The 72,089-nt window shown below is 38.1% G+C and overlaps 1 pseudogene; it reads left to right on the forward strand.

Annotated features, from left to right (window-relative positions):
• The first annotated feature begins 35,659 nt into the window (after nt 1–35,659).
• LOC147214088 (uncharacterized) lies at nt 35,660–38,071 on the forward strand (annotated as a pseudogene).
• Nucleotides 38,072–72,089: the final 34,018 nt, after the last annotated feature.

Raw genomic sequence — 72,089 nt, forward strand, 5'->3', positions numbered from 1 at the left:
GTGTGTGTGTATGTGTGTGTGTGTGTGTGTGTGTGTGTGTGTGTGTGTGTGTGTGTGTGTTGGCAGACTAGAACCAGTATAACAAGTGTAGGCCAATATCAAATTTTGCAAGAAATACACGTTTCATTTGAAGAAAAAAAAGACAAGTAAAAATATATATAGACACACATATATGTATATTTGTGCACACATAAATATGTGTGTGTGTGTGCATGTGTAATATATTATATGTATTCAAGACAGTATCTCAAAGTCTGCAAAAATATGAAGAAAAAAATTAGAAGAACACACCAGATATGGAAGTCTTGTAGTTACTGAACTAAAGTCTGTGTGTCTAAGCATTTAACAATCCATATAGTGGTTATCTTACTGAGATACGGGGTGATGAAAGTAAGACAATATTTAAAATAAAAAGAAAATATTATAATCTAAATTGCCAAAAAAAAAAAAAATTAAACCCCACAAATAAAGAACAAGAAATAAAAGGATAAATAGTGAAATAATGCTTGAGGAAAATGCACATAAGTCCTTTCCATTGGTATAAATACCAATTTAAATATATTGAAAAATACTATGAAAGAATAAATATATGAAAAAAAAAATCCGTTACTCACCAGTTATTGAAACAAAACATTAGTAGAGTCTTCACAATTTATTCATTTTTATTCATCTATTCATTGATTTTTATTTATTTCAAAAATACCTCAAAAACACCCAATGCCAGTTAAGGGAAATTTATTTTGATTTCTGCATCAACTAAATCAATTGCAAAATTTATCAAAAATAGATAAATAAAAATCCTATCTAACCACTCGCTAAGTGGTGTCTTCACTTTTGTAAGTACTTGAAAATGAGCAACTTGAAAAAAATACATAAAATAAAATAAATGGATAAATAACAAAAATATATAAGGATATAATATAATAAATTCCTCAGATCCTTAAACTCTGTTAAATGCAATCCATATCATTCAAACTTACATAAACACAAAACCCTCTCTGACCGTCATAATGTCCCTGAATTTTGTGACGTGCTGCAACTGACTGATCGCCAGTTGACACTCCCAACAAAAAAAAAAACAAAAAAAAACAGACAAAACTTACACAATAAAATACAATGAAAAACAATAAAAAATTGTCGTAGAATGTTAAATGTGATCCAAGTCTAACCTCAGCAGTGTTTCATGCAGTGAGTCATGGTGCCCAAAATATATCGTCCACGTTTGAGGACACGGGGCCTGGGGAGATAAGTCTGCTGAAGCGTATAAGAGAACCATCTTTATGTTTGACAACATATTGAAGATACATAACAGTTTACGGAGAAGTGGCCTTCAAAACACCATGGTAACACAGGACGGGGGGACAATGATGTGTGGATGTGTGTGATGCAGCAAAACACATGTAGAGGGGGTTTGGCTGTGTGTGTATGTGTGTGTGTGTATCACCCCAGGGTGAGAGGATTAAGTGTCAGCCAATGCAGTAAAGGTTAGTCGCTTGGTCTCTTACCGAGGCCTCTATCACACACTTGAACATCTGAAAAGAAGAGACTGAGAGCAAGAGCCAAAAAGAGAGAAAGAGAGTAGAGAGAGAGAGGGAGAGAGAGATTAAAATATTACAGGCCCAAAGCCTCAATGCCACCCGAGGGACAAGTTCTCTCACAAAGCTCACCTCGCCTTGGACAAATGATAAAATCAGGAGAAACCTGCTAGACAGCGGATAACAGTGCAACAACAGGTGAAAATGTTTCCCAATCACTGGCCGGGTCTCAGACTAAAACTTTTTTTTTTTTTTTTGCGGGGGGGGGTTTGATCACGAGATGCTGCGTATTCTTCATGGCGGACATGTTGGGATATTTTTACCCCTCTTTTGAGATCTCACAAAATGGCGGGTTGGACGGGAGGCACCAAGGAGGTATGAGCGTGTTGTCAAGTGTGTGTGTCTATGTTTGTGATTGCAGACAGTGGGACTCCATATCAGTTGTTTATATGAATCATTGATATTTAATTAAATTGACCATTACATTTTTTTTTGTTTTGGCTTCTGGTTCAGATATTTCCCAAGACTATTTTTATTCATACTTTATTTGGTGTTTTCTTGTACTATGCAATTAAAAACGGTTGATGACTCATTGCAAATAGTGTATTTGGATATTTCATCTTACAGTGAAAACTGTTAATGCAATTATAACTAAATTTTATTAAAGTCCTGTTTACACTCTGAACAGCGATAACACTCTCACATTGAAAACATCAGTCCAGTTGCTTTCTTCAAATCATCCTTAAAATTGGGTTTGTGTTTTATTTTCTATTAGTATATTAAAGGGATTGAATAGTCAGGGTGCGTGTGTTTATTTTACCATGAAAAAGGTTCCAACAACCAACAAGAATAAATGTTGGATGAGACTTGAGTGGGTATTACATCATCCCCTTTCAGGATTTTGGGAACAAACAGTTTTTAACTCAAACATTTTGATGGATCCTCATTTGAATATATTTTCCTTTCAAAATAAATCTGTCTCCACCCTGGAATGGACAGTTAAACACATTACTTTGGACTTTTGTTTGTTTATCCAGGATGTTAGTGGAGGAAGACCATCTTGTGTCTGCTACAGCCTCCGATGGAAGTTTCTTTGATTTGTCTGGATTTAAAATAATGTGCTGAAAAAGGAAACTTCTCCAAGTTTGATATGATTATTATAATAAGCTCTTTGAAAATGACCTGCTTGCTTGTGATCTGTGGCTTGCAGTAGGGAGTTCATCTTTGGGTTCTATTATTTTGATTTGTTTATTTATTTATTCAGAATTATACATCCTGTTAGTATTTTACTTTAGCAAAGCTATGGCCATTTAGCAAACTGATCAATAACCACCTTATAATTCATGCAATTTACTTGTTTTATAAAACATGCAGAATAATGACGATAATGATAATACTAAGATAATAAGATAAGATAAGATAATACGAAGATAAAAAAAGGAAAACATGTATTCATAGCAAGTGATGATCATTTGAGCTTTGCAATGCTTTTAAGTGAACAATTAAGTATTTGACAAGTGATAGATTCCACTTAATCTTCTAGTTAATCTATCATAGGCGGGAGTATTCAGAAATAAAAAAAAAAGACACATTAAAAAATGCGTAAATCATTTTCCAAATGTGTTTTGGATCCACATAGATGGAGTTCAACTATACAGATATGATGAAGATCTCATAGGTGTGAATGAAAGGTTGTTGTAAGTGTTCTGTTAGCGAATGGCAGCAACTCCAGACTGAATCCCGCCTGTCGCCCAATGTCAGCTTGGATTGGCTGCCAGCCTCCCACCTCCTCCGGCCCCTTTCTGCAGGATAAACAGCACAAAGACTCAGTTAGTCAGTCAATCAGTATCTGCTCTTGGGACTAGTGGACCATGTGTTCAAAACCTCCATCTGTTTGTATTTGATCGGGATCAATTGCACAGATTTTTTTTTTTTTTCGCAATTTCCTCTTCCTTTTGATTTCTTCTCTCTTTCTTCTATCGTCCTCCTTATGTAAAACATGACATCAATATATATTTTTTTCTAGCACATCACTCAATTTATAAGCTTATTTCAGTTTCAAACAGTACTTCACAAAATGACGAACATTAAAAATTAAATAAAATTTTCTGTTTACAAAAATCGCTGCATGACACATAGTCACACCCCAAGTGTAGTTGCACTTAAACAGCACTCTGAATATAGAGATTTCATTTGTTGCGAATATTTTGCTTTTGATCATAACAGTAAACTATGACAGCAGCCCCAGCAAACCCACTCCCACCACTTCTTCGACAGACCCCTGCAGATGTTTTCCACGGCAGGCACTAAATCAAATTGTGTCCCTGTTTGAAACTCCCAGTAAGTTTTCTTTTGTTTCACTGTACTTGCTTTGCAGTTTGGTATGGGAAAGTATGCTTTGACCTATTTTTTTCCCAGAATTGGCAACATGTTCTCTTACCCTACTCTCCAGCAGGGTTTTGGTAATGATGCTGGCTTGTGGTTCATCTCAGACACAAATTATTCATTACTACTGCTCTTTTACTGCTCTGGCTGCTGTTTTACTATTAGGACAGTCACCACCAATACTTTGCAAAACTCTTTTTTTTTTTTTTTTTTTTTTGAAATATTCATAAAGTACAGTACTGCAGTGACATAAGAAAAAAAAAACAAACATCGAATAATACCTTTACAATGTAACTGAAATAAATCAGCACAATGCCTCACCAATTAGAACAGAATAATTGTTATTGTTGTTGAATGTTATTATAATGTTACCATTTCTAGTCAAAGTAGGTTTGAATATAATTTGACAGAAAGGGACACACTCTTTGCCCTTGAGTCACAGTTGATACAACTGTGCACAGTTAAAATATCCTTCTCATGATCCAATGCATTTTGAAGAGCCACTGTCTTTTTTGCCGACAGTTTTTGTAGAGACAGTTAGCCTGAGTCAGAAATTTACCATGCCTTTCTCTACAACTCTGTCTCTCTATACTTAGAGACTTAGCAGACTTTTTTTTTTTCATTTTTTTAAACTTGGCATTCAATGGGATAGGAATACATTTATCGTTCCTACGTAGTTTCAAAGTTTTTCGTTTTGTGACAGGCTGGTGTAAAAATGAAGTCATGATGTGTGGCGAGTTCGCGCATACTGTATCTCCATTAATGCACTCATATTTCTTTTGTAAACAGCTGCTACCTCAGATCAAACTTACCAGAATCGATAATTCACGCATGTGTGGACACAAGTGTGTGTCCGTGGCAAGTGAGCCGTTGTGGTGGGGATAGGGCTGGGATTGGCGTCCCCTCGCCAAAAGGCCATTTTGGCTCCACGCATTCAATTCCCTCTTCATTAGCAGCCACATTACTTTAGATTAGCAGAAAGTGGACATTTACAGGCAATGCTGACGCCAGTAATTAAAATTAATTTAAAGAGAGACACACAAAGAGAAGTAATTACTCCAAGTGTTAAATGTTTTTCTACCCCTGCAACTTTTCTTATCGTTTTATTGCCGGGCTCTTACCGAAGGAAATAAAAATGCAAAAGAGAGAGTGGACTTAGTGGGGAGAGAAATTAGTGGTCGCTCATTAATGACTTCACCTGATTATTCCGAACCAGAAGTCGTCTGTAAAGGTTGAGTAATTTACAATGAATTTTTTTAATTAGAGTGGATTTGCATTGATTGAAATGAAATATAAATGGCTTCTTAAATAGCTTATCACAACCTGGGTGACTTGAAAAGCTCTGTCCAGTTTCTGGAAGAGTTTCTGCTCCAAACAAGGAGGTGCCCATCGGAGGGAGCAGGATTTATCATATTAGCTGCAACTCCCATGTTTCTCTATGCGTTGGAACAAAAGACGTGTTTCCAGGTTTTTTGTAATTTTATTCATTTTTTTTATTTTTGCATAATGATAATGTTGACGACGACAATGATGATGATGATGATGATTATTATTATTATGATTATTATGATTATGATTATTATTATCATCATTATTATTATTATTATTATTATTATTATTATTATCATTATTATTATTATTATTATTAACATCAGATGCTTGCCGTCCCCTTGGGTCCGGGGATACTGAATCCTATTCCTGCTTGTAGATTATTATCAGAATTACCATTATTGTTATTAATTGTATTACTAAATCTTATTTTTCTTGTAATTCTTCTGTAACTGAATATCTAACCATCAGTCAAATGCGGAGGTCAAAGTAAAACATTACAGAGTTTTGCGTTGTTTTTGGTTTATATTTGTTTTGTGAAGAAGTGTACAGCGTGACCAAATAGATTATTGTTATTATTAATATTATTTTTATTATTATTATGCTTTTATATTTCAATTATTTTATCATGAGGGTGATTATTTATTACATTTCTCTGTTTATTTCATCATAATTTCTTCAGATAATTCAGGTATTCTTCAGGTATTCTTCAGATAATAATAAGGTTAATTATGAGAAAGGAGGGTTCCTAAAAACACTTTGAAGAAGTTTGTTTTTCCACCTGTTGTTGCTGCTGGGGAGTGAATACTTGTCAAGATCTAGTTGGTTGACAACTCATTGTGTTTAATTTGACTTGTTTTGCTAAAATGTTTGCAGCTGTCATCGACTGTTCAAATTTCCTCAAAGGGTCCTTGTTCGTTAGATAAAACACTCACCACACAACCAATGTTTCTTCCAGCTTAAATCTGTCTGAATGTAAGTTTTCTTTCCTCCTTTTTCAGACACTACCTGTCTGAAAAGCCCTTTTTTGCATTATTTAAAGTCAGCCTCTGACATGTTTATGTTCGCACATAAAAAAAAAAAAAAAAAACACACAGCTCTTCATAACCGCTTTGTTCTGTCACCTTCTTTGTGGCAGTGGATGCTTCAATGTCTGTAGCCCAAAATAATTAAGATATATATATATATATTTGTGTGTGCGTGTGTGTGTGGTCAGATTCATATGGTAGTTAAATAATAAACCGAACCTAATCACACATCAATTCTTCTGAAGCAGAATTGGCTTGTAACATTGTAACATTTTCAAAGTCAACACTCATTTTTATGGATTTTAAAGATAAACAGTAATAATGTTTTTTTTGTTTTTTTTTTTCAAACCAGTTACGTCATTGCAAGAATATACACTGCTCAAAAAAATAAAGGGAACATTTAGAAAACACATCCTAGATCTAAATGAATGAAATATTCTTATGAAATACTTTGCTCTTTACACAGTTGAATGTGCTGAAAACAAAATCACACAAAAATGATCAATGGAAATTAAATGTATTAACCCATGGAGGTCTGGATTAGGAATCACACTCAAAATTAAAGTGTAAAAACACACTCCAGGCTGATCCAACTTTGATGTAATGTCCTTAAAACAAGTCAAAATGAATCTGTGTTGCTTCCTGAGTGGACACTATGATTTCACAGAAGTGTGATTGACTTGGAGTTACATTGTGTTGTTCAAGTGTTCCCTTTATTTTTTTGAGCAGTATATATATACGTATATCTATTATTTTATTTTAATACCTTTGACTCCTTTTGCATTGCCATCTTACTATCTTTCTCAGCCTGAATTGTTCAATGGGATTCAAACTGGTGGTTAAGACAAAATACATAACTAGATGTTGAACGTCTTGGAATGCTTTGGTTAGTTCTGACTCAGCGCATAGAAATTTATTCAGTATCACCGATGGTTGGGCGACGAACGACAATACCTCTACTGTATGTTGAAGGGCAAAAAGTAGTCCCCACTTGTCTGCATTAGCTCCCATTAAACTTATGTTATTTATTGAACAAGATAATTTACAGAATATGGAGGAAACCCAGGATGCAACTATACAGGGTTTGCGTGTTATTATATACTACTTCTGTTTCTTGTGTTGTTTCCAAAAGGCAGCAAATGTTATTCCCTGCATTGTAGTCTTGAACACGTGTGCAGTGCACTGCACTGCTATCTGAAACAACAACAAATTAAATGGATTGAAAAAAAAATAGATTAAATGACAACAAAAGCTGATGAATCTTTCAATGGTTGTCATGTATTCACAGAACCCATGAATGGACAGTAAAAGCCTTAGATTATTACAACCCTCGGACAAACTGAATTTTTTTTGCTCAACTTTTGGCAATAGTGCACAAAATGTTTACCTAATGTGAACAACATTATCAAAACATATCCAATATGACAAATGCATTCATTTATAGATGAAAATGAATATTTGTTCTACAAAAATCAATTAGACCAAATGAAAACTGCTTTAACAGGCTTGACAGTTTTTTTTTATTTGTTTTTTGTTTTTGGCAGCTTAGTCACTTTGTTGTGAATTTGGTGGGCCAGAAACGTGATGTTGATTTTAAAAAAATGCTGCGTTGCCTGTTTTTGATCAGATTTCTCACTCCGTTCAAGAAACAGTTTTCGAAACATGTGAGAGTCAGGGATTTTAACTCTTTGCATCAGTAAAATTTAAATGATCTTACTTTATTTTATTTTATTTTACCTTATTGGAATACACTAGAAATAATCATCATTCATTCAATTAAGACATCAGTACTGTTTCTTTTTGATTTGTATGTATATATAGATATTTATACATATCTCTCTGTACAGTATATATCTATATCTATCTATATATCTATATATATATATATATATATATATATATATTAAGAGAGAGGTTTTGGCCTCGAAGCAAAATCTTTATCTGTACACCAAAGTGACTAATCCTTTTGAAAAAAGGCAAGATGGCGATATTATTCATTTAAAAGTAAGTCATGGTTTTAACTGAAATTTTCCTTCAGTTTGATTCACTTCTGATTGTTGATGTTTGGTGACATTGAATCAGAATGTTGAACAAATATTACAATGAAATGCTTTTGGAGGTTCTCGGTCATCCGGGTCATGGTGAATTCTTTTCGAAATATTCTTGTCATGGCAACTGGACTTAAATTTCTTTACTTGAAGACGTTTCTCCCCTCATCCGAGAGGCTTCTTCAGTTCTAATGAGCTGTGGGAAGTTTCCGAATATTTAAAAAACTTGATCAATGGACTGAGAGAGTCGATTCAATGAAATGTATATCGTGTCAAATGTGTCAAATTTGCTTCGCAGTCTTATACATGATATTCTCGCTGTGATACTTGGAACCACTGAAGGTCACATCAAATTGGAAGAAAACCAACAAACGTACCATCATCAGGCAACACCAGGAAGAAAATTCAAACAAAAACATTATGACAAACTTTGGAATGACTTTTGGTGAATTATCATTGAAGTGTAATTAGTTATTTTCAGACAGTGTCAAGTTCCAATAGTAAATGACAATGAAAAGAAAATTATCTTGTATGAAATTTGAGCTATCCTATGTTTTAAGCTTAAGACTCCTACTTTTAGAATGATACTCAAGCTGTATTCGTGTCCTGACACAACCTTGTGCATCAGCAGCTGTGTCACAAGCCAAAAAGCCACTTGGCTCCTAAAGACTCCACCCTCAATCCCCCTCTCTAATCCCCTCCACCTTTATGTTGCGACACACAGGCAGAAAAATTCCTCCCGTGATAAAAATCTGTTTGGCGCCGGCACTTTTTAAGACAAGCCACTCAACTCTTGCTGTGCGCCTCGTTTTAACCTGTCCGGCCTCCCTTTTTCTTCCTGACACGCCTTCTCTCTGAGCTGTGCGCATGTAATAGATGAGTTCATTTTGGTGAAAGAAGGAAAAAAAAGTAGCTCGCTTTCCAAAAAAATCTACTGCTCACTTCGCGATATCTACACACGTACACACACACACAGACACACTCAGCTACTGACTGTGCAGCCTGTTCCATGGAGATAAGCGGTGCAGTTGTGCAGACCTACCAACAGAAAAGAGAGCAAGGAGAGAGTGATACACACATATTTACCCGGAAAGAAGAAAGAGAGTGACCGGCGAGGGAGAAAGAGAGAAACGATAGTATCTCTAAGTGAATATTTAGCTCTCAGTGTGAAATATTCACCTGCTGGTTCTCTGTGTGACAGCGGCCGTAGCTCGATTGGCGCCAGGAGCTGCTAGTACGTGTGTGTGTGTGTGTGTGTGTGTGTGTGTGCGCACATTTAAAGTTAATTTTCAGTCAATTTCAGCTTTTTCTATTAATCAAAGTCATATTTGATCATGGCAGAAGTCTTAATCTAATGTATTGGTCTGTTGCAGTGTGAAAACATTAGTAACAGATTAGTTTTTCATCAGGAAGTGATCAAACATGGACCCAGGTCTTTGTAGATGAGAAGCAGGCAAAAATCTCGTTTTGGCAGAAGCAGGTTTAGGACTAATCAGTGTTTCACATTAAGAGAGATACCTAGATACAAATCCGCTGTGATGGGATGGAAAAAAAAATATATATATATTCGTCTGGTAAAATTTACTTCTCTCACTAACTTTTAAATTAATTTGACTTTTAAATCAATTAACTTTCTTGTTTTTTTTGTTTTTTTAATCATTATATTAGCTTCTTCATATGCACAATAACTGCACATATTTGGTGAGATTAAGTTGTGATTTGGCGTCACAGTGGTGCGGTGTTTAGAGCTTCTGCTTCGTAAAAAGTAGGTCCTCGGTTTAATTCCGACAGGGGGCCTTCCTCTGTGTGGACTTTTCACATTCTCCTTATGTCTGTGTGGGTTACCTCTGTGTTCTCTGGTTTACTCCCATCGTACAAAAACTCACATTAGGTTCAATTAGGGTGTGTATGGTTGTGTGTCTCTATATGGCATCAAGCCCAAGATGGACCAGATGTCTCACCTATTGGCCTGTGCAGAATAAGCAATGTAAATAACTACCAGTAATAGGTTATCTTAATGTGTATCTTAGGTAGTAAATCCAGGCAAAAAAAAACAAAAAATGTATCTGTTTTTAAGAGGAAAAAAAAAAAAAAAAACTCGAACGTTAACTTACATGAGTGTTAATTTGACTGTTATATGGCCTTGCATTCATAAAGCCCACCATACTGCAGTCTGTTCAGGCACTGGTACTGGTAGTCCTGTGAATTATTTTGCTCTCTCATACACAGGATAACAACAAAGGGAAAAAAAAAAAGAAAAATAGCAATGGGCCTCTGAATTCAAAATGTCCTATTATTGGAAAAAAGTAACAACGAAGAAGCAGTCAGCAGATTTTAACATTTGACATGTCTTTAGACATGAGCTGGTCTAAAAGTAAAATGTGACAAACATCTTACTCAACTACCTGTCTTAGCAGTCGCAAGGAAGTGCTGACACACACACAGACACACACACACACACACACACACACACACACACACACGATAGACAGATAGATAGATGAAATAATTTACATAAGGAAAAAGATTATTTCAAAATCCGTTGTGCTAAAATCTTATTTGGCAATCATGGGAATCATGCTCTACCAGCATTATTCAGTTATCATTCATTCATATCATTCATTGGACCCAGACTAAAAATCATAATTAAAAGAGGAAAAAATCAGGTCCATGTCAGTTCATTCTCTTGCAGAATACAGCCAAGCACCAAGTCTGTAGCGTCATTTCTCCACCCATTCCAATTTATTGGTGATGATTTATAGGGAAACAAATATTTCATTATAATCAATTATTGGACAAAAGTGTGTTTCATGTGACAACTTTTATAACCGACGAACAGCATGCTAATTTTAATCATTCGGTTTGCTCATACGGCAAAAGGTACCGATACGTATTTAGAAGAAACTGGCCAAGCAGAGAGCGATAACACAAGGACGCAATCATTGATACTTTTGTCTCACAGTAAGAAGGTTCCTGTTCAATTCTGTCCCATTTGCATGTTAATGAATGATAATGAATGAAAAGCACTTTTATTCTTTGCTCATAAAGCCAGATCACTCCCTGAGATTCTGGGCTTTAGCTCAGTTGGTAGAGGAGGTGTCTCTCCAATCGTAAGGTTGGCGGTTAAATCCCTGGCTCGTCCTGTCTGCATGTTAAAGTGCCCTTGGCCGAGACGCTAAATCCCCAATTGCTCCTGTGTACCATTAATTTGCAACATAATGAAATGTGGGTCAGCTGAGTATTGTGGGGAGAAGTACGGACTAATTTAATCTGATTTCTAAATATTTTAAAGGTGCTCTGAGCCGTACCTTAACTCACACATGCAATTTTCTGAATTTGGACAGAAAATTGGCACCTGTTTATTTGGTCAGTGTTAATTGAGCAAATCATCAATGTCAGGCCACAGGCAACTTAAGGCTTGATCTTTGTTAGTGTGACATTCAAGAGCACAGTTGGTTTTTGACAGAAATCATTTTAGAGGAAGCTGCAATGAGCAGTGGGTATAGTTCATTTAATATATAGTCAATTCCCTTGAGGAATAGATGAGAAGTGGTTTTGGAGCAATTAGACTGCAAAAGGTGGTTACTGATTGAAAAGACTACAGATTATGTGATTAAACTAATATATGAGCGTGCAATTTTTAAAAACACAGTTGCTCTCTACCACTGTTTGGTTGTCACCTGTCCTCATGTTCCAAACACTCGAACCTCTGAACATCAGTTGTGTTTGGGAAAAAAAAGGTCATTAAAAAATGAACAATATTGCCTTTTCAAGTGCCCATCACCAGTAGGTCAAAATGTCCAAATGTATTTATTTATGTATTTATGTATGCATTTATTTATGTCTTCATTTATTTATTTGTTACCGAAAACCATTTAATTTCGCAACCACTTGTAAGTGTATGTGTAGGAAGTTTTGTCAATGTTGCATAGACTGTGAGTCAATATATTACGATTGACTGATTGTCGTTTGCGTCTAGTGGATATAAAAATCCAAGCAAAGGTCATAAAAATAGGTAGATTTACACCAACAAATTTAAAGAGGGTCTGTACTAAATTGAGATCTCATCTATTTTCCACAATCCAGATATCCACAATCCATATATTCACATGAACAAAAATATTATCCGTACATAGTAGAGTTAGAGGTCGGTGTCAAAAAAATAAAAAAAAACAATTTAATAAATACAAATAAAGAAAACAAAATAACACATTTGTGTGTTGTTGTTTTTTTGTGTAGAAATCAACAATTCAGAACCTAAAAAGAGTGATGTCAAAGTCTAGTGAATATAAAATGGTTTATTCAGTAAAAGCACATGGAAATGTATGAAGTAATAGCCTGCAACTTTGCAATGTGGAGTGATTTCTCAAGGTCAAATGTCTTATGGCGAGAAAGTATCAACAAATCAGTGTCTGATTCAGACAGTCTTTTTATGAAGATTAAGTTATGTTCTAAACTACAGAGTAGGACGTCTTCCTGCAAGTCATATTCCGTTCACTGCTGTCAAGCTATCACAGTATTATTGTTCATGTGTCTGTCTGTGTGTGTGTGTGTGTGTGTGTGTGTGTGTGTGTGTGTGTGTGTGTGTGTGTGTGTGTGTGTGTGTGTGTGTGTGTGTGTGTGGAGCTTGAGTAGGCAGCAAGTTTAGTGGAAGTTTATAACGTCTCTTCTCCCAGGCTGTTGTTTTATTTGTTTGCACAGGACTGGGCTTTGTAAATCACTGTGTATACAGCAGTTAACTGAGTTAAATAGTGAGTACTTTACATCCTGACAGGCTGGGATATCTCAAGAACCACTGAGGCTAAAAGACCGCTCTCAATTCACATCATTTACCCACAGTGCTGGTTGCTAAACAAAACAGCTGTCGAGTGGCTGATCTAATTTACATCGCAAAGTCATTTGAATGTGTGATGAAGGCAAACTTCTCAGCATCTTTCAACCCCAAATCTGGCTGGAAATTCCATATTTCACTGCTCCTACATGGGTTTTTTCAAAATTGTCTGGTGTCTTCCCACAATAGATTTTATGAAGACTCCACAAAAACCAAGAACATGCATTAGTCTGATTGAAGACGCCTGGTTGAGAGAATGACGGTTGACCTTTATTTCTCTGTATATTTTCAGGTTAAACCCCAACCGTCGTCCATTACTATCTTCATAAATTAATCAATTAGTCCACTCATTAAGAAAAAGTTAAATGATCCCATTGTCCCCGAATTATTTTCATTTTTCTATACTTTACTATTCAATTCTATTCTATTCTATCCTATCTTTTTAGTTTTACTATATTTTCAAATAAATAAATAAATAGATAATATATATATATATATATATATATATATATATATATATATATATATATATATATATATATATATTAGGTTTGTACGTAGGATAAGTTTGAATGGATCAACTTGACCAAGTATAAAATGTAAAAATACAAATGCAAACAGTGTGGTGTCAGCCTTGTTGTGACTTTGTCGTGTTTTGTAGGAGTGGCTGGATCAACACAAGATGACAAGATGAACCTTAATAACCTTAAAATTTCAAAGAGCAAAGTAAATCAATAAATAAATACATATATACATAGACGAAAACATATTCATAAAAAATACTCAATGTGACCGATTAGCTTTTCGCACTTTGACTTTCGATGTTTTCTATGAAAACCCCATCCTACCATTTCTCACGTTGCCCATCAGTGTCACTCCCGTTCGGCTTCATCTCCTAGTGTTCTCTTTACCGCTGACCGCTGTTGTTTGTCTTCATTATTCAGCGATCACTTGATGCAAATGTCTGATTCTGGAATGTCAGACCTGAGTGACTGATTAAAGTGGAGGAGAGGGCAGCTGTTCATCACATTGACAACTTTTCTGTTAAGTTAACTCAGCAGAATCTTGAACATCTCCTGTCTCATTCATTGCCTGTCTCCTTTCTCACTCATCATCTCTCATCATCCTCTGGAGAACATCGAGAAAGACAGTTCTCTTTTTCTTACTCCGCTGACTTCCTTTCCAACAATTGCTGTTTGTTTCATTTCTTCACATTTCACCACATTTCATCACTTCACATACACCTGCTTTAAAGCTTTTCACAGTATTACCAAAAATTATATTACCTTTTAACTCCTTTATTAAATCCAGCCTTTGGAAACGTTAGCTCCAAATGTCATATTTGTCCTGAGTGGACCATTCACACCACTGTATTTGCTGATATTAGCAGATTAATTATAAAGGTATCACATTTAGAATTGATACTGAATTGTTGTCGGTTGCACTTTGTCAATAAATGCCTGAACTTGACCAGTGAAATATAATAGTAAGAAAACATACTGTCTTGACAATATCCCATTGTGCTAATCTATCCACATCATTCTTTTGTGAGAAGAAATTCTAAACATATTGGGCTTCAATGATGAAAAAGTTCTAATGAAAGAGTCCTTATGGTTTTTAAATGATCCATCTGGGTTCTGCCAAAATTTTGTTCCGTCTTCAGGAAACTATTACTCTCCACATTATGTTGATGCTTCAGGGGTAGCAGCATGATTGTGCAGTGCTTTAGCAATTTAAGATGTAAAAAGTTACCAGTTAACAACTTATGAGCAGCTTGGGCCTTCCTGTTTGGAGTTTGATTGTTCTTCCATTGCTTGCATAGGTTCTGTCCAGGGTATCCAGCTTCATTCCACAGCCAATATAATTATGCATTAGGTTAAATTGGTTAAATTGACCATGAAAGAGAAGGAGCGGTAGAGGAGGATACAGAGAATACATGTCTATAAATGAGAGGGAACCAAGTGGAACGATGAGGCTACAGGGCATGGAGAAAAAAAGCTGGATGATTTTAAGTACTTAGGGTCAACAGTCCAAAGCACTGACAGCCTGGAAAGGTGTACAAGACAGTGGTGAGACCAGTGATGTTGTATGGTTTAGAGAGAGTGGCATTGAAAAACGGACAGGAAGCAGAGCTTGAGGTAGCAGAGATAAATCTGTTGTGGTTCTCTTTGGGAATGACAAGTATGGATAGGATTAGGAATGAGTCTATCAGAGGGGCAGCACCTGTTCAATGTTTTGGAGAGAAGGTTAGAGAAGTCAGACTGAGATGCTTTGGTCATGTAGCAAAGGAGTGATAGTGAATATATTGGTAGAAGGATGCTGATGTTGGAACTGGAAGGCAGGGGGCCTACAGAATGATTGAAGTGAAGATTTATGAATGCAGCAAAAGAGAACATGAAGTTGAATGGTGTGAGAGAAGAGGATACAGAGTACAGGGTTAGATGGAGGAGGTTGATTCACTGTGGTAACCAAAGGAAAAGAGGATGTGTAGCCCTGTGACTGATAGGTGACCTATAAATCAGCACGGATTTGATCTGACCGCTCGACAGAAAAAGGTGATACCTTGACTTTCTTTGGGCTTTTCAACTTGTAACACAGAAGTGTCATCAGCCCTTGAAAAGACTATGAGCACTGTTAACTCCGACTGGGTGTTACATTTAGTAAAAAGTGATGTTTTTTCATCACTTGATGCTTCAAACTCTTTATGTGTGACTTTCTCCCTGAATTGATCCACGCAGATTTTTGGAATACAGTGCTGATGGACCTTCAGGAAATAAGGTGTCACTTCTGTAAGCCATTAAGTCGAAGTGACAGCATTCACAACACTCTTCTAGTTGGGATTGTCTGACAGGCCCAATACAAATATTGGTGGAACTGTTATACAACTATCATAGTGCTAATCTGTCTCTCTTTAGCATCATACTGTTTGTTTCAATGACTGAAACAACAAAGAAAGTGATTTAATGGAATAGAAGATATATTCTGATGTCATGGTCAGGTGCTGCTTGACATTTATGCTGTGCTGGGGATTCACTGCATGAAATATCTATCTTCTTGAAAATATCATGGATCTCCCGGGGTTTTTCTGGGGGTGTGCTATCAGATACTAGAACCAGAATCCTCATGTACTCCAATTGTTTTAGAATGTAATCTTGCAGCTCTTCTTAGCTTTGGAGTGTTCTTGCATCAACCTCTAGTATTACATCTATACATGAATCTGGCATTACGTGGGCACACACATCTGAAAAGTAGTGGGGGATACATAAAGAATATTTTTTTTAAGTTTCTTAAAACGACTGCCAGTCCTCCTCTTCCCCCTCATCCTACTACCTCACTTCTACTCATCATAATAATAACAATGAATTGCATCAAAAAAACTGCTAAACAGTAGAATCTGAGAGGTATGTTTTGGATCCTCGAAAGTTTTGTAGTGGCTGTTTAATCACACTGATTTTTTGTTTGGATTTACATCAAAATATAGATTGACCATTTCAGTAATTATGGTTGCTGCTCTCATTACGGTAAGACAAGTGCATCAACATGCAAATGTGCTTGCTGACCTTGCTCTGTGATTGAGGCTCTGTCTCCTGATGAGCTTGGGTTGACACCAGGTGTGGCAAAGGATGATAACTTGCTGGAGGCAAATTGTCACTCTGAGGATTTCCATTTGCTCTGGTACTTAGCTCTGTGGGTTTGGTGTTGCCAAATATCAATGGATGGCTGTTGTCTCATGTCTTGGAGGCCGCCATTTACGATACCAATTTTCTGCCATGTGACATACTTCAGATGTGTACAGCATCATGACAAAAAACATAGAGTCAGTTAATGGTTCTGATGATCAATGCTAATGTGACTTGGTTGTATTTGAAAATTAATGGCCTGAATGTCAAAGAAGACGAGGCTCCAAGGACGTTTTGGAAATTAAAGGCTTGTTTTACCCTAACGTTTTACAATTTTACTCTGCTCTTCTCTGTTGGTTTATTTCTATTTCGGCTTCCCATGGTCATTCAGTTTTCTGGGTTGATAGCTAAATATTTGTGATTGTGTCTTTTTGAACATCTTAACAAAGTGTAAAGCTTAGACAACAGTCATGAAAACTATGATGAAATCAGTTAGCAAAACTTTTAAGATATACAGAAGGCATTCTGCAGGGCAACAAGAACCAGTGTGTAAAAGGACAAGCATTTGGGAAACATGCAATGAAAGCCCATCCATCCATCCAACCAACCTGGGCAACCATTGTCTGCTCCTGATCCAGGGGCATGTCGCGGCTTAGACAGAGAAGCCCAGACAACCAGCTCCCCGGCCTCTTCAACCAGCTCTTCCGGGGAAATCCGAGGAATTTCCCAGCCAGCAGACACATAAGTCTATTTCATACAGAACGTTTCGTAGAATGCAGTAAAGAAATATTAAACTTGAATTCCATGCCGAGAACTCCCATACACCAGAGGATCCTTTTTAGTTTGTTTTGACCACAGTAGGGCCTGGAGTGTTGTAAGCATATGTGATGTGTACCTTCAGTGCCACACTCAAAAACAAGCCACCGCAAAGAAAAAGAGAACATAGTGTGAGAAATGGGTTCAAGCCGTTTTTCAATTTTTTTTTTTCTCCCTGCCGTGCTTTGCAGAGTGAATATCCCAGCCATTAGCTTACTGCACACTTATTTTGGTGAAAATATTCATGTTCTACCGCCAGCCCTCAAAAATCCCTCTTTGGTGTAGTAGGCCAGAAGAGCTTGGACCTCAGTTCATTTCCTGCTGGTTCTATCCATTGCTGCAATAAAATCACCCAACCAGTAACAACAATAGGCTTTTAAATATGGCCATCTGCAGTCCACAAAAGGTATCTGGGAATCAATCATCAAGCACATACAACATATGATTTCATATGGAACAGTAAAAATGCTTTACCTCAGGGTGGGAGCAAAAATGGTTCAAGGAACTGACGCCCAAAGTCCTCACAGCCTAGCTCCTGAGATGGTTAAAGGACATGAAAAATTTCCTACAGTGCAAAAATGGCATATCCTGAGTCTTCCCCAAGGCCTCCTCCTGTTGAGATGTGCCCAGAACACCTCAGTAGGGAGGTGTCCCAGAGGCATCCTAACCAGATGCTCAAGCAACAACATCCGGCTGCTCTTGATAAGGAGCAGCATATGCTATACTCAGATCCCCTCCAGGATACCTGAGCTTCTCACCCTATCTCTAAGTGAGATCCCAGTGGAGAAAACTGCCTTCGGCCTGCTGTATCTGTGTCCACATTGTTTTCGTCCTGACCCACAACTCGTGACCATGGTTGAGTGTAAGAACATAGATCGACTGGTAAATTGAGAACTTTGCCCTCCAGCTGAGCTCTTTCTTTCTCTTGATGAAGAGTCCACCTTACTGCCTGACAATCTCCTTCTCCAATTTTCCATTCACTCTTGAACAAGAGTGAGATCCTGGAACTCCTCCATTTGGGGCAGGAGCTCATCCCTGACATGAAAAGGAAATGCCACCCTTTTCCATTTGAGGACAAATACAACAGAACCACATCTGCAAAAAGCAGAGACACGATTTTGAGGCCACTATACCAGATTCCATCTAAACTATGGGTGTGCCTAGAAATACTGTCCATAAAGGTTATAAAAAGAATTGATGACCTGGAACCCTGGCAGAGTCCAACCCACAATGTGGACCAAGGTCTGATACAAATTGTACAGAGACCAGACAACTAGTATCAGGCGTCTGGCATCCCATACTCCTGAACCACTTCTCACAGTATTCACTGGGTGGATAAGCTCAGATGCTTTCTCAAAGTCCACTAAGTACTTGTAGACTGGTTGGATAAACTCTCCAGAACCCTCCACAGCCCTGCTGAGGGTGTAGAGCTAGTCTGCTGTTCAGGGAAAAAAAACAAAACACCTCTTCTTCAAGGTATCCAATGAATCCCCACTTCAGAGCCCCCCAAAAGGACTTCCCTGGGGAGGCTGAGGAGTTCGAAACCCTTTTTAATGAAAAACATTTGAGCGAGGTACTGTCCTCGTTACAGAGGCACGTCACCAAAGACAGCTCCATGACATCCACAGCCTTGACAAACTCAGGGTGGATCTCTTTCAACCTAAGGGCACTGCCACCAGGGACAGTTACAGGAATCATAATTTGAAGGCCTGTTGGTGGGGTTGAGGAGATCCTCTAAGTTCCCTCCCACAATGTCTCAAATCAAGATTAACAGCATGGCTCCCCCTCCATACATTGTTTTGACAGTGCACAGCTTCCACTGCCACTGGATGGTGGACCAAAATCTCTACAAAGCTTTCCTCTTAACCATCAGAACCAACTCACCACCAGGTCATGATCAGTTTACGGATCCCTCCTCCCTCTTTGCCCTAGACATGCGGTCACATGTCTAATAACAATACCACAAAGTCAATCATTGAAATGCCTTCTAGGCTTGTCATGGTGCCAAGTGCACATATGTATATCCTTATGCCTGAACACCGTGTTTCTTTCTAATGACTTTAGCACAGTTGGACAAGCAAAATTTTCTATGACAATTTAAATCCCATTTACAACTGATATCATGTCGAGCCATATTAAAGCTCCTAATATACAGTTCAGCCCCTGTACAGCCTGACATTACAACCAACATATAGATAGAGTTATAAAGCTAACATTTGTTTGTTTTTTTCTTTGTATTGTATTAATATATTGATTTATTTGATAAATCATTTTTTACCGTGACTTGTTTTTTAAGTTTATTAGAATTGGTGGAACTTGATAAGCAAAAGATTGTGAAAAATTTCTACTCTCGTTAATCCTTCTGGACTGCAGCCTGCTTGATCGCTCAACTTATAACTTTTTATCATCATATATACTATGTTTTTGGCTCATAAAAAAATAGCTTAGTGGCTTTCCATATGTATCTTAAAGGAATAGATAGATTAATCAGGATCATTCTGCTGTCATCAGCCATCTTCCCCTTTTTTCTATAGTTTGCGGTACCATTTGATCTTGCACTGATGTAATGGCCAAATGGGATGTTGCTACATTTTTATTTTTTACTGTCAGATATTAGAGCAAGGCCAGCCATATCTAATTTGTAAAGATTGTTGAAACATTTCTCGTTTTAACATGTGGATATAGTTACACGCGTTGATATTAGTTGCTTTTCCGTTTGGCTGTAATCTTAATTTCAGATAATTAATGAAAGGAAAGGGATGCATTCATTCTGTCATATACTGAGGTATTTATTTAATTCTTTAAAGGTTCTGTTTTTATGATCATCTTTTTCTTTAAAAGTTAGTGTCAGCCACCAATTTGAAAGTTGCTCTGGTTCCATCTCTTCCACTGAGAGGGCATGAAGACAAAACATTGTCCACAAATCAGTTGTAATTGAGATCTATTTTGTGTGTTTGTACATTTTTTTCCCTATCTGTGGTATTTTAATTGTTTGATTATTGATTACTGTTTAAATCTTTAAAAATTCTTCTTAGAGCTGAGGCAGAGTATTATCAGAAAGCAGCCCAAAATATTCAGACTAGAGATTTATTTCTATAAAAATAAGAAATACAATCTAAAGTTTCAATGCGATTATGTGAATATGTATTTGATGACAACATAATAATTAAACACCAAAATTTAATTCAAAAGAAATCAAATCAAATGGTCTACTGTCTACCCCTGGGAATAATCTGGAGTGCTGTTATGAAATAGTCGGTCTAGTCTGAGAGAGACAAGCACTTGGAAGAAATGAGATCCTTTGCCGTAATAATGTGATTCCTTTCATTTTTTTCTTATTTTGCAAGCTGCAGATACTGTTTTTTTTCTTTCTATTGGTCTAATACTCATTAATACTTTAATATTTGGTTGAGTTATCTTTGCCAAACAAGGGTATTTCTAATACATCTAATTTACTATTAAAGACACGACCTTTAATTCACAGCATCACAGGAGTTTGCCACATCCTTCAACATCATCTTTGTGTAACTGGCAATAAAAGGATGATAAAAAAAAATGTTAAATCAGAATAAACATGCCATTGCAATGAGGATTTACTGGCGTCGGCATCACGTTTGGTGATGTCTATAACACAACTTCAGCACATTGCTGGAACAGAGCTGGCAGCTACAACTATGAAACTTTTGAGCTGAACACAAGTCAGAGATGGCTGTATCTCACATCATTATATCACTTGCTGCTGCTTAACTCTGTCATCTTAGGAAAATTCATGTCATATCACAGACATAGAAGCATTTAATGGCATTACCAGCAGGGTTTTCCTTATTTTAATCTCTGGAATGTTACAGATGCAGTGTGAACTTGGCCTTGTCAGTCAGTGTCTCTGCTGGAGGTTTTCCACCAAAGCAAAATTCTATCAGAAAAAAAAGTACATGAAAACAATAAAGTAATTGCAGTCTTAATATGCTATGGATCTTTACACTTCGGTGAGTCAATTTGGAAAGAATAATAGTGAAGGGCCTTTCTTTTGAGGCCCAAGGCAAACTCCAAGGGGCCCTCTACTTTGTCAAACCATTGATTTTTTGAGTTATACAAGAATTTGCAGTCTAAAAACTTTTATCGCAGAAAATAAGCACTTTGAGGGTGCTTCGATGCTTTCTGTCAGTCTCATAATAATAATATTAATATTTATAATTTCAAATATTAATAATATATATGCTGGAGCTTATCCCGTCTGCCATCGGGTGAGAGGCGGGGCATTATTATTATTATTATTATTATTATGTTTATTTGTGTTTTATTATTGATCAACCCAGTATATTTATTGTGACATTATGTTATCATCTCTTGATAACATCCTGTGCTGGACAGCTGTTGGTTTTAACCCACCAACGTTTTTTTTGCAACACTAATCTAATGCAAATGGAATGCTAATTTGGTAGTCATACTTAACCCGGGGGTACGTAAGAGATGATGCTGTCATGAAATTAAAAAAAAAAAAAATGGTGCCTATTCTGAAATGAAATGTATGCAACCTAGATATTCTTTTGAAGTGTTATATTCCATGCTAGGATGGATTCAAACACTGCTTCTGGCTATATATTCAACTTAACTTTTTGATCAGTTTTTTCTTTCTTATTTTTTTATTTTTCATTGATGACTGGCATTATTGTGTCTAAAATAGAAAAAAATAAATAAACAAAAAAAGGTCACATTAGGTTACAGGTAGATGTTCCATAAGGAAATACAGGACATGCCATGATTTTTTTTTTTTTTTTTCAAACAAAAGCATATTTTTTTTCTGAGGGTCAGTGGCATTTCTTCATATGTATGAGTGTAGATTTTATTTCTTATTTATTCTCGATTAGTCCATCATGTTGTATTTGGGTCAAAAAAATGTTCTGTTTTGCATTTGAAAGCACCAGACAACACATCCAATATTATTTCTGCTTTCAAAAGAGCGAAGGACTTGGCACACATATCGGTAATTATTCACTGATAGAAATTTGGCATACACATTTACTAATTATAAGTGCTGTTAGCAATAGTATTATCAGAAAATTAGCATAATGTTTCCCTGGTGGCCATATATAAAATATCTGCCAAAACTACTGCAGGGGTGGACTGGTCTTGTTTAAAATGTTCGTAATTAAGGTTCACAGGGAGTAATCACAAGGATGGATGTGAACCTAGGAAGGTAAGGAGACAGGAAATATCTGTAAACTGTCGAGAGTTACGGCAGTAATTGTTGCCTATATTATGGGGAAAAAATGGCATTATATGAAGCTGTCAGATTCTTGATGATTTCTAATTGCGCTATCAAAGATAGACTTTATTATAGAGGTATTTTATGACATTTCAAAATGTAATGGCCTGTATTTGATTTCATATGTGCTCAGGGTCTAGGGGTACAAAACAAAAAGAGTGATAGCATCATCAAAAACAAGCTGTTTGTTGTTGTAATGGTATGTTGTTACTCTCCACAAATAAATAAGGAAATTACCCCTTTCCAGTTTGGTCTTTGTCAGGCTCAAAATACAATGATAACATTTAAACAAATACCTTCACTGACAAGGCAAATGATCTTCGGATAGAAATAACTAATACATAAAAATGTCATCTGTAGCATCCAAATATTACCATTCGTCATAACATGGATCATATTGGGATATCAACATGATAAACATATCAGGGCCATTTATGAATATTTGCAACTTTGAATAGAAAACTTAAATCATGCTACCTGTGTTTTTGCAAAGCTATGTAGTTCAGATGAAGCCATTTGTATTACTGAGTTCTCTATTTTTAAAATGATGATGATGATGGTTAGTATTATTATTATCAAGTTGATGTGCCATACAATTAAGTTCTGGAAAAGAGAAGTGGAAACTAGACTGAGAGTAGGCTTCATGCGTAGAAAGACTACTACAGATGCAGAATTTGCTTTGAGGATGCTAATAGAGAAGTACAGAGAAGGTCAGATGGAGCTGCGGTGTGCTTTTGTAGACCTGGAAAAAGCATATGACAGGGTACTGACAGAGGAAGCCTGGTATTGTATGCGGAATACTGGAGTGGCAGATAAATACATTAGACTGGTGCAGGACACGTATGCTAGCTGTGAGATAGTGGTGAGGAGTGCTTTAAGGGTAACAGAGAAGTTCAAGGTGGAGGTGGGACTTCATCAGGGATCAGCCCTGAGTCCCATCCTATTTGAGTGGTGATTGACAGGCTTACAGATCAAGTTAGACAGGAATCTCCATGGACCATGATGTTCGCAGATGAAATTGTGATAGTGGGAGCAGGGAACAGGTGGAGGAACATTTAGAGAGGTCGGGGTATGCTCTGGAAAGGAGAGGAATGAGCAAGAAATAATATACCTGTGTGATAGAGAGGAACCCGGGTGGAATGGAGAGGCTACAGGGAGTGAAGATCAAGGAGTTGGAAGATTTCAATTACTTGAGGTCAACAGTCCAGAGCAATGGAGAGTGTGGAAAGAGGTAAAAAAAATGGGTTCCAGCAGGTTGGAACGGGTGAAGAAAAGTGTCAGGGGTAGTATGCTACAGAATCTATCAGCCAGAATGAAAAGAAAATTGTAAAAGACAGAAGCGAGACCAACACTGCTGTATGGTCTAGAAACAGTGACACTGATGAAAAGACAGGAGGTAGAGCTGGCGGTCGCAGAAATGAAGATGTTGAGATTCTCTTTGGGAGTGACCAGGATGTATAGAATGAGTCCATCAGATGGATAACAAATGTTTGATGCAACCCTTCGCTCAATTTTTACTTTTTTGTTTCTTTTTTTGGGGTGCAGGTTGTTTACAAACAAAGAATTTGAAGTGGTCTTCCAAAAGTTGTGTTGCCAAAAAACACATTGTTCTATAACAAATCACAGGAAATGAGTTCCAGGCGTACTCAAAAACCATTGGAAAACATCCATATGCGATAATCAGCATATGATGATATAAATCCCAATAGCTGGGATGGAGGTGCAGCCGAATTATCAGCCCAACAACAAAAAAAAAAAGCAAAAACCTGCACCCAGCCAAGTATTCAGGGCTGGGATAATTACATCTTAACACCATAGTAAAAAGTTTGCCACCATTCCTTTGGGAGTAGCTATAATGATTGCATGATATGGTAATTAGGAAATGATTAAAGATTAGCACTTCCAGTAATTACACCTTTAACTTTGCTAATGGAGCAATCAGAGAAAATTCAAGATACTACTTTTTTTCTGTTTTTCGACTTCTTTTGCTAGCAGGCAATACATTTCATCAGTTTTATTTGCGTGACTTCTACATTTTCTGAGGGAAAAAAATCAGTGTAATTAAAGGTGGATTTTTAATGTCACTTCACTCTTTTTTGCACATGCAAATGCTTAAATTAAAATCTCATATAATCTTTGAGTGCTTGTGTTTCCAGGGAGCCTATCTTCTCTGCACACACAACTACACACTGACAAAAATATACATTTTTTTTTTTTAAATCACAAAAGACTGCAAGTGCAACTGATTAAAAGACAAGAAAGAAGTGAACCTCACTAGCAGCCCAGTCTCATTTTCAAACACACACACACACACAAATGCGTACAGCCACACACATACACACAGACACAGACACACACACACACACACACACATACAAGCAAACACTAACACTCTCCTCATGTTCTCTGTGTGTGGATTAGGACTTGTTTGGTTCAACCTTATAAAGCACCATGACAGCCTGCTAACGGCTTTCTGTCAGGCTCTGGCCTGTGAAAATCCTCTTGACAACACACACACACACACACACACACACACACACACACACACACACACACACATACGCTGTCAAAGAGGTATACAAACCAAAACACTAATTACCATACGTAAGCAGTCTTCTACACACTCATTCACATGAACCTACAGTCGGATTATCTGGGTTTATAAGGTTGCCGGCTTTATTAGATGTGACACTGTAGAGTCATTCATTTATAGACTGTGCGGTTGTGTGTTTTTCTGTAGCTCTATTTAGTTGGACATATTATTGGAAGCTAAGAAACCCCTTTTTCAGCAAAGTAGCTGAATCTATTAATTAATTAGTTAATTTATTTTTCAACTTTAATAAAAAAAAAACTAGATCAGTTGTGTTCAGGGAATCCATTATTTTTGATATGCTATAAAGTCAGTAAAAATTTATTCATCACAATATTTTGATAATTTGCATTTGCTCCTTTGTGGATTGGCCTGTTGAAAATGTGTGATAAAGGGGTGATAATATATACTGGATGTCTCATGTGTCCCCTATCAGTGTAGTAATTCATGATTCAGCTAATAACTATTGGTCTTTTATTTATCAGTGGTGGGCCGTCAGGGCCTGCAAGGCCTTCTCTGCTGGCCTAAAAAAATATCAGAATCACAGAATGATTTTAATTATATTTGGTCCATGAATACTTATTAAACAATTCCAAATGGTCTGTTTGCTTCCTTTTATAGCTTTTTTCCCTGGCTATGCTGCCTCCGGATATATATTTTCATATTAAAGCATTTTAATCAATCATATTTCAGTCATTATTTGTTGCCTGGCATGGTCAGTCAAAGAAATCTGCCTGGAGGCCTGCAGAATCAGATTCACAGGCGCTCTAGCAAAAAATAAGTGTTGATCTGTCGCTTCAACTAATCAGATTTTGAATTGTGACACCAAGGCCTTCTACAGTAGAAGGGTGCGATAACGTCAGTGCCGGACACTTAAAAACGGTGTTGTCCAAACCTTTTGGGGAAACCAGAGTGGATCTGCCGCTGAGGGAGCAAGTGCAGAGCATAGTGAGTAACGCAGCGCATCGAGTGAATGTCTAGAAAATAAATGTCTGAGTAAAGTTGTGGCACAGGGTTTTGACGGCACAGCGGACATGTCCGAAGCGCATTGATAATCTACATGACAGAGTAATTGAACTCTTTTTGAGGAAAGAAAGGAGGATGGATTTGTATACAAATAATCGGATTTTTTGGTGAGTAAAATGTTTCTATTTTGCTGAATAATATTGCAATTTTATGAGGGTGTTTCTGTTGCTTCTTTATGTGTGTCGCAGTTGAAGCTGCAATGGAAGGAGACTTGTGCACTCTGGGTTTGTTTCTTCAGTTATCTCTGAGATGTAACAGCTCTTTATACTGCACTTCTGCAAAATAAGATGTTTTTTTTTTTTTAACCATAAAACCGTTATTGAGGAGTGGATCGATAAATGGAGCACTGCTGAAGGCCTAAGTGTGAAATGCCTGGGCCTCAACTGTTATGTATATATTCCACCCTGGATGGGTGGATAGACAGCGATGTAAGCACTGCATTAATCTGTCATGAAGAAAGAGCTGAGCCATAAATAATGTCCAACTCTCACCCATAGTCATGAGCTTCAGGTTGTGACTGAAAGAACTATATGTGGAATACAAGTGGCTGCTATTCGTTTCACTCTAAGCAGGGTTTTTTGTCAAAAACGGGGTGGGGAGAAAACACATCAAGTGGGAGGTACTTGGACAAGAGCCTCTTTCCCTTGGAGGCAAACCCTCAGTTTAGTTGCTCAGGCATATAGTAAGGAATTCTCCAGCACTCCTGATGAAGGTATTTTGACTCTTTCACCTAGCTTGAGGCAAGGTCAAGAAGTTGACCCAACAAAGGATTTTATATCCTTGGATTGCCTCAGGGTCTTCTTGGCAGAGCTATATTACGTTAAGTGGGGCAGGTACACCTTGGTTGGGTTGAACTATTCCCTTTGCTGCCACCATCACCCGGCACCAGATAAATAGAGGGAGATGGAATGAAATAATAATCAAGAACATATCTGGAGATGTGAGAAATTCAATCAAGTCAAAGTGCTGTTTGTGAATACAACACAGGTTGAAGATGTGTTTTTGGTAGTTTGGTGGTTTTTGGTATAATGGTAGAAGGATGCTGGGGTTGCAGCCGCCGGGCAGGAGGTCTAAAGGAAGACCAAAGAGAAGATTTGTGGATGCAGTGAAAAAGGACATGAAGTTGGTTGGTGTGAGAGAAGATGATACCGAGAATAGGCTTATAGATGGAGGAGGTTGATTTGCTGTGGTGACCCCTGAAGGGAAAAGCTGAAAGGAAAACATCTGCTAATGTTAACAACTGAAATTGAGCTTCGGAGGATCACAATCGAGGGCTTACATGGACATGTTTTGAGGACATTGTCCCATTCGATAACTCATGGCTGAGCTAAGCGGAATGTGGACACTGTGTCTTTCCCCCTTAATCCTCAGTATTATTACCGTTCCCTTCAGTCTCAGTCTGCCGAGATCAGACGAGCAATCGTTGCTTGAAAATTAAGTTTCGGTGAAACTGAAGAATTTGTGTTTGCACTGTTTGTTATTTGTCAGTCAGCCTGGGATCACACCTAGAAGAAATAAAAAGGGTCAATAGAAAACTGGTTGTAGCCTTATAAAAATAGGTGAAATACATATGTATATTCAGTGTTTACTTAAAGAATATTAAAAAAATTGTGCTAAATCCAATGCTATGCATTCGTATTTATCTGGAAGACTTGATTTTGCAGAATCATAACAAAGGTTTGCAGTTGGTCAAATTTAAGTTTTATATCTGGACCATTTCCCAGCCATTAGTAATGACCCCAATTTTCTCTTCTGGTTCCACAAGTATATATAAATGAATATATGGATAAAAATATATTTGACTTAGCTGAGGGAAAAAAAAAAAAAAAAAGAATTAATAAATAAATTCATAAAGTACTGCCTCTTTGGTTGTTTGTAGTCCTTCATCTAAAAGTCCCTTTAGCTCAAAAACAAGACTCAGGAACCACAAAAAGGCAAATAATGGAAATATAGACTCATTACTCCACAGAATGGTGTGAGACAGAAACATTCCTGAAAATTAAAATGCATGTTTCCATTTCATCCATTCTTTGTTCAAGTGTACCTCTCATTTTTATTCATAACAACTCCAACCCTATTGTAGTATACATTGTCTGCTCTGAATGAACCAGAGACAGAAAAGAGGCCACTCATTCAATTCACTTGATCAGTGCAATTTTGTATATAGAGGTAATAGAAAGTTAATGCGCCTTGCCCAGGTTCCTTTGCAAATCTGTGAACTACATGAAACCAACTGGATATCAATTGGATATATTTTACTTTCTGAGTTTGTTTGAACCTGACAGGGTGTTTTCAGACGTTCCCTGTCATGAGGGAACCAGTCAAGCCGAGCTACAAGATTAAGTTTCATGTTTTGCCATGTGGTGGCAGATGCTCTTTGCATAGCCCATAGGCAAATGAAGTCAAACTCAGATTCCATGTCTGTTTATTTTATTTTATTTTATTTTTTTTCTTTTCCTCAGTTCACTCACAGGCAAGGAACGTAACAGTTCAAAAAAGACAGAACAAATGGAAGAAATCTGATATCAACAAAATTTGTCTTAACTGGAACAATGTGACTTGACACATTTCCTGTCGGGTAACAGCTGGAGAACATATGTGCTTGCGTGTAAGGGACAACATTAAATGATTTTTATTGTTTGTGTATGTAAGGTCCTGAGGGCCCCTCCACTTGATCAATGCTCTGATCAGAACTCGCCTTGGGCTCTGCAGTTGTTTTCCTGTACTTTGTAAGCCTTTGGCAACGTGTGAAACTACTGAACTGCCATTTCTGATGGGACAGTCAACATTTTTTTGGAGAATATTGTGATTACATCAGTGGCTGAGCAGATCTGGAGTTCAAAAACTGAAAAGTAATAGTTTGTCTTGCATTGAACTTTTGTTTGTCGATCTGTCTCTTTCTGATCAGTCATATATATATATATATATGTGTGTGTGTGTGTGTGTGTGTGTGTGTGTGTGTGTGTCTGTGTGTATGAGTGTGTGTGTATATATATATATATATATATACTGCTCAAAAAAATAAAGGGAACACTTGAACAACACAATGTAACTCCAAGTCAATCACCCTTCTGTGAAATCATAGTGTCCACTCAGGAAGCAACACAGATTCATTTTGACTTGTTTTAAGGACATTACATCAAAGTTGGATCAGCCTGGAGTTTGTTTTTACACTTTAATTTTGAGTGTGATTCCTAATCCAGATCTCTATGGTTGATACAGTTGATTTCCATTGATCATTTTTGTGTGATTTTGTTGTCAGAACATTCAACTGTGTAAAGAGCAAAGTATTTCATATGAATATTTCATTCATTTAGATCTAGGATGTGTTTTTTAAGTGTTCCCTTTATTTTTTTGAGCAGTGTATATATATATATTATATATTATATATGTGTTAAAGCTTTGGTACATATCAAGTACATATACACATAAAAGTACATATACTTTTGAAAAGGACAATGGTTCAGGTTGAAACAATGTTGATTCAATCAACAAAAAATGTTGTTGTTGTCATCATTATGGTCATCGCTATTCATTTATTTTATTTTTGACTTTAAATAAAGAATTTTGTCTGAATTCTGCAGAACTGATTGGTTCAATGGATACTCATTATACAAGGGTTCATCTTCCGCTCCTGTGAGTCTCAGAATACATTTAATTTTTACCTCTTCCACAATACTCTGTGTGACAGCAACCCAATGAAGGAAGTACTCAGTGTTATCAAAGTGCTCTTAAATGCTTTTAGCTCGAAACTGGGAAGGAAAAATAGATAATTAAATGATTTAGGTAATAAATACAAATATAAAATCCTTTCTTTGGCTAAAATAGTTTGAAAACTTTTCGTTAATTTAAGGCCGAAAAAGTTGCGACAAGATGAGCCGCAGCGACCATGTGCTGGAAATTGTTCTATTGCCCTCACCGAGAGGCGATTTTGTCTTTTTAATTTCCCTCCTAAAGGTGCGTGTGTGTGTGTGTCCTGACCACCAGGGAAATGTGTGTTAACAGGTTCTTTAGCGCCATTCCCCGGCTAAAGCATTAATGTGAGAACTTAATTAAGGCGACAGTAAGGAAAGCTATTACAGGTAAGCTGTTAGAAATTAACCAGTCAATCTAAGGCCGTCTAAATTGAATTTTTGCTGAAGCGTCCGGTGTTCAACTCATCAAATCTCATCTCCCCCAGCTACCCCTGACCCCCTGGGTTCAATTAAGTGTGCGTCCATGTGCGTGCATCCCCATGTGTGTCTGTTAACTTAGAACAACATAAAGATGTTCACTTTAATATTAGCAAGAATACAGAAGTCAATTAAGAAAGTGCTTAAGCAATCCAATTAAAAGTCTTTGGACAATTCCTGTTATTCCCTCCACCGCCCCCTCCGCGTCTAATAATGAAATAACACACATATCCTCGTTTTCATTCCCCACCTTGTCTTGATAATGAAACAACTTAAAAACACACTGGGGTTTTAAATGAGTGCTTTAAAAGGTTGCGCCGTGCTTTCTTCCTTCCTCCTAGCGCATATGACTTTCTATTCACCTCCGAAAGGCCAAACAATTGACTGAGTCTGTTGACCTAAGGATCCAGGCAAAGTAGCGACTTTCTTAACAGGTGTCCGCGGCAGAGTGATGCCATTGACGGCAACACTTGGACTAAAAACAAAAGGAAAAACAGACACTGTCTCATCAATACTGTGCATTTGCAACTTTTTTTCTTTCACCTTCTGTTTTCACAGCCATGTGGACAAATCACAAGCCTGTGTGCCTCATATGACAACCCCACAGGACACATAGATCGGTTCAGTGTTCCATAATAGCACAAAAACCAGTCTGTGGTTTAATTACCTGGTGCGTCTACGTGGAAGCTTGGGGGAAAAAAGCCTTTATTAAATCATCCCAACGGGTCGACGCTTATGTTCCATTGAGACTGGTTGTACGAGAGGTAGCGGTAACACCGACATCCATCAGGACGGATTCAAGACCGCTGACACTTACTTACGGAACAAAGTCCCGAGTTGACCAAAGTTTTCTCAATACATCCCTTAATTGAACCCCTGAGGAAACCAAGTGCAGTCCATTAGCATTATCACATTCCAGCATACAAAGTGATCATACAAAGATTGGATGTACAAGCCAAAATTGTTTAAATAAATAAAATTAGATAAATAATTAATAATAACTTTTGACATCAAGTATGGGAATAAGATTAAGCTCTTAAATTAACATCTCCAATGGACTAATACATTGTGGTGTTTTCATCATGTTGCAGCGATCGTTTAATGAGCCTTGAAATTCTGCATGGCCTTTTTCACTTCAATAGGAGTTAAATGTGTTTAATGCCAATAACCGATTAATAATTACTGGAATATGCCAATTTTGAACCCTGGTTTGAGTTCTGACCGGTTGCCTATCTGTGAGGAGTTTGCATGTTCACACCGCGTTTTGTACTGTGATTTTGGTCATGGTATTTTGGTCACTGGATTTGACTCTTTCTCTTGAAGATGTTTCTCCTCTCATCCAAGAGATTTTTTTCAATTCTAAGTGGGCATTAGTCCAGGTTGAGGTGGCTTAATGTACTAATGAGTGTGTTGTTTTGCAGAAACCAGGATGAAAAGAGTTATTGCGTTAATGTTGGCTTTATTTGGGTAACAAAGGTGTGCATTTCACGGACTCACCTGGGGTGGAACTTGAATATGGTGTCGAACGGCTGCTCTACGGATTGTGTAAAGCAAAAGACACTCTTAAGATCACTCGGGTAAGGTTCAACTGGAAACCTCTGGGGTCAGGAGGGGTGTTCATGTTACGCAATGTTGAGTACATTTGGTAGGGATAAATACCAAGGCAACAAAACTATCATCCTACAATAATGTATCAAGTATAGATATAATTCTGCAGAAATAAACTGCCTATTTACATTATTCTATCAGTTTTAAGATCTCTCGTTCATTTCAAGTAAGCCCTATACAATCATTCTACATATAATAATTTATCATGGGAAGTATACAATATTGTCCAACAAAAGAAAATGTTACACCATTTTAAATTTATTTTGACTCACTGAAATTCTCTCACGACCCTCTCATCTGCATTTGGCGATCTCTAAGAGCGTCCCGATCCCCACTTTGAGAAACCAGCTCTACTGTGACCTTCATTGTGAGGAAGACTTCGAGCCACACAGAGATGTTAGGGAAAGATGCGGCAAAAGCGTGTGTGCACGCTTGTGCGTGTGTGCCCTCCGCAGCTATAGATCAACAGCCTTGACTGAGTCAATTAGCTCTGCTCTCCCGACAATTTATCTGTATCATTTTGACATGCAGGTAATTTCCTCTGACACCTCCAGGATTTGCCGCGCTGTGCCGCCATCCAGGCATTTGCGTGTGCTGGCGGGGGCGGGTGTATGTGCGCCTGCTTGTTCCTTTCAGGCTAGTGATGAGTCTAATGGGCCATGCAAGTAATTCATATGCATTACAGTGAGCGATTGAGACATACAAACTGGCTCGGTGTTGATTTTTGAAGCAGCGAGGGCCGACGCCACCCGCCTGTTGCCTTGATTAAGGCTGTCACTTCGACCGGTTGACTGATTAACGGCGTCACCGGGTGAAAATGCTGCGCACGCGCAGTGCTTTTGCCAGCATCACAGGTGATTAAAGTGAGCCAACCATCAAGTGTCTTTTCTCATGCTAAAGAGGAGTGATTTTGTGCTATTTAAGGGAGTTTTTTTTTTTCTTTTTTTTTCTTTTTCACTCAAATCTTCAGCCACTCAAGATTGGAAAGCGCTTGTTTAAGGGGTCATTGTTATGCAGGGGCAAAAAATCCTAAGCAAGGCGAAATTGTGAATATTTTTTTTCTTAATTTGATTGGTCTAGCTTGTTTTTTTGAAGATATATTTATTTATTCTTTTATGAGGAAATGTGAAATATAGTATTGTTATCATATTTGTTTACAATTTCTACTATCTGTGACAAATCTAATAATTTGTGCATGTAAATTGTAAGAAAAGGTTAAAGTAGATCATGAGACTTCATTCCAGCAGAAGCAAAAATAGGACTTGGATATCCAGCGAACCTGCTGATGTTTGCAGATGCTAATTCAAATAGATAAACAGATATTCGATTGTATTCTTTGTCGACGAAACCCGAGATGCTTCTTCAGTATGCCTGGTGAAACAAAATATAGTAATATAAGTAATAAAGGTTAATAAAAGTATAAACATTTCCGTATCGATTTTTATAACCTAACAATAGAGATCGCATCCTATTTCTTTTTCATATTTCTTTTCACTCTCCCAAACAAACGTTTTCTACTGAAATTTACAAAAGGAAAGAAATGAAAACATTTTTTTGAAAATATTTAGTGGATAAATACATAATTAATAAATAAAGCTATATAAACAAAAATACAATGATTAAAAAAGAGAATCAGTAGACATTGATCGAGAGCATGATTAAGAAACATCATAATATTCAAGAGGCATTAAAATTTATATCAGAATGATTATCTTGACAGGGATAATAAGGATAATCGTTTAATTTTAAGTTGATGAGGCCATATTACTTTGTCTTTGTTGACTTGAACAGTGATTTATTTAATTGTATTTTTCTTGAAACCCAAAGCGCTATTTTCTGACAACTGGAGATGTTAAGAAACAAAAACCTCCAGCAAATGTGTCTTGACATATTACTATGTAATATGTCTCATAATTGGTATAAATCCTTAAAACATAACATATATATATGTATTAAAAAGAGCCTACATTATGACATGATGTTTGTGCTTCTCTTCCAAAACCTAAATAGCTTTTTTTCGTTCCAGCGCCAAGGAAATTACAGAAAAACACTGAGATTGCTTAAATCTGTCACATCGTGGATTTAATATAAATGCAAGCAGCAGAAACTAAGTAAGTATATCTTACAAAAATAAAACCCAATTTAAAATGTGGGGATGTTATTTCCTGTCTTACATCCACAAAAAATGTCTGTTAAATAAAATAGATTATTTTTTGAGAAATCAGCAACCGAAAACCTAAACAGTTCAAAGCTGGGCTGGAGTATTTACTAAAAACTTACTAAACATTTATATCCTTTGAAATGACTCCTGGATCCAAATCAGAATGGACATGTAATGGGAAAGACATAACACAAAAAAGTTATTTATGGAGACTGCATTTTTTTTTTGTCTTTTTTTTAACATATGACAGTTGTTGAGTATTAATTATGACAATAATAATTTACGATAGCATTATCTTTCAATAATATACTCATCCAAATTATCAAACAATGTTCAGAAATACCTTTAAATATCTGCAACTCATTTTACCAACAATAGAGGTATAATAAAGATTTGCAGTTAGTAAAATGAAAAACAAAGGTTAAAGTATACATGTAAAAAAAAAAGAAAACAAACTTAAATGGCTCTCCATAAAACACCTTTTTTATTTAGAGCGAGAAAATCTTGAGAACCTGTTTTGAAGAGGAATGTAAGGTATTCCACCAAGTTAAATTAATATACACTGGCATCTGCAGAAATGTTAAACTTGATTTTTGTTTTAATTAATCAATGCACATAATTATATATGTTTCTCAATGTATTGAGTATTGCTAGTAATTCTGTGTTAGTGGGTTCCAGGTAACATATGTTGCGGGCCAAGCAGCTTGATGGTTTGTCAGGGCGCCCAATGGGATTGTCATATCTAGTGCAACAACTTGCAGGTTTCTTGGACAAGCCCCACTCCCCCATGTGCGTGTGTGGGTGTGTGTGTGTGTGTGTGTGTGCGTGTGTGTGCGTGTGTGTGTGTGCGTGTGTGTGTGTGTGTACCCATGTAAGACAGTGTGGGTGAGAGTGGGATACTTTTCCACACATATATTTACTAATAGAACATTAAGTTATTAATGGAACCAAGAAAATATTGTTTAAACTGTAATAAACACTTTGATCATCCTATTGACAAAATATGCCCAGTTCATGGATGTGAAAAATAAGGAAAAATACTAGCTAAGCAGAACTATTTTCTGGTAAATCACGTTACATGGGGCAGTTTAGTGATTTTAAAATAGACCTCCACTCATAAGTTATTGTAATCAGAACAATACGACAATAATAGAGAAAAAAGGACTTTTTTTTTTTTTTTTTTTTTCTTAATTTATTTTGGATCCATTAATTTAATTTGGATTCTCCAGGGGTTGGAGAGGATCATGGCATGGGTACGCATGAACTTCAAGCCCGCAAAGTCCAGGTCCTTGGATGTCAAGAAAGCGAACGTTACAAAAAAATTCCACTTTAGGCTGGCAGAACATCTGATCCCATCAGTCCCTGGGAAGCCAGTGAAGAGCCTTGGGAAGGTTTTCAACTGAAGCTTGAATGACAGGGATTCCGTCGAGGCAACTGGTACTGACTTCGAGGGCTGGCTGAGGACAGTGAACAAGTCTGGGCTTAAGGCCTGGATATACCAACATGGAGTCCTCCCAAGAATCCTCTGGCCTACTCATCCATAAGTTTCCTGACTTTGGTCGTGGGTTTCGAGCAAAGAGTGAGCAGCCATCTTTGCAGATTGCTTGGTTTGTCATGCAGCTTCAGCAACATTGGGCTGTATGGGAACACCAACAAGCTCAGGCTCCCTTTCAACTTGGTCAGGAAAGAGCTTATCATGGCACAGGCACGGGAACACCTGCAGTACTCAGGATCCAGAGATGGCAAACTCACTGGGGCAGGAATTGTGGTGAGGCCAGGGAGGAAGCGGAGGGGAGCAGATGCAGTCCAGCAAGTGGAAAATTGGCTGTGGCTAATGGCCATCCTCGGCACAGTGGCACAGAGCAGAGGTGGTCATGATAGCCTAACAGCAACCTGGTACGACTCTGCCAGCAAGACGGAGAGGCAGAGGCTGGTGCAGAAGGGGGTGCAAGTCTCAGTTAAGGATGAGCGAACCAGCAGAGCAGTGGCCATGAGGTAGCTAGGTACCTGGATTAAGTGGGAGCAGGCGATGGAGTGATGCATTGCCTGGAACAATATCTGGCAGCGGATCAAGTTCTTGATCAAAGTTTTTTTGGAAGTCCATCTAATCTGTGCATCTCGGGCAAAATAGACACACGTGCATGCTCCCTGTGTTCCAAGGTAGGGACACTGGAGGACGTCTTAAGCAGCTGCCCCAAAAGCGCTGAGCGAGGGCCCTTATCGATGGAGAAACAACCAAGTCCTTAAGTCCATCGGTGGAGGAATAAAGGACAGACGATGCACTCAAGCTACACTCATGGACATCCAGTTCATCAAGGAAGGACAGAGGCCAGAGAGAATATCAATGAGCAGCGCAAGACTGGAGGATGATAGTTGACCTGGAGGCAACTGAAAATGCAAGCGCACATCACTCAGTCCAAGTTGAGACTGGACAGTATCTTCCAAGGCAACAAAGCAACTGGTCTTGTTGGCGCTGACAGTTCCCTGGGAGGATAGGATGGAGTTTTTTTTTTTTTTTTCCCAAGCACAAATAGAATTTAAAAAAATGCATTTAATAATCTGCAATGTCATCATTCACCCACATCCATTTGCGTTGAGGATTTGATGTGACATTTTTCTCTCAGTAAATTATACTCTCAGGGTAATACTAACTCATTTTCATTTTCTTATTACAAATTATAGTGAAGTGGCTCTTAAAAATTAGCGGTAAAATGGATATTCTGAAATGATCTCTGTAAATATTTCCAAAGCTGAGCCTAAATTCCCGGTGAATATTTACAGACAAACTAGTGGAAAAAAAGTTTCAGTCCATTACCTACAGCTTATTTTCCTCAAAGTCACAGGGGATGCTGGAGCCTGTCCCAGCTTCCATCGGATGAGAGGCAGGGTACACCACCAGTGGCAGGGCTATATCTACAGACAGACAACCATTCACTCTCTCAGTCAAACATCTGGGCAATTTTTCCCAGCTTTCCAATTTGGAACGGGGCGGCGAGGTGCAGGGAGCGGAGCAATCGTCCTTGGAACCCAACATTCCTGGTTTGATTCCCGTCTCCTCCTAGTGTGTCGAGTAGTGTTGTTGAGTGAGACACTCAACTCCTAACTGCTCCCCTGGCGCTGCTAGATGGCAGTCAACTGCCCATGGTTCATCCATGATGGGTTGAGAGGAATTTCTCACAATGTATTAATAAGATGAAAAATTAATCTGCTTGATGTTTTTGGACTGTGGAGGGGAAACTGGAAGAAACCCAAGCAGGCATAGGGAGAACATGCAAGCTCCAGACAGAAATGTCCCCTGCCAGGATCAAACCAGGGTCCTTCGTGGTGTGATACTTGAGCGCTAACCATAAAGTTACTTAAATATTTAGCAGAACGAGAGTTTTATTGTAAACATCTATTTGAATGTTGACAAAATCATCCAATCACACTTGTTACAAGGTTGTGACACAAACAGTGTACCCCCTATTTTCCAAGCCCTTCTTTTACACTGTTAGCCTACTATGAGAGGTAAAATGTCAACAGTTTTCTATTCATTTAAATTTTTTCTCACTGCTCCTATTTGCCATAGCACTCAGAAATGCGGTTATATCAGCCCTAAGCCTACCCCTCTGGGGGCAGCCATTGTTCCCCAACTCATCTCTGTCAGCACGTCTTAAACAGTCACTGAACTATCTCATACTGCCAGAATACGAAGGTGGATTCTTACTAGATTGCATTATCTTGTGAATCCAGCTACCTCGTATATTTAAAGGGGGTTTCTCACAGATGTTGCTGCCAACTTTAAGAGATTAAGAGATTATGTATATCAGGAAAAGTAGTATGATCCATTTCAATCATCTTCAATCTTTCTCATATATATATATATATATATATATATATATATATATATTGGTATATATAGTACAGCTTACAAAATTCAAAGCAGTGGATTGTTTCTTCCGGAAAAAAAGAGGATATCGATATGGTTTTTGTCTCAGGCGCTGATTATATATGCAGCCTGATAGAGCTTCAATTTAGCTCAGAAAGGCCTACAATCGAGGCTCACGTTTCCCACTGAGCTACCTACTTCCAAAAGCCCTCTGAGGATCTGTAGTGTATTGACGAACAAAGATCAATGCGCTCTTTACAAAAGGTGCTAATGCATTTTAAGAAATCTTTTTTTCTTTTTTTCCCTTCGTTCTCAGAGTTATCTCTACAGTCTGCTCCTTCTTGGCTTCTTTGTGAAGACTTTCATTGACATGTTACTCTAATCCTCTCAAACCCCCCCTGCAAACCTTCAGTGGATGTGAACCTTGACTATATTATTTTCTATGAACGGAAATCCTTAAAAAGCATGATGTAATATTAAGCTCTCAAAATGAGTCAGAAAAAGAAAGATGCCACCTCTGTCAAGTGTTTGTAAAAGACTCTTAAAAATCAACACTCTTTGATTTATATTTTTCAAAAGTTTTAGTGCATCATTTACCCCTTCAAATGGTGGTTGGGAGGTGGGAGTGAACGGTATTATTGGATAACATGTATCGGAGGACAACATTTGGAATCCAGCTGGTTGGATTCATGGATTATACATTATTTATGGATGAAGCACCCCCACTTCCTCCCACTGTTTGAAAATGAAGCCAATAAATCCTAGATATAGACGGTGCCATCTTGCAATTGGTGACATCAGTCAAAACCTACGTTGTGACAGTCACAAAATAGAGAAGTTATTTTCATGTATCTCCATTTGTTGTTTTGTTTTCTCAGTTTGAAATAGACAATTGCATCTGTGGAAGGTTTTATGACTCATTCAAGAAAAGAACAAAAATGCCTCTATGATCATCCATTACTCTCAACAAAGCTGTGAATAGGTTATTAATGATCAGAAGAAAACAGCATTAAACAGGCACAAGAACAGCGTGGGATTATTTGTAAGTTTGTAATTGCTCATCAACGCAATTCTCATTTTATTGCTAGTTTGGCTGTCCTTGCTTGTATTTGTACTTGGTTTTGCAATCAGGTAAATGACCATGTTGCTTTTCATGCCATTGGCTTCACTTCCCCAAGCTGCATAGAATTCGAGGAAAAAAGGGTAAAAAAATAAATGAATATTTTTTTTGGTGTGACAGAACAAGAGCAAATCCAAGGTGAAAAAACTGATAAACTCAGAGAATCAAGCGCCTCTGCATCCTCCAAACAACCCGGAAGAATCCAACACGAGAGCCAGATCACCGGTATCTTCCACCTGAGCCTCAGTCCGTGTGATCTCAGTTATCACTCTCTTTGGCTCTCTTTAGGCTTCACCCTGATAGATTCCTATCCAGGTAAATCCTCAAATGTTGTACCTTTGTTCCACCTAACTACACCTCCATGAGCATAACAACCCCCTTCAACCGAGTGTCTGAGGATCAAATTTATCATTTGCATAACAAGCCATTCTAACTTATAGCCGCCTGCCCACAACCCTGGCATTTATATATTTGGAAACTCCCCACGGGCCACTGAAACTGAAGGAGCCTGTCAGAGGAGGGATGGAACGTTTTCATGAGAAGAAAATCAAATCCAATTGCCACTGGACAGATCAGGGTGATTAAGAAGAGTGATGGGAAGATGGAAAGAGTACTTTGAAGAGCTGATGAATGTGGAAAATGAAAGAGGCAAGGGTAGAAGAGGTGACTATTGCAGACCACAAAGTAGCACAGATTAGTAAAAGTGAATTGAGGAGGGCAGAGGATGAAGAGGATGAAGAGTGGAAAGGCAGTCGGTCCTGATATACTTGTGGAGGCTTGGAAGTATCTAGGAGAGGAAGCAGTAGCGTTTCTGGCTAGATTATTCAACAGGAATTTAGAGAGTGAGAAGATGCCTGAAGAATGGAGAAGAAGTGTGATGGCGGCCATTTTTAAGAATAAGGGTATGTGCAGAATTGAAGCAACTATGGAGGGATGAGCCATACAATGAAGTTATGGGAAAGAGTAATGGAAACTAGACTGAGAGTAGAAGTCAGCATTTGTGAACAGTAGTATGGCTTCATGCTTAGGAAGACTACTACAGATGCAGTATTTGCGTTGAGAATGCTAATAGCAAAGTACAGAGAAGGCCAGAGGGAGCTGCATTGTGTTTTTGTAGACCCACAAAAAGCATATGATAGGGTACCTAGAGAGGAAGTCTGGGATTGTTTGAGGAAATCTGGAGTGGGAGAGAAGTATGTTAGACTGGTGCAGGACATGTATGCTAGCTGTTAGACAGTGGTGCAGTGTGCTATAGGGGTAACAGAGAAGTTCAAGGTGAAGGTGGGACCCCATCAGGGATCAGGTCTGAGCCCCTTCTTGTTTGCAATGGTGATGGTCAGGCTGACAGATGAGGTTAGACAGGAATCTCCATGGACCATGATGTTTGCAGAGGACATTGTGATCTGTATTGAGAGCAGAAAACAGGTAGCGGAAAATCTAGTGAGGTGGAGATTTGCGCTGGAAAGGAGAGGAATGAAAGTTAGTCACAGCAAGACAGAATATATGTGTGTGAATGAGAGGAACTCGGGGGAAACGGTGAGGCTACAGGGAGTGGAGATCAAGAAGCGGGAGGATTTCAGGTACTTAGGGTCAACAGACCAGAGCAACGGAGAGTGTGTGGAAAAGAGGTGAAGAGACGGGTCCAAGCAGGTTGGAATGGGTGGGGATAAGTTTCAGCGGTACGATGCGATCAGCAAGATGGAAAGGAAAGGTATACAAGACAGTGGTGAGACCAGCAATGCTTTATGGCCTAGAAACCGTTACAATGACGAAAAAGCAGGAGGCAGAGCTAGAAGAGATGAAGATGTTTAGGTTCTCTTTGGGAGTGACCTGGATGGATAGGATCAGGAATGAGTCTATCAGCACATGTTAGATGTTTTGGAGAGAAGGTCAGAGAAGCCAGACTGAGATGGTTCGATCATGTACAGAGGAGGGATAGTGAATGTATTTTCTACAACAAACCTCTTTTTTTAATATCAAGATATTAATACTTTTTTGATTCCCTTGGGGGAAATTGAACAATGATATAAGTACAACAAATCCTTCTAACTTTATCCTAAAACTGATTCACTGATATGTTAAAGACACGTAACCACCTGCCTCTATCTTCTGTTAAAAAGACCCCTATCTGATACCTTTCCTTACACTTGTTTATCAGATGAATAGAAAAAAGTATGTGTATAAGACATTTGCAACCGAAAGGTAAAAGAAAGTAAAAGAGCTGACGGATGGGCAGAAACAAAATTCTAGCCAACATTAATTCTTTTGCAGAGCATCTTTAGAGATTTGCAAAATCTTTCTGTCATTATCGGATTTGCGTATTTTCTGAGGGAGCTGGATTCAATGCCTTCAAAATAATGTCTCATTGCTTTTCTCTAATAGCAGTAAGACTTAGATTACATTTGGACACACCCCATTAATATCACTTGCTTTTGTGCATGGAATTTAGCAGCACCCAACTACTATGTCAGTAATATGCATTCTGAACATCCCCAAGATGGTGCTGTGTAGTTTTAGATGTATTAGGGAAATAGGATCATTTCAGGATTGTGATTTACATGGATGAAATTAATCAAATGCTAAGTCATCTGGTAACATGAGAGCAATACTTGGATCTTGCAGTTCGTTTGAAAGAGTCTCTCAAAAGATTCAAATTTTGCTCTTTTTTCAGGTTATCTTAACAAACACTTAAACCTATTCATGCACATCACAAGATGTTGAGAAGGTAGAATTTCACCTCAAATGTTGTGGGCATGATTTAACGATTGAGGGGTAACAGCTTGTTTTATTAGACATGGTCTCCCACCACAATATACTACTATATGCCTTGAAAACCTTATATTATCCAGTCCATAAACATATTAATTTATTGATAGTTTTATACCTAATAATAGCTTCCACCATTTGAGATTACATCTGCTGGTCTTTCTGATTGACAGTTTCAGTCAATCAGTTATCAAGCTCAAATTCAGCACACAGAAGCAACACCAAACCTGTCCACCACTTGATTGTATCTGTGAATGAAACGAGTTGTCATAAACGTGCTTGTCAGTCAATTGTCAATTATTCTTTTGTATATAAAAACGGTTGTGAATATCTATAAAGACTGCTTGAACACTTCAGTTTTTAGTGCAACACTTTTGTAATATCACATTAAGTTTCTTAGTGACTTCTGACATCAATGTTGATGCGTCTCTCACAGTAATGGGCATTATATCTGATCTTTCGAAACACGCTTCATCTAATTTCATCTTCGTATTCAACTTAATAAAATTTAAGTAACTAAAACTTTTTTTATGTCAATAATGACTTTCAACAAATGATGAAAACAATGTGAGGAAGATGAAAAAAAACAGAAGCACACCTGCCCTCTGAAAATTCATGTTTAAATACATTGAAATGATGTGTGATTTATTCCAAAATGAAATCATAGATGGCTTTTTCACTGTTGCTAATCATAGAATGAGAAACATATATACATGACATACATTATTGTTGTTTAAAAACCTGTTTAAAAACTATAAAAACCTGGCACTCTCATGAGGATGAAATTGCATTTTCCAAGATAACTGTAATACAAAATACAAATACAAATTTATTCATTTGGATAGAGTCTTAAAAACTAACATTTCTAAAAGTAAAACACAAGAATATCGCTTAAGTCAAATCGGAGGCTCTTATCCTCTTCCCTTGTTTGTCTGATGTCTCTGATCCCCATCTGAAACGGAGACGTCAGAGACGGGAAGGTAAGAATAGATTCTTATTGTCTGCCTTGAAGAGCCCTTTGCGCAAGTTATATGTAATCCATCTTAATCAGCACAGAATAAATCCCTCTGATGGAAACTTTTGTTTTTATAAGAAAGAATATTACAGCAATATATTGTACCATTAAACAGAGTTACATAATTTTAGCAATGTTTGATCAAAATAATAGCAACATGACATCCCCAGTGATCCTGTCTGTGTTTACCAGTGTGACTTCCTGCATTTACCTTTGGATTTGATGATTCTGCTGCAATGGATGATCTGAAGTTGATGAAACTGATTAGCAGTCAGATCCTGGAGCAGCTCACAGCATATTGGTGTATTTTTGACTTTTTTCACATTGGAAGGGATTCTCACCAGATACGTTCAATGCCAACATTTAAGAGTAAGGAAAGAAAGTAAATTAAGCATAAAATTAAAAAAGAAAATACACTAGAAAATTGCTAAATTGGCAGAGTGGTGCAGTCAGCGCTTCCACCTCACAGCAAGAAGGTCGGTGGTTTGATTCGGACAGGTAGCATGGAATGGGCTCCAGCATCCTCATGACCCTGAATGAAGGATAAGCTGGGCAGATACAGAATGACTGAATTAATTTTAAGTCCAAGCATTACATGCTGTTAGCATAGCATCATTATGGTACTTTTCAAAGTTCAATCTCAATACCCATCCCTGCTTCTGTCAGGGTACTTTTCTTACAAATTCACCTTTTGGTACAAAAATCTATTTATGTGGCTGACCGTGTGATTGTGCATGTGTGTGTGTGTGTGTGTGTGTGTGCTCATGCGCATGTGTGTGTGTTGCAGTTCAAAGGCAGCGATAGTCAAAGGCCTCCTGCCGAGTGTGTCAAACTAAAAAATCTCTCTGAACTCTGAATTAACAGCATCTCCCTATCGCTCTTCCTTCCTGGGTTTTGCACCACACCTTATATTCTCTTCTGTCCTCCTTTCCTCCCCTCTCATTCCTTTACCTGTTTTTTTCCAATTATTTTTTTCACCGTGAACAGTCTTCCCTCACCTTTCCTCTTATTACTTTTCCCTTACTTTCATGTCCTTATTCATAGCCCTCTTGTATGTCCTCCCTTATCAGCTGGTTAAAAAAAATAATACTCAATTAAAAGAGATCAAAATATGAAAAAACAGGTTACAGTTGGATGAGTCATTTACTTTCTTTTATAGGAGGAATATGCCAAGATTTCCATTGATTTGAGGTTAAATGAGAATTAAAGTTGCTAATGAGTAATTTTGAAAGCCTGCATCATAAGTTCGTCCCCCTTCTATTCAAGTCATTTATGACGCACAGCTCACTGCGCATTTAAACATTATATGAACAGGTTATTACTAATAGTGCAAAAAATAAACTCAAATAATGATAGACATTGCTTGGGAATAAACAAGATATGATCTGAAAAATCACAAGATTGCGTAAAAATCAGCCAGAAGTCAAAGATAAACGGGAAATAATTAAAAAACTGACATAAAATTACACAAAAATCAAGCTTCACTTGTGATCAGCTATTTTTTATTTTTTATTTTTATTTGTGCTTACTATTAGTTGTGGAAGTACTCATCATGAAAAGTCCAAGCCCTTGATGCAGCCCTAGCTCTGCTTGTACTGTAGGCTCCAGGAAGATGTGGGACAGCATCAAGGATAAGTCCTGAGCCCCTTCATGTTTGCTGTGATGATGTAAAGGCTGACAGCGGGGGTTACATAGGAATCCCCTCGGACCATGATGTTTGCAGATAATAGTGTGTTCTGTAGTGGGAGCAGGGTGCAGGTAGAGGAGAACCTGAAGGATTGCAAATATGCTACAGAGGGAAGAGGAACATGAGGTCAATCGCAGCAAGACAGTCCATGTGTATACATAAAAAGGAGCTGGTAGGAACTCTGAGGATGCAAAGGAGAGTAGGTGGGGAAAGCGCTGGAGTTCAACTATATTTAGGGTCAAGTAGTGTAAAAAAAAGAATGGGAAGGAACAATGCAGGCAGGGTGGATTGAATTGAGGGGAGTATCAGGGGTTATCTGTGACAGAAGAGTAGCAGCTGGAGTCCAGGCGTCAGAGCCTGACTCAGATGAGAAACAGGTAAATACCGATTGCTCCCTCGGTCATATTAGCTGACATGCATTCGCTTTATGAGAAGACAGACGAACTCCAGACCAATGTGAACAACATGCACGGGTACCTCCATCCTTGCATTCACAGAAACTTGGTTAAATAGTAAGGACAATAATGATAATTTACTACACATAGAGGGTTTCGGTCATCCTTCGAAGCTAGACCGATACAGTATTAGCACGGGGTAACACCATGGCTGGGGGCGTCTGCCTCTACGGTAACCTCCAGTCTCATGAGACAGTGGTTGTCAGGGAGACGCTTTGCAACCGAGAGATCGAGCTTCTAGCGGTCTCCCTGGAACCCATCTATTGCTTCAGAGAATTCCCACAACCTTTCCTGGTTTGCATCCACCCTAAAGCAAATGTAGCCTCAGCATCAGAGTCTATCAAATCCACATATAGATAAACTTGAGCAGATCTTTCCTGATGCCCCTGAATTCAGTGTGGGTGATTTCAATCACTGCTCACTGGACAAAGCTCTTCCAGCAGTATGTCAAATGTAAGACTTGTCAGGGCAATGTACTTGACAAATGTTTCAGATCCATCCCCGATGCCTACAAAGCTGTACCCTGCATCCTGCTTGCTCCTGTCTACGTACCACTGGTAAGGAGAGCTGATAGAGTAACCAAGATCATCAAGCAGAAGACGCCAGACAGCATAGACAGGCTTCAGTGATGCTTTTAATCCACAGATTGGGATAATCTTATATCCACATCCGAGGATATCTGTGAGCAGGTGGAGATTGTCTCATCCTTCATCTCCTTCTGCGAGACAATGTCATACCCACAAAAAATACCCACAAAAAAGTCACCATGTTTGCGAAAACAAACCCTGGCTGATGAAAGATCTCCAGAAGATCCTTAATAAGAAGAATCAAATCATCTTCGCCGTCTCTGAGGCTGAGAAGAAGGAGGTAAAAGGAGAAGGTAAGAGAGAGGCCATAAGGAAGTCATAACAACTGCCAAGCTGAGTTAGGAGAATAAGGTGAAGCAAACCTTTGAACAAGGGGACCTCCACTCAGCTTGGCAGGGATTCAAAAATATGGCCTTGGGGAAAACTGCTTCCCCAAGTTGTTCATCCATTCAAGTTCCAGGGAGTGACCCGACGTCACTCCCCAACGACCTCCACTCTTTCACCCGCTTTGAGAGTGACAACAGATCTTGGATAGGGACCTTAGTCTCCACTCTCAAATTGGACTGCCCTGCCCTGGTCACCTCCTCATCATCACCTCCTTGGAGTCGAAGGCTCGGGTGTGAGAGGAGTTTGGGGAAACCATGGATAACAACTTCCAGTGGGTGTCGATCCATCTTGCGGTTCAGGAAGGGGAAGCAGTGGTCCTTCAACACTGTGTAGAGTGGGAGCAGACCACTGCAGACCTCAATGTTTTAGATTGGTGACTGGAATACATCTGAGACCTCCATCTGAGTCGGGGGACTCTGGAGTGGACACACCTATTAATGGGGCTGAAGCAGACAAAAAGCTCTTCAGTAGCGGGGTCCCGGTGGTGGATGAGGTCCGCCCTGTGTTCCTCAAGGCTCTTGATGCTTGTAGGGGTGTCTTGGCTGACACGCTTCTAATGTTTTGGTGGATGTGATGGACAGGCGAAATGGGGTGGTGATCCCCCTTTTTAAAAAGGGGCCCTGGAGGGTGTGCTCCAACTACAGAGGGTTCACACTCATTTTCCTCTCAGGTAAGGTCTATTCAGCACTGCTGGAGAAAAGGATGCTCCGGGAGGAGCAGTGTGGTTTTTGTCCTGGATATGGAACAGTGTAGCAGCTCTATACTCTCGGCAGGGTCCTCGAGGGGCCATGGGACTTTGCCCAACCAGTCTACATGTGTTCTGGAGACGGCAATCGACAGTGTCAATCGTTTTGGGGCTGCTCCAGGAGTATGGGGTACTGAATCCTGTCATATTGGCTGTTCGGACTATGTGTGACTGGTATTAGAGCTTGGTCAGCTTTGTAAGTCGGACCTGTTTCCGGTGAGAGTTGAACTCCGCCAGGGCTGCCCTTTGTCATTGATTATGTTCATAGCATTTAAGCACAGAATTTCTAGGTGCAGCCAGGGCGTCGAGGGGATCCGGTTTGGTGGCCGCAGGATCGAGTCTTTGCTTTTTGTAGATGATGTGGTTCTGTTGGCTTCATCAAGCCATGATCTCCAGCTCTCACTGGAACGGTTCGCAGCCGAATGTGAAGCGGCCAGGATGAGGATCAGCACCTCCATATTCGTGGCCATGGTGCTCAACCAGAAACAAGTGGAATGCCCACTCTGGGTGGTATCTCAGGGTCTTGTTTGTGAATGAGGGAAGGATGGAGTGGAAAATCAACAGGCTGATCAGTGCAACTCTGCAGTGATGTTGAGTCTCTATCGGTCTGTAGTGGTGAAGAGGGAGCCGAGCCAAAAGGTGAAGTTCTCAATTTACTGGTTACTCTCTCACCCTAACCTGGGGTCACGAGCTGTGGGTAGAGATTGAAAGATCAAGATTGCGGATACAAGCGACCAAAATGATTTTCCTCCGCGGGGTGGCCAGACTCTCCCTTAGAGATAGGTTTAGAAGTTCGGTCATCCGTGAGGAGCATGGAGTAGAGCCGCTGCTCCTCCGCATAGATAGGAGTCAGATGAGGCGGCTCGGGCATCTGGTCAGGCTGTTCCTGGATGCCTCCCGGCTGAGGTATTCCGGGGATGTCCATCTGGGAGGAGACCACGGGGAAAACCCAGGACACGCTGGGGAAACTATGTCTCCAGTGTGTCCTGGGAATGCCTCGGAGTCCCACCAGAGGACCTGCACCAAGTGGCGGGGGAGAGGGAGGTCTGGCTCACTTGTCTGGCTGCTGCCCCCACGACCAGTCTCCATATAAGTGGGGGAAGTTTGATGGATATTCTACATCATATATACATATATATATATATAAGTTGTTTACAATTGCACAATTTGACCACAAGTTATTAGTATCAGCTCTCAGTTCTTACAGCCTCCAGCTTTCTTACAATAGCAGTTAAAAGTGCCTCAGCCTCCTACTAATGGAAATCCTATTGAAAATAAGCACCTCATGTTTTTGTTGGCTGTGACAGAAGAGATGAGTTTAAAGTATACATAAACACTGCTTCTGACAGACTAAGAGATAAAAAAATAAATTGCTACATGGTAAGAGGGGCACCTTTCAAAATAAACTGAATAAATTAAGATAATTTGAAAGATTATTAGTGTGTAAATCATACCGGCTTTACTCCATGGTGCTTTAGATAGCTGCTGCTCCTGTACATGAAGTGCTTGCCACCTTCAGGTCAGTGTGTCTGTTGTTTATTAAATACCCACAGTGACTGCCTGCATCACAAATTATTAGCGCGTCTCCCTGTAAACAGAGATGCCACCAATACACCAGCCTCGAATGCATAAATCTCACTGCATTATTTAAATATCCGACAAGATCAGCGGGTCTGGAGCTTTCCAGGTGATTGATATGTTGTTGTTTATTAAATAATTTATAATGCAGATTAGAGGCACTGCCTTCGGTAAATAAGGTAGAACATTGAAGTAGCAAGACGCTCCAGGGGACAAGAAATATGGACTTTAAAGCTGGACAAGCTGCTTTGTAATAAAATATTTATATGTATAACCCAGCAGATATCCAGTTGTCTCAAATGTTGCCAATAAACCCATCCATTACTTCAATGATTGAAGAAAACCAACCCAAAAATATGATCATCTAATTATTTCTTCAAATTTTGAAGTTAATTTCTGTTTAAAGCGGAGACTTGCGATGTAGATTATTTTCACCGTCACTCTTATGCCATGGAATTGATTCTCTTACTTAAGAACCATAAAATATCATCCAGCATTGATCAATTCTAAACATATATTAGATGAGAGATGAGAACAACTTTATTAATCCCGAAGGAAATTGTTGTGCAGGAATTTCAAGTACAAAAAAGTAACAGTAATAGATAAAGTAGAAAATAATGAAAATAATTAGAAAATAATTAAAAAAATATATTAAAAATAATATTAATTAAAAATAAGATATTTTTTTAAAAATAAAAAATAAGGAAAATAATTAAAATAAGTAGAAAATAATTATCTGTATAGTTTCTGTAAATGCTAAAAAAAGATTCAACATGTTTTGAATTTTTATTAATTTATTTCCATTTTAATTATATTAAATTATTGTATGTTCCAGTAGGCTTGTTGATGCCATGGTTATCACTTTGGATTTGCAGCAAAAGAAAGATCTCAATTCAATTCCCATGGTCAATTGGGGCCTATAAACTTGGAATGTGCAAGATCTCTCTGACCTCCCCGCCATTCACCCCTTGTGATCCTGTGTGCAGGATAAATGGTATAGATAATGGCTGAATTTTATTTCTCTAACCCTTTTAAAACATCAATAATGCTTCTTTGACCTGAAAGGGTCAAACAAGGGTTACATTTCCCTCATAAGGAACAGTGGCATCATATCAGCTATATTCACCCTCCCTGTCCAAAAAAAAAATGTCTGCCATTCCATCTTTTAAATATTCTTCTCATTCACACACTCATCCACATGCAGTTATAAGGATGCCACACAGACAAACACAAACTTTTTTGCTTGCCAACATATGATTGATGGACAGCAAGGAAATGCAGCCGAGATACATAACATGGCAAATCTCTTTAGATGCCCGTATCTGCTCCACTCACCTGTCAGGAGGTAGAAACCATGCTGGGTTGTATTCTGGATGTGGACACAGAGGTTACTCTGTGCGGGTGAGTGTGTATGCAAGTGATGAGATGAGTAGGGTGGTAAATCTTTGTTGTGCTAATCACTCCGTTCTCAGCTGACATCCGTAGAGGTCTATATTCTGCGCACACATTGGCAAGAGGATGCAAGCGCTGCCTCCAGCTGTGGCAGGCCTTGGTTCTAATTATGAATGGAAATGTACTCACCATTGTTCATTGAAATATTCATGACTCTTAGCTCTGCTATACTCTATAGCGTTATAAACACAGTGTAAGTAAAACAATTTCACAGGTCTATGTATTTGAATAATAAGCCCTGGTGTACGAGTTGTTTTATTTCATCCAGTTTCCTTTTTTCCAGTCTTCTGCTTGTTTTAAACCATGTGCCTTTTATTACTGAGGAGTAAAGATATTTTTTATACCCGTGTTAAAGTAAAATAATAATGATAATAATAAGGTGTTTTTTCGGAGGCCTTATCCTCTGTTCCTCTATGTTACTGCTGTCTTTGGAAGAGTTATCTGTGACTGTTACGTCATCAGACAAAACCACGCTTTTTCCAATTTTGGAATGTTGATGACACATTATGACTCCATGTCTTAAGTTAAGCAGTTGACAGACTTTTTTCTTTGATAATCCATATTTTGCATCAGGATCCTTTTAACATTCGTCACCCTAAACAATTACTTTGTACTGCTTCATGCTGAATTTGATTCGTCTATGAAATCAACCAGACAGCATGTTAAAGAATGTCCCTGGCTTGATTCCGACAGGTGTCGACAGGTGTGGTGAGTGTGCATATTCTCCTTGGTGTCAGTGTGTGTTTCCCCCGGGTTCTCTGGTTTCCTCCCTCAGTCAAAAACCCACGGGAGGTTATTTAGAATAATTTGGAAATATTGCCCAGATTGGTGAACAAGAGAGCAAGTGTTTGTTTTTCTTTATTGGTGGCCCTGCGATCGACTGGTGACCTGTCCATTGTGTGTCTCGCCTCTCGCCCAATAACAGCTGAGACAGGCTCCAGCCCCCCTACGACCGAAACTGCAGCATAAGCCGTAGATGATGAATGGGTAGATGGAAAACAAAACAATGATCATTTGATATTACAAAAAACAAATATACCAAATAAGCTACCCCTGGCTGATCGGTACTAGGGGTATTTAAGGTTAATTCTAGATGAATTTCAGATTTTTTTTACATTCATTGGTATTTTGTGAGACATTCTAATCTGGTAACATGTGATCTTATAAATCAAAGAGTATAGTAAAAAATAATGTGTGTGAAACTCACTGATGTAGGAGAGCGAGTTGATAAATGATTAAATAATAAAATCATTGCCTGGGGCGCCACATTGGGGAGGGCTCTGTTAAAACTGCCCTTTACCATATCAACCATGTTACCCACAGTCTTGGGGGGCCACATTCTCTTCTCTGCAAGCAACGATCTGGTCCAAATCCTGCTTTTGCTCCTTCAGCATGACAGGAGACTGAACTCCTCCTCACATTAGAAAAAATCTAATCTCTCAACCCCCTGGACATATACAAATTTGTGTTATGACCACAATAAGTCTGAATAGGAGATATGAAACATGAAGTCCCAGCCTCAAAGGTTTCAGAAAACCTGAAGGGTTGTTTATTGATTAAATATGAATCAAATGGAGCCTCTGATTTGCCAAAATAATCAGGACTGAGATAAAGTCGCTAGACCAGCCTGAAATAGGCCATTAGCTTGAGCACTAGGAGACAAATAACACAACTTACATTTTCCCAATCTCATTTTCCATTTCTAATTACCCCTCTCCAACACGTAAATTAAAGATATACATATACGACCCCAACCCCTACTGGTTTTCTAACCTTTAATCCAATTAACACCACTATATTTAGGCCTATATTTATTTTTTGATGGAAAAAAGGGAGCAGTTAACTTCTTTCTGACATCTACCAGTGCTTGCTGCTGTTTCTGGCATTTGCTTTGAGATCAGATTAACCTAAAATACCTCACATATCTCAGTTTTTGGCATAACCCAGAGATACTAGTGTTCTTTTTTTTTTTTTAATGTTCCTCCGGCTTTAAAAAAGCTTACCATCATCCAGGAATATGTGTTAGAGAGAAAAGCAGAGCAAGAGAACAAGCCTTCCGGAGCCTACTGTCAGCATAACTATCTGCTTTCCACAAGGATACACTCCATGTTTCCAGTCGACTTATCTGACTAACATAAAATAAGAATATGCTTCACGGCTCATGTGTCCGTAGCCCCATATAATCAGAAGAGAGAAATACTGAAGAAATGGTCAAATTGGTAAATTGCTTCCTTCTTTTACTCCAGTATAAACCTGTTGGATTCACTTTTTAATGTTTTGCTATATGTGTTGGTAAACCATCAACCTATTGGTTTTAAGCAGATTTTAACGTGCTCAGTGTTGTCATTTTAATGGTTCAGATGAAAGGGGGACAGACCTCAGAGAAAAAATGTATTTTTAGGTAAATACAAACTTGAAGTGGATTGATGTAACAGAGAAAAAACATAACCAAAAATCAAACATAACCAGTAAAATTATGTAAAATTTAATCACAAAACAGACAAAAAAACACATTTCATAAATGAAAAATAAGAAAACTTAAATATTTTCTTATTTTTAAACTACTTCCAACATTCCTGTCAATAACCAATATCATTTGAATGATTATATGATCAGTAACATATGAGTTATTTTTGCTTTTCTTTCTTTTTCTGTACAACAGAAGCAGTTCAACATGGGTGGTTGATGACATTGGGTTGGGACTTAAATAACCAACCATTAGTCATGCTTGTTTTCCATATTAGTTGGGAATAAAAAAGGTGCACACAGGCCTGGTGAGATGTGGATGCACCTGTAACAAGGCGCGTCTTTGACGGATATAATCTATTTCTTGACCATATGTAGGTAAAAGTAGTGACGTTGACAGAATAGAATATTGAGAGCAATGCTTTCTGCTTTAGCCCCTCAACAGATCAATACAGATTTGCCTGTCCAGTTCTTGCTTCATGCAGCCCCCAATTTTGAACAAAACTTCCAGGTAAATGGTCATCCTCTTATAAAGCACTTTTGTGCCCTTGCAGTTGAAAAGCCCTGAACACTGGATTGCAATCGCCAATTCACACACACACACACACACACACACACACACACACACACACACACACACACACACACACACACACACACACACACACACACACACACACACACACACACACACTCATACACAGACTGAGCCTGAGAGGTACTTGAACTCCCTCACACGGGGCTGTACCTCTCTGCCAACCTGTAGGTTGATAATCCACCAGTTTTCAGGACTTGTGATTTTACGATGCAGACTCTTTCCAACCACTTTACTCTTGGCTCTTAAACCGCTCCAGTACCTGTTGTACCTGTAATAGCTTATATGGTACCCAACCTCTCATTCAGGAAAAAGAATGGTATTTTTATTATGAAATGGCCTGTTTTGCTCTTCCATCTCTCTCTCTCTCTCTCTGATGTTTCATCAATATATATGTGTATCCAAAGATATGCATACTAGGCAATTATTTCCTAAAATGATCACATAATAGTCCATGGGGATTTCTCTCTAACCTTGTCTGTCCATTACCGCTGCAAAAACTAGAAAGGGCTCACAGCTGATTTTAGATGTAGTCCCACCACTGCCTTGAAGTCACCACGGTCTCACAACCGTCATACATACTTCACCTTTAGTAATCTCTGCCACTCAATGATCAGCAATGCTCACTCCTTCCACTTTTTATTTGCTCTCAATTTTCTCATTCATCAGCTCTTCAAAGTACTTTTTGCCCTCTCCCATCACTCTTTTCAAAAATGTCAATACATTTGCCTCTTGGTCCTCAATCATCCAGCCTGCTTCTGTCCTTCTCATCTCTATCTCTCTGTTTGATTAACCTGTATAAATCAGTATGTCACTCCTTATTGTCTGACCTAGCACATAAGTCATCATACATTGCCACCTCTACCTTTAGCCTGCAAGGCATCCCCCTGCACTCCTGTCTACTCTGTTTATTCCGCTCAGTGTCCCACGTCTTCTTTGCTAACCTCTTTCTCTGTATTTCCTCCTGCACTTCCTCATTCTGGCATCAAGTCTCATTATCTACTTCCTTTCTAGACGACCCACCCAGTACTTACCAAACTGTCTCCCTGATCACATTAGCTGCACTTATCCAGTCACCTGGAAGCTCTTCCTGATCACCCAGGCCTATCTTGACCCCTTGACCCCAAGGACCACTCAACACTGATTCTTTTTCAGCTTCAACCACTGCATTCTCTGTTCTGCCTTTTTCATCTTCCTTGCCACCAGATTCAATCTACAAATCATCATCCTATGCGGTCTGGCTACTCTCGTACCTGCCGCTGCTTTGCCTATATAACTGTCTATACAACTCCCATACGTTACCTTGTGTTCCTGCATCTTTTGAAAGAAAGCTTATCCCTATTTACATCCTTTTTGCAAAGTCCAACACCATCCTTCCATCTGCATTTTTGTCCATGGTACCAAATCTGCCCTATATGTCTTCATTACATCTGATGGCGGCACCAACATGTCCATTGAAGTCAGCACCGATTACCACTCTCTCACATCTGCATCATTTCATCTCATACACTTAGATTGGTTTAGCGCTTTCTCTTCTCACTCACATCCTACCTGTTGGCCATGGCTGCTAGCAGCATTGAATAGGACACTTTCATTTTTTAACTTGAGACTCATCACTCTATGTGACCCCCTTCAACGTGCAGAACATTCTTAACAAATGCATGCAAGAGTCCATCCTCTTCATTTCTCTTCCCACCAGTACCATAAAAAAACAACTGCAACCCTGCTCTCTCTATCTTCTAGCTTCTAGCCTACCCTTTCACCAAGTCTCATTAACACATGACATATCACCTTTACTCCTATAAAACATATCATCCCTCTCAAGCTTTTCCTATTAGAGTCCCAACATTTGCAGTCTCAACTCTCAGTTGGAGATTCTTGCCTTTTCTCTTGTCTCTCCGCCTACAGAATTACCTGACTCCACTCCTTTTTTGACCCACAGGGGCTGAATTTCCTCCGCACTATGGGTTATCAGTACTACTGGCGGTTGTTGCTAACCCTGGCCTTGACAAATTTGATATAAAGGTTATCGGTTTGAATGATGTGTTTAGTCTGGCACAGGTTTTGCATCAGTTGCCCCTCCTGAAATAACCCTCTGCATTTATTTAGAAATACCTTCATTGGCTGCATTCAACCAGGCATGGATGAACAATCACCAGAAGGCATCTAATGAGCAGCAGTTAGGGGTTCAGAGTCTTGGTCAACAAAAATTTGATAGGCTAGGAGGAGCACCGTAATTGAACCTGGAATGTTTGATTTGAGCCATGAACAACTGAACTGAACAATGTAACCTGCTATTATTTACCATCAAAAGTTATCCAGCTCTCCCATGACTTGGTGTATTTCACCCAGTTGGACATTAGAATCCTGATGTCAACAACCACCTGCTGGATGACAGGATTGTGAAAGACATGGCTTGTGTGTGTGATTTCAAGTAATTATGAGTTATCCAGTGAAGAAAAGTGACTCAATGCCTCAGCAGACAGACACTGGGATTCTCCACAAAATTGAAATATTTCATGTGATCATAGTGAAAACCTGTCTTCCATATTTCCAAGCATCATGCCCTACAACAGTGACAGCAGTATGGGCTTGAAGCTTCAGTATCATTTATTTTCTACACTTTGGCAAAGACACATTTATTAAGGACAAGCTTGAGTGAGAAAAGCTGAGCACATTTTGAAGATGATCAGCCTGTCAATGACTTATGTTCAGGGTTGCATCTAAATTTTTGGTCTTTGTCTCAAGCTTGTTGTTTAGATCATAATTCATAATTATCTGGTGGTATTACACATAGCAGTATTGACATAAATTTGAATGGAAAAGTTTGAGACAAGCTTAAAGGGCCAGTGATAATATTGCCGTCCATAAAAAAAAATAAAATAAAAAAAAAATAAAAAAAATGGTTTACAGGATAAATAAGTGATTATCAATATGCACACTAAAAATGATACTTATTGACTTCAAACCAAATGCAGTTCTGAATGTACCTGCAGCTTTATTTATTTTTTTTTTTATGGACTCATATTGAAACCCCTTTTAACACTTTCAGTTAACTTATTTTCTATGTCAGACTTTGACATCGCTTTTATTCATGCACAGCTCATAATAGTTATTCACTGGCATTTTAACCATCTATTAACATCAGGACCCAACTGCAAAACTGCGAAAGAGATTCTTGATTAAAATTCATTCATTTAGCCTCAGGTCAGTGCAGGGAAAAAAAACAAAACAACAACATCTAAACAGTTAGCATCAAAATTGATAGGTAAGGGGCAGGGTTCAGAAATCCAGAAACACTGCACAGATAGCATGAACCGCACAAGGAGAAAAATACAAGTACACTGATAAAGTAACCGGCAACTGAATGAGACTCAGGCTCTGTTTACACGACGACATTTTGTTTTCGGTTGCCATTTCCAATACTTCGACTTGCAGTCAGCAATGTTGTGCAATCAATCTATCCATGCACAGGAGACTGTAGGAAACACCAGAAATATAAAAGTACACATAGCAGGGGAGCGGTTGGCTGTGTGATTAAATGCACTTGCATAGGGACGCTGTCAGTCTCGGCGCAATTTAAAGATGTGGATACTACAGCAAGTGTAAACATCGGCAATGGTGAGCAATCAAGAGTTTGTATGGCTCGCCAATGAGATGGAATATCGCTTTGAGCGACCCTAAACAAGAAGACTGTGCAGTAAATTAACACTTTACTGAAAAGCATTGAAGTATTTAATAGCGAGACGTACAAGCAGTACTCTGGAGTCCGCCATTGTTGTTGTGGTCTGCCCTGTCAGGGATTGCATTTGGCTGCAACCTTAGCGGGCATGACCGTTTTTAAACTGTGGTTCTTTCCCCGTTGGCACAGAGACTAAGACTTCAAATCTTTACACACTTGAGCCTGTTTCCATATTGTTCCACTTTCAGTCAGCCTCCCCACACATTGTTCTTGTGTGGATGAGTAGTCAAAAACACAACTAAAGGTTTGCTTTTTCACCCAAGAACGATGTCACGTGAACTGGGCCTCAGGCTGGTCTCTTCATGCTGGCCCTTAATGCTGTCAATCAGTTTCAGATGAGTGTACTTAGATTAGTGAGAGCAGGTGTGTTGAATGATTAAACTGGGGAAATAGAGCAGCAGAGAAGTAAAGAGTCCAGTTCAGAGAACCTCCAGACTGTGACAAATATATGTATACATACATATATATATATAGCCATATCATAGCTTAACTAGCTATGCAAAAAATGTGGGGGTGGTATTGCTAGCCACAGTTAGACATGTACTAACAGTTCCCTTTTTTTAAAAAAATGCATACCTCTTCTACACTGGTTACTATATCAACCATTTTGCAAAAATTCAAAACATATATGATAAATATATTGAGAATTCTTTATATGTACAATATACGTCCGTGTACCATGAACCCATGTTGCACAATACAACTTTGTACATTTTTTGTCATTACCTTACACCAAATGGAATGAGCCAGGGATGCATAGTCCGGACAGTAGCTACTGATAGCCAGTCTCAAGCACAAATGATCAGCCATGGTAGAAGGGTATTTGTACTTAATGATCTTCGTGTGTGAAAAGGCTGACTCATAAATAAGAGGACAAGTTTGATTTTAGTTCCTTTACCCTTCTCCTCCTCAGCCCGCTTTTAGGAGGGAAGTCCTAGTCGTAGTTTTTATGAAAAGTCCAAAAATGTCCCTCAACATTTCCCTCTTATGGTATAGCAATGGTGGACTGGCAGATGAGGCAGACTTTGAAAAATGATATAGTAAAAAAGGTCCTCCTCCTTCCTATGGAGGTGGTAAGGTTTTGGCTTCTTACTTGATCCGGGTCCCCCACTCAGTTTAATACCCTTTCTTAAGTTTGAAATAAGTAAATCGGAGAATAACTAGGTTACTCGCTAGCTTGCTAGAGCACATTGGTGCAAACATGTTTTATCATTATTCATTTAATTCAATGCGACCCATCCACACTACCTTTGTGTTCGACTGGTAGATGGTGAACGACTTATTGGGCACACTGATAATGTTTCCTCACGAGGTATGGAGGAACAAAAATCTGAATGCCCATTTTGCACAGAACTAATCCTAATATTTACATACGACAATACTAATATATCTTGGAAAGGCTAGCATTAGCCATTTGTAACTTGTAAAAGACTAAGTACCAGAGAGAAATGCCTTCAATTCTTCTATTTTTAATGAGGACATTGACATTATTGTCACCAGTTCGCAATTTGCTTGTGAGGATTTTTGTGGAGAAAATATGATTTTTTTTTTTTTTTTTGTCCATTTTGCTACAAATCATACCATCATACCAATCAAAGCATTTTCTAATATATGTAATATATTAAATTCACCTCTACTTAACAACTGCCTTCAATTCTTGAATAATGAAAAAGCATTCGACTTGATGAACAAAGTTGTTAAAAAAGTAAAAACAGCAGAAGGTAGATTTTATTTTATTTACAAGTGTTATTGATTATATCTGCTTTATCTTTGTGTTATGCCTCTGACACTGCTACAAGCTAAATTAATTTTAAGACATCATAAATCGAATAATTTTCTTGTTACTCTTGTTAAAAGAGTGTGGCTATAGAACTGAGAGGTATTCAAGGAAGGCAAGATTTGCCATTTTTGTTTTTGAACTTTAATATTTACATTATAATAGGATCTTTTAAACACTGTAACATTTTCATCTGCCTTGTTTGTCAAGGGCCTCCATGTTCATCCTCATACTTGTGTTTGTACTGAAATCTAGATAGAGAGAGAAGAGACGGACAGACTTGTTATACTCACTCATCAGTTTCGTTATCTATCTGTTTGTCCTGGAAGATGTGTCAGTGTGAGAGTGTTATCATCTGTGCTATCTCATGTCTGGCTTTTGCATCTTTCCCTTTTTTTTTTCTAAATCCCAAGTTTGGGCAGAGATAGACGTGTCAATAAGAAGAAACTCACTTGTTATGTTGCCACTCTGGTCTCACCCTCTGACCTGTGAGCCCACAGACCTTGTTGACACCAGCATTTTTCCTTTTCACAGGTCAGGACTTGCTGGCTAGATATAGCAATCACTTTTGTACATCTATCTATCTATCTATCTATCTATCTATCTATCTATCTATCTATCTATCTATCTATCTATCTATCTATCTATCTATCTATCTATCTATCTATCTATCTATCTATCTATCTATCTATCTATCTATCTATCTATCTATCTATCTATCTATCTATCTATCTATCTATCTATCTATCTAACAAACAGGCAGATATTCAAGATTCAAGCCACCCGCTTCTCATAGTTAAGGAAAATAATAAGATTGACTTTACAGATCTTGAATGATCATAAATGTTTAAAGTATTTTTTCATTTAACTTCAACGTCAGTTCCATCAGAGAATAAATATGGTGAAGTCTAACCAAAAGACCACAAACAGACAAATAAATAAACGAAAAAAATCAACTAACCTCACAATCTGCCATCATTTCTGAAATATAACAACTAAATGTTGAAAAGTCATTGTCTTATTTATTTCATCATACAATGAAAATAAATAGACACTCCAACAAATTTGGCTATCAAATTGATAGAATAAATAAATAATGAATTCAACTGGAAAGTACCTGTTGCTTTTTAAAAAAAGGAAAGATAACTTGCATTTTTCTTTCCATTGGTTTACTATACTTATCTGTATTGAAAATAAATTTTCCCATAATTTGAGAAAATTAACTTAAATGCATCTTCAATTATCTGCCGGAGTGTAAGTATATTTGCTCCCTGACATGGTCATTGTTTCGTTTTTTTTTGTTTGCTTTTAGTTTGTTTTTGTTTTTTTTTCAGAGCGCACACTGTTTAACTTCCAATTCGACATCACAAATATTAAACACTTAAGATGAGCAAGCCAGCAGTCTACTGTATCATATTTCACATGAACCACATCAAGGAATGGATCAAAAAAGTTGTCTGTTACCAAGAAGACACTCTGATTGGTTAATATCATGTCTCTCATTTTTTTTTTTTTTTTTTTTTTGTTTCGTGGCACTGGTAGAACCGCTCGGATGTGGGATGCCTTCACATCCAATTAAGATTCTGTCTCACTGCAAGCAGGGATTCTAAGTCATGGGAGAAAATCAAAAGACAGCAGTTGATAAAACTATGTTGAAAATCTTTTTTTCAACACAGATGAAACATAATACACGCCTTTATTTTCCACAAGTTAAGGACACATACACACAAAGAAAGTCATAACTCATGGAAAAAAATATGTATCTTCCTATAAATACAAATATCCAGAAAACTACCAGTAAACAAAGCATTTTCCTTCATCTTTCTTCTTCTTGATATGTGAGAATCTGTTCTGACTTAATATAATGTCTGACTCAACATGTCATTCGTTACACGTGTAAAGTAGCCAAAACATGAAATGCACCACATTTAAACATATATAATTTTCACACTAGTACAAATCAAGCCTCCATAACGGCTAGCATACAATGGATGTTTACTGGATGCAAAAATAATCAAACGATAAAGACTGATAAAATCTGATTTTGACTAACTGGAAGTTAGTGGTTGGCAAATCGGATTTCTAACACGTTCAGTAATCTTAGCAAATTTTCCAGAAGACTTTCAACAAACTCCTAACATTGTGGGGTGCAGGAGGTCTGCATGTCTAGGCGTTTACCATCAAGTTTGAAACAAAAGCAAGTCCTCAATGTTTAATATTAGTCTAACCAATTTTAATCAAACCCTTATTAAAGATTAATTTACATACAGCTGTTGACTCTTAGTCTCATGATTTGTTTTAATATATGACAAAAAAAAAAAAAAGTTAGTTCATGAGGCTGTTTTTAATTCTAAACAAACAATGTGAACTGCAACTTATTGATAATGTACTCTGATATATGTTTTGTGGTTGCACTTGACATGACTTTGATAACAATAATAATAATGACAAATAATGATTCACAAATTGAACTTGAAACAGCTTTTGAGGACATTTACCATGTACACTGGAATCTTGACTTTTAGTGGCCAAAGTTTTTCCAGTATTTCAAGATATGAGCCGTCACTCAGTAGATATTTGCTTTGTGATACAAGCTGAGATCTGACTTATGAGCGTTTGACATTGCGTTCCATAGCAGTCTTTGTCCGTCCTGGCTACAAGGTAAATACACTAAAACCAGTTTATTTCTTTACTTTCAAGAGAATGTATTCCTTTACATTTTTTGTGATTATGTATTTACTTTTGTCATTTTTTACACATTATTTTTTTCTTTTATGTAAATGTTTCTGATTTAAAAACATAAAAAAATGTGTGTTTTTTATGGGCTGAAATAGATTAATAGCACATAATTTAATTTAATTGACGGAAAATTTAATCAGATATATTAGCAAATTGAGTTACGAGTTTGGTCATGGAACAAATTAAACTTGTAAGTCAAGTTATCTATACATACGGGCAAATCCAGTGAGTGTAAAAATCATGTCTTTGTTGATGAAGTTACATTTCTTATCAAACTAAATAAGACCTTTAGATACACGGTTATGTCTTCCTTTTAAGACGATCCATTGCATTGAACTGTATCAGGCTTAGACCGGCAGATATTGTTGTTATGATCGTCACCTTATCATTATCGTCATCACGATTACCATTATCTCTATCATCATCACCAATCTATTCAGATCAGTTCCTGTAATGAGCTGAAAACAGCATGGGGATGATTACACACACACACACACACACACACACACACACACACACACACATACACACACTCACACCCAAATACACACACACTGAACACACACATAGGCACATACTCTGGAACAGCTGGCATCTGTTTGGGTATGGCATCTTCATCGCCGGGACCTCATCGTCTGCCCTCCATCTCTGCTTTCATCAGGCTCTTTTTCTCTTTGCCCCCCTCCCCATGTTTGTCTTTGTCATCTCTCCTTCCACCTACCCCCTCCCTCTTGGACTCTTTTATCTCTCTCTTCATCAGCATCTTTCACTCCCTCGCAGTCTCTTATAAACCCATCACGCTTCATCATCTGGAGTCGACTTACATTACACACAAACACCTCCTGTATTACGGGACCCTGTGTGTCCACCCCCCTCTGTGTCTTAGCTGTTCAAACAAACGCCCTCTATCTCACCATCCAGCCATTCAAGGACAGCACACATACAAGCACACACATACTAAGACAAAAAGCATGACCATCAACTAGCTCCTTTAAAAACATACCCCTTCTTCATGTCTTCTCTAGAGACACAGCTAAAAAAAATTACCTTTCTGACATAAAACACATGACTTACTCAAGGAAAACTTTTGGTTTTGAACACTTGGCCCAAGGTAAATAAACTTAGCTTGAGTTAATCAATAGATAACTGATGCGGTGACAGAGACCATAAAAAAAAATAAAAATAAAAAAAAAAAGATATTTTCTGAGTGATTTTTTGCACCATTAACATATCAGAACTAATTCCTTTTGATCAACTGACTGCCAATGGAAATACTGTCAGTTGCTTGTAAATGTGTGATCTGACAGTGGGGAATAACAGGATTACAGTTAATAATCTGATGTAAATTAAAAAAATACATCTGTTAGATCTCTGTTGACAATATGAAAAATATTACATATAAAATATGGATATATTTATAGTTTTCTAACATACTACTAATATAATAATGATCATGTTGATAGTTAGCAACTTAATGCACACACAGCCAGTGTTTACACTTTTATTTATGTATTTATATATATTTTTGATCCATTGATGATGTACCACATAACTCTGACCTGCACCTTTATTTCTTTTTGTTTCTTTTATTTTGTATTTGATATCTGTGGGTGATAAGAGTAATGTTGAGCAGTACAACATTGATATGACTTGTAACATGAAAAACAAAACAAAAAACTACACATTGACAAGACAATCAAATGTTGTTGAATTGTTAATATTATTTGCTCTCTACTAAATCTATGGAAGAGTTGTAAATCTTAAATGTTCATTGGTTTATGTACAAATCAAATATGTGTAAACATTTTTTTTCACCAAGATATTCAATACTACTGCTCCCTCGGATAGTTGGGTAACTTTGGGGTTTGGCCATGCATAATGTCAGTCTTTCAAAAACATTTTAATGAACTAATACATGACTGAATCCTAATATTGATCGATAAAAAACATATATAATTGGATCTAAGTCAAATTAACCTGCTGTTTTCATTATAAAGCTTTAAATTGAAGTTCTCATTACTGCCTCTCATCAGTTCATCGGACATTGTAAGTTAAGCAATTTGTGGTTGTTATAACTGAAGCACAAACCATATTGTGAGATCAATACTCACTCCTTTAGAAATGCAGCGTAGCTCATTGCAGTTCTGAACATGTGGTTTTAGTGTAAAATTCCTATTACATAAGACTTCTGGATGCCATCTGCAACATCTTTGTGTCAGATGGTAAAAAGCTAAAAAGTGCCTCATCAAACAATGAATCATCAAAAGACACTGATATCAGTTGACACATCTTAATATAGTGAGTTAATTTAGTTTGCAACCTGTGCTACCTCGATTCTATCAGACTTTTGAACCAAACTTTTGTTTTTTTTTTACCTAATAACTGAATTCACTACGTGCAAAGTGATGACGCATCTGCTCACCAAACAAAAAAAAAAAAAAGAAATTGGCAGTCCATGTTTAATCAGATGTAAAACTAAAAATCCTGTCACATCATACATAGAAAATACCACAACATTAAACTTGCTTGTTTGGGTTATAGTGCACTCGAGATTTATTTCATGAGGTATCATTTCAATATTACATTATCTGCAAAGTTGTTATTAAGTTAAATACTCATGGACTTATATTTTGAGCTGATTATCACATTATATAAAATTATAGTTGTTATATGATGCATCACAATTGCATAATGAGTTGTTATTACATTATGAATGGTGGCTAATTTTGTTGTTTATGCCAGTGAGTTGATAGCTCTGGTTCCTCTTCCTGTTATTCCACCCACATTTGGTTTATTCATACGGTTTAATCGTACTCTTGACATTAAGTGCAGGCTTATAATACAGAGAGTGAACAAAGCGCTAATTGCACTTGATATTGTAGTAGTGATAACACTTCTACTCTTGGGTTTAAGTTGGTTAATGGCAACATGGCATTATTGTGACTGGATCCAAGGTTCACATTGGATGAAATGAATATGCTAGGAAATGCCAGGCATGCCAAGAAAAGAAAGCAAGAATGCACTGTAAATATCCCAAATATGATGACTTTAGCATAAAAACAAAAAAGAAAATACATAGTTACATTTTACATAATTAAAGAAAACAAAAAAGGAATCTTTCTGAATCTTGTCATATGGGATGATTGTTTGAGGGAAATTGCATGGTAAGTGACTGTAATATCTCAATATAAAATGAAATACTGGCTTCCTCCCTCATCAACCAGTTTCCTCACTCGACATATATGTACCCTGGGCATCTGTAAAATTACGATTTGAAAATGGATACTGCTGGCAGGGTTGTCAGGCGCTAGCTGGAGTGTCAGCTGTCTGGTCAGCCATCTTTCTGTGGTAGACCTCTATATTTTGAGCTGCGTGAGACAGAGATTTTAATGTTGCAGTAAAACATGTGAGTATGTATCGTAACGGGAGCAGCACATTCTACAAACCTTTCTGGGTTCAGATACTCAACAATAAAGATCTAACAACTAATTTTATTTTTTCTCATCTCAGTGATTGGAGTCCCATATGAGGAGATGTAATTACACGACTTGACTATCCCGGCTTATTGAGCTCACAGAGCAGACCTTTAGTGGATAAACTCATTGATCAGATTTCCTCTGTTTCCATCATTATTAAAGGCCAATTCCCCCCAGGTTTTTTTTTTTTTTTTTTTTTTTTTTCAGTTTCATAAGATTTCAACAAAAAACATAGATAAAACTGATAAATAAAAAAAAAAAGGGGAAAAATACTCAAAGTAGAAATGGCATGAAACTTGTTTATTAAACCTACTTTGGTAACTGTTTTTTACCTTTTTCATTTTTGATTACTGACAGAGGCAACATCTTCGAAAAGAGAAGAAAGTGGTGCTGTAATTATACAACCATCTTTACATATAAACACTGTTTTCACTAAATCAAAGGAAGGCATCACCCTGACTGTCTTGCATGCGGGTGTCAATTCTGCAAAAAACTGCTGTACACCAAGCCCTTATTGTTTTCAGATTCTATTTTCTCTTGCCTGTGGAAATTATTTTGACCTTAATCTTTCTTTTCTCCCCGTTCCCTGCCTGACCCTTTTCTCCTGTGAGAAGCGTCTGACGCCATACCGTACAAAAGGTTCTGTCACACACAACAATGAGACGACCGAGAGATGTCTCTGTCAGCCTTACACACACAAACACATGGGCGACAAAAAAAAGGATTTTTTTTCTTTTTGCCTGGACTGAACTGAAGACATATTGTAATGTATTTAGTTATAGCCATCTGGATGAGTCTATAAAATGATTTGTTAAAGAAGCTCTTCATACATCTTTTTATACATCCCATCACTTGTATCCATCAATGTAAATGGATGAATCAGTGCAGATGTCGCTGAATAAGTGAAATGACTACAGCCTTTTAACCTTATTAGACTCTTGCTTTAGTTTACAATACATTCTTACGGTTTTCACACCACTGAGGATTAGTGCAAATTGAATAGGTATAGAAAACCAACCGTTGAGACTGAATGCAGAACAGAAGTCCTCATATGCCAATGTTATTGTTTTTAGTTTACTATCAGTTCATTCAAAGTTTTCATCATATGGTAAATAATAGTGATACCACCCTGATGATCCTGCACACACACAAACACACACACACACACAAACACGCACAGCAATGTGAAGGCAATTCTTCAGATATGCACTTAATAATGATTTGCCCATGAAAATATGTAATCAGACAGACATAGGTCTGTTTATAATCTTGCAGGTTGGCAGGATTAGTTTCAGTGTTTGTGTATAATGTTGGCATTTTAAAGAAAATTAAGCAGCAGAAAAACTTCTGCTTGTCTGCTCGTGTATTTATTTTTGTGTGGTATCACTCAGTTTTGTGTACAAATACTGTGTAATGTGTATGTCCAAGAGTGTGGTTATGTATATGTTTGTGTGCATGTGTGTGTGTGTGTGTGTGTGTGTGTGTGTGTGTGTGTGTGTATCTGTGTGAGTGCATGTGTTTGAAGGTAACAAAATAATATGACTAATCCAACAGCGTTTGTGTGTTATCCTTATCTCTTCTTACATGCTATCCCCAGGCTATCTAGACTGCTATCCTACTGCTCATTCACACATACACAAACACATGCACACACCTGCAAGCAGCTGCACACTTTCAAATATGTACATTCAGACTCAGTTACACTCATATATGCAAACATCTCTCTTCCAGGTTGAGAGAAGTAGGAAATTCCTGGCCGATTTATAACAAAATTGTTTTATTTTCCACTCAAGCTATTGAATTTTTTTAAGTGTTGCATTGTTCCATGATAGATTAACACAATAGCAATGGAGTAAAAGCAGTCCCTGTCAACATTTACATGCCTCTTCAAGCAAATACTATGAATCTAGTTGCACTGGTGGCAGTATCAGGGGTTCATCTGTTGTACTGAAAGGTGGCAAATTTGCTTCAGGGTTAGCAACGGCAGCCATTAGTGCTGATAACCTACAGGGTACCAGTGGAAATTGGGCTACCGTGGGTCGAATAAGGGCAAGAAGAAGGTGTGTTTGGAAGAAGAGAGAAAAGAGGAAAGGCGAGGGTCTGGGACTGAGAGCAGGGACGTTGAATATTGGGACTATGAGAGGAAAATGTAGAGAGTTGGTCGACATGATGCAGAGAAGGAAGGTGGATATACTGTGTGTCCAGAAGACCAGGTGGAAAGGTAGTAAGGCTAGAAGCTTAGGAGCAGGCTTTAAGTTGTACTATCATGGTACTGACAAGAAGAGAAATGGAGTAGGAGTTATCTTGAGGGAGGGGTTTGTTAGGAATGCTCTGGAGGTGAAAATAATGTCAGATAGACTAATGAGTCTGAAATTGAAAATTGAAGGTGTGATGTTAATTGTTGTTAGTGGCTATGCCTCGCAGGTGGGATGTGAGCTAGAGGAGAAGGAGAAGTTCTAGAATGAGTTAGATGAAGTGATGCAGAATATCCCCAAGATGAGAGTGGTAATTGGTGCAGACTTCAATGGACATGTTTGTGCAGGCAATAGAGGGGATGAAGAAGTGATGGGCAGGTTTGGTATACAGGATAGGAATGCAGAGGGGCAGATGGTGGTAGATTTTGCAAAAAGGATGGAAATGGCTGTAGTGAACACCTTTCTTCCAGAAAAAAAAAAAAAAAAACAGGAACATAGGGTAACTTAGAAGAGCGGAGGTAGGAGCACGCAGGTAGACTACATCTTGTATAGACAAGGTAACCTGAAAGAGATTGGTAGGTGAGGGTGTAGCCAGACAGGATTGTATGGTGGTTTGTAGGATGACTTTGGTGACTAGGGAGATGAACAGAACAAAGGCAGAGCAGAGGACAGATCGGTAGAAGCTGAAAAGGGAGGAGTGTTGTATGGTTTTCGGGGAGTTGAAAAGGCTCTGAGTGGTCAGGTAGAGCTCCCAGAAGACTGGACCACAACAGCTAATGTTATCGAGGAGAGATGGCAAAGACAAAACAAAAGGCATATGATGACTCGTATGCTCGGTTGGACAGTAAGGAGGGAGAGAATGATCTCTACCCGTTGGCAAAACAGAGAAATAGAGATGGAAAGGTTGTACAACAGGACAGGGTGATTTATGAAAGAGAGGGCAATGTTTTGAAAGATGCTAGAGGAGTGACGGGAAGATGGAAAGAGTACTTTGAAGAGCTGATGAATGGGGAAACTGAAAGATAGGCAAGGGTAGATGAGGTGACTATAACTAATAACCATGATTATATTTTACATACATACACACACACACATACATATATATATATATATATATATATGGAGAGAGAGAGAGAGAGAGAGAGAGAGAGAGAGAGAGAGAGAGAGAGAGAGAGAGAGAGAGAGAGAGAGAGAGAGAGAGAGAGAGAGAGAGAGAGCATTTATTTATTTATTTATTTTAATGTGTTTTGGGTGTGTGTGTGCAGCAGAAAAACACAGAATTACTGTATATGCAATTTACACCAATATTCTGCTCTAAAAGCTTCAAAGCAGAATTAGTCATGAATTTGTTATTCAATTATCAATTCAATTATATATCAGATCAAAACACAAAATAGGAAACTCTTTCGGAGTCCCGTTATCTAAATTCCCACAAACTACATATTTGCCAAGGTGGAAACATTTGATTAAGTCTTTAGTTTTTGTGTGTCTGTGATGTGGCAGTTTTTTTTTTCTAATGCATGTTTTTGCTTAGAAATTTTTGCTATCGTCTTTTGACATGCGCTTGGATATGAAAACACCATGAACGTACTTTGAAATACAAAATTTTGTGTACTGAGTTCAGCAGACCACTTCTTGGAAAAGGGAGATAAAAAGGGATGGTGTTATGTCTAATGACTGTCCTTTTTATTCCAAAAAGTCAGTCAAGGGAAAGTACACATAATAAAACCCCAGAGGGCTGCAGTGGATGAACCCAATTAGAAGGAAAGTATCCGCCCATACGGCATGTTCTAAGAAGCAGAAAGAAAACGCCTGCAAGGTTGCAGTGATACTTTAATTGGTCATCACGATTTCGGGCTTGGAACTTTGACAAGGTTGTAACACAAAGGATAAAGAACAGCGTTAGAGCAGACATTGTCAAGAAGAAGAGAAGAGCTCAAACTCAACAATCAATTCTGTGGGCGAACTGGTCTGTTATTGACATCACATTATAATGGTTGCCAATTTTACATAAACTTTTTTTTTTTTTTTTTTGTGAAATGCTATGATTATCCTCCCCGAGAGACTTGTAGGCTTCAAACAGTCGACTTCTATCTTCTGCCTCGTCTGCAGCAGCATGAGTCTCGAGCTGCCGTGCATATCTTGTCAATAGTTATGTCTTTGTATATGACTGAATCAAACTCCTTTATGCTGGTATCTATTGTATCTAGATTGCCCTTGGCTCTTTATACAGCCTATCGCAAGCCTCCACATTGATGGTACAATTAAGAGCACCTGTCTCAGCAACAATAGTTTCTTCCTCATCTTAAGCGGCCTCTTGTTGTATAGAAAAGGTTTTCTCAACCTACACTAGCTTCTTTCTCCTTTATGGAAGCATTTACTTTATCTATAACTACACGTAAAGTCATTTATCTGTTTTTTTCTGAAGTGCCATTGGCCTTGTCTGTATCTGGGTCAGTCGAAACAATGTCTATCTTGTCTGAAACATCAGTGTCGTCTACAGTTACAGATATTTCATGTATGGGAGAATCTATTCCACCTATAGCGATTTCTATCTAGTTGATTTTTTGCAATGACCGTGTTTGTTGATGTGTCTGTTTCATTTATAACAGGAGCTATCTAATTAAAAAATAAAACAAACGTCTGGCTTGTCCATTGCAGTTTTTTGTCGTGCCTGTACTCATGTCTCACTCATATCTAACAGCAAACAGAACATATATCGTGCAGACTAGCGCTTGTCTATGGCTATATGTCGGTCATCTGCAACATTGTGGTGCTCCAGAGTGGCAGTGTATGGCGATGCCTTGTTTGTCTAATACATTTTCAGCAGTGTCTTGATCATTCATACCTGCGTGTAGCTTCTCTATATAATTTAAAGCTGTGTTGAACTTAGCAAGAGCAGCATCAAGTGCATCTGACACACAATTGGCCTATTGGCATAGACCTCCTTCATTCCTGCATCTGGATCACCTGAGCTGCTGTCAAGTTTGGCATCTATCTCAACAAGCTCCAACTCACAGATTATATGAAACAAAGATTAAATGACACAAAGAAAATTTATGCATTCATCTTTTCTCATTAATTCATTCTGTCTTTCATTATATATGCCACTTATCCTACACTCAAGGTAGCTGGGGTGTAGGAGCCCATCCCAGCTGTCATTGGGTGAGAGGCAGGTTTCACCTTTATTTTACTTTTTTCTCAGTTAAATCCCCAACTCTCAGAAACACAATGTAAACAACTGTATTCGGGGAAATGCATGTTAACATTGAGAGGATAAATCAAAAACCATGTTAAAATCAAACGGGCATGCACACGAACACAACGTAGTATTTCTCTTCCTTGTGTAAGTTTTTTTTTTGTACTTTTAAGCACAAAAGTCAAACTCTTCCTGAAGACTGACGCCGCAATGCAGCTCTTCTATCCCATCTGCCATCAACAATAATAAATAATACTTTACTGGTTGTCAAGATGCACCTCCATCTGACCCTTCAGACTCTACTGGCCTGGATACACACATTCAAATGAATTTTGTGATGCGTGCCTGTGTTTGTGCATGTGTGTATGTGAGTGTGTGTATTATGACACTTCGTCAAAGTAGATGGGAGGCAAAGCCCAGTTGGCGCTCACGATCTCTCTGTCCGCTGTAATCCAGAAATCCATAATTCAGCTGTCACTGCCGTACCCCTCAGCAAGACCTACTGCTGCATGAGTGTGTTCATTGTTTTCTAACAACATTCTCTCTTTTTTTTCTCTCTTCCTCTATCCCTTCCAGGTATATCACAGCCTGCCTTCTCACCTACACCTACAATAAAAGTAAGAAAATCAATACCCCCAATCTCTGTGTGTTTCCCTCCTCCTTTTGTGACTCTTGTCCTCTGCCTTCCCCACTATGGTTTACAAGCATGCCTACACACACACACACACACACACACACACACACACATACACACACACACACACACATACACATACACAAGTTCACACCTGCATATTCAATTTTCCAAAAAAAAAATGTTTTTCTGAATTGTATTTCTAAAAAACCCATAGACACTTGAGTAGAACATAAGATATGGTGTATCGATCCAAAAGGAAATGATTGTATCACTGTCTCAGTTTAGAATAACATCAAAAATTAGAGAAAGAGTGAAGAGAGCAAGAAGTATATGCAAACCGACTGATGGCATAACTGAAAATTGTACCAACCACAGCAAATGTAATGGTCTAAATTGCATTGACAGGTTTGCTGACAATGGTCCTGAATCATCTAATACAATGGTGTCTTATCAAAGGAATCATGTGACCTTATGGAAAAACATTGGTTTGCTAAACTGTCGACCTGCTGCTTGAGGCAGTTACCTGTTATGACTGTTATATACACTATATTTATGTCAGTATTGTTTGTTTGGGTATGCAAATGTATTTAAAGCTGAACTCAAAAGTTGGTCAAAAAAATCACAATGTCATAGATAAAAAGTGATTGTAGTTTGGGGGAAAAACATCATAGAAAAAAAAAATGTACCTATGTGCCTATAGCCAACCCCCTTCATGTAAAACATAGGAAACATTAATCCGGTTATTCCAACTTGTTCATATATACTACTTCATATATGTCTTATAATAAACTCCAAACTAAAAAAAAATAAATAAACAGACTAAAAGAGCAGAGTTGCGTTTGGGTTCTACCTCATATAATGTCACTTTAAAGTATTTTGCCATAACAGAACCCTGTGTCTTGAGCCTATTTACCATTAAAAGCCAAAGGCATCCAGCTTTTGAAAAGAAAATGTGGGTTTTCCAATGGTCTTTATACAGATAGTTAATTTATCTACATTGCAGGTTTTGAGATGAAGTGTTTCACAAAGGCCATCAAGAATGTATGGACTAAGGCATTGTCTCAAAAAAGTATAAAAACAGAAAATAAACTTTGCTCCCAGATGGTCTTGTGAACATTGATGTCACTGAATACAGCTTAAAAAAAAGCAGCAACAGCATTTTTCTCCACTTTCATCCCCAACATGTGT

Source organism: Fistularia commersonii, chromosome 35, assembly GCF_037954325.1.
Source record: "Fistularia commersonii isolate RoL2024-O1a breed Wild chromosome 35, RoL_Fcom_v1.0, whole genome shotgun sequence".
Classification (NCBI taxonomy): Eukaryota; Metazoa; Chordata; class Actinopteri; order Syngnathiformes; family Fistulariidae; genus Fistularia; species Fistularia commersonii.